The following is a 63,173-nucleotide window of genomic DNA, read 5'->3' as shown; positions in this document are numbered from 1 at the left end:
GCTTTAGGGTTAGGTTAAGGGTTAGGGTTAGCTTTAGGGTTAGCTTTAGGGTTAGGTTAAGGGTTAGGGTTAGGGTTAGGGTTAGGGTTAGGGTTAGGGTTAGGGTTAGGGTTAGGTTAAGGGTTAGGTTTAGGGTTAGGTTTAGGGTTAGGTTTAGGATTAGGTTTAGGGGGTTAGGTTTAGGTTTAGGGTTTACAGCGTGCTTCTGTCTCCGCGCTGTTGTCACCCTGTTGATGACGTCAGCGACGCGGTTTAGTCGGGCGCGGTTTTGTCCTTCGCCCTTTTGTCGGTGAACCGCCTCTTTTAATATCCCCCAAAATATTTCATTCCCATTCACGCTAGTAATACTTTTACTAAATTTGTAGATGATACAACAGTTGTGGGACTCACCACTTGCTCGGTTCCTAGCTCCGTTTTTGCTGGCAGAGGGTTGCAGGAGGCTGAAAATGGAGCTTGGGAGCCTGTTTTCACTAGAAAAAGGCTCAGGCCACCACAGGAGGCCCCCAATATGAGTGACATCAAGCTAGCTATGGCCACCCTGACCATGCCGCCCCCCCGCCTCCTTGAGATCAAACACAATCCTGATACAGCCCTCTATGAAATCGAGTTTGACAGCTCTGTCCTAGAGCATCATCTACTGAGAAATTTGGCCTCAATTTCTGAAAATTAGAAAATTATATAAACGGGGCAAGGGACTGATTTGCTGCGTCTTCTTTTGTTGCCCTGCCCAGGAGAACAGAGATGGAAAGATGGTTAGTGGAGTGGGGAGGGAATGGGGATTTTGTAGTAACCTTCACCTGCCACACCCACTAAGCCACAGGGTTCCACCACAAAACCGCGCTCGACTAAACCACGTCCGACTAAACCGCATAGCTGATGTCATCAACAGGGCGACAACAGTGCGGAGACAGAAGCACACTGTAAACCCTAAACCTAAAATTAACCCCTAAACCTAAACCTAACCCCCCTAAACCTAATCCTAAACCTAACCCTAAACCTAACCCTTACCTTAAGTTGAATCGGCTTGTTTTCAAAGCGCTATTTAAAGCGCCCTTCTTTCTCCGCACTGGATGTTGTCGCCCTGTTGATGACGTCAGCGACATGGTTTAATCAGGCGCGGCTTAGTCGACCGCAGTTTTGACAGGTCACGAAGCCACACCATGACCACTAAGTCACGCTCACTGAACCGGTAGCAAAAAGTTTTGAATGCCACCACTGGTATTGCTGCATTAGCTGCAGTGGAAAATCCTCATAGGGATTACTGGAGGTGGAAACCACACCTTTAATCAGGCACTTTCAGAATTTCCTAATGGTGCTGACCTCTGATTACTTTTAGCATATGAAACAGAGGGCTTATTTAGAAAGCACAACTGCCTAGGTTTATTCCTGTGTCACCCTAATGGGTGTTGGCTCCAACTGCTTTCAACCAAATCCTTTGGGACAGTGTTTCTCAACTTTGGCAACTTGAAGGCAATGTCAACTTCAACTTCCCCAGAATTCTCCAGCCGGCAGTTCCACGTCTTCAAAGTTGCCATAGTTTAGAAGCTCTCCTTTGGAGTATCAGATACTTTAGAGGTCATGGTGAACATTTTTAAACACGGGTCTATACCAGAGGTGGGTTCCTACCAGTTCGCACCTATTCGGTAGAACCGGTTCGTCAAATCTCCTGAACCGGTTAAAAGAGGTTCCACCACTGGAAAGCAGGCCACACCGACAGAAGAGGTTCCAAAAATTTTTGAAACCCACCACTGGAGGAGAGAGATACACAGAGACAGACAGACAGACAGACAGACAGACAGACAGACAGACAGACAGACAGACAGACAGACACAGAGAGAGAATCACATAGAGAGACACAGAGGGAGGGAGGGAGGGAGGGTTCCACCACAAAACCGCGCTCGACTAAACCGCGTCCGACTAAACTGCGTCACTGACGTCATCAACAGGGCGACAACAGCGCGGAGACAGAAGCACGCTGTAAACCCTAAACCTAACCCTAACCCTTAACCTAACCCTAAACCTAACCCTAACCCTTAACCTAACCCTAACCCTGAACCTAACCCTAAACCTAACCCTAAACCTAACCCTAACCCTTAACCTAACCCTAACCCTAAACCTAACCCTAAACCTAACCCTAAACCTAACCCTAAACCTAACCCTAAACCTAACCCTAAACCTAACCCTAAACCTAACCCTAAACCTAACCCTAAACCTAACCCTAAACCTAACCCTAAACCTAACCCTAAACCTAACCCTTACCTTAAGTTGAATCGGCTTGCTTTCAAAGCGCTATTTAAAGCGTCCTTCTTTCTCCGTGCTGGCTGTTGTCGCCCTGTTGATGACATCAGCGACGCGGTTTAATCGGGCGCGGCTTAGTCAAGCGCGGTTTTGACGGGTCACGGGGAGGGAGGGAGGGAGGGGCAAAGAGCCACACACACACACTCACAGAGACAGACAGACTCACACAGAGAGAGAAAGAGAAAGAAAGGAAGAAAGGAAGAAAGGAAGAAAGGAAGGAAGAAAGAAAGAAAGAAGAAAGAAAAAAGAAAGAAAAAGTGAGAGAGAAATGAAAGAAAAATGAAAAAAGGGACAGAGAGACAAAAGGATGGAAAGAAAGAGAGAGCGAGAAAGAGAGAGAGAGAGAGAGAGAGAGAGAACACATGGCCGGCAAGCCACTCCCACCAGGTCACATGGCCAACAAGCCACTCCCACAAAGGAGGCCACACCCACAGAGTAGGTTCGAAAAATTTTTGAAACCCACCACTGATCACAGGGGTTCTTGATTGTGAATGACCATGTAGTCAAGTCATGTCATAGCCAGATTTATTTCCCAAAGCAGTCTTTGTGACTTCAAACGTTTGCACATTTCCCAGACCATAGCTCTACTTACAAAAATATAAAAACAGATAGGAATCTTATGGCTCATTAAGTTTATTACAGCATGAGAGTGTTCGCCATTCTTTCTCATCTATATGCTAAGTACTTGGTAGACTTGATGGAAATCTGTTCAGAGTCTCTCACTCAATTATTGAATATATTATCTGATCTGCAACAGAATTTGGAAATTGCTCTATCAAGAGCTCCACCAGTGTTGTTAATGCTTGGTAGGAACTTAAATTCAACTTTGAACGTATTGGGGTAAAAAAATCAAAAGAAAAATGGCAGAATGTCAGCCTCTGCTTTGCTGCTGCTTCGGCTGCCATTGAAACGGGGAGGGGAGGCATGGTATTTGGGAGGGGACTACTAATTGTGCTGGAGGAAGATTCCGGAGTTCTGCTGCCTGTCTTACTGCGCATGCGGAGGAGGTTTCCCGCCAAGACCAACGGCACCGACATTCCATCTTGGTGATGCCTTTCGAAGTTATCTCGCACCTGACACTTGGGAGAATTATGATTGGACTGTGACTGGGATGCCAAGGGGTGGGGAATGGGTTATTCTATGTATCATTTGCTTTCGCGCCTAAATAATCAGTCTTCACTTTGCTACGCTTCTGATCATTTATAATTAGTAAAAGTACACTTGATTTCTACACATGGAGTCTCGTGGTTTTCTTTCCTAATTATTCAATGGAGGAGTGCTGACACAGAAGTTTTGTCCTCCTCTCCTCTCTTCTTCCTCTAGTTGAGGATATTTTGCCATCAGCTGATCCAAACTCTTATAAACTAGTTTTAGAAGTATAAGAGGGAGGAAGGGAAGAGGATTTAACAAACTATTGGATGCTTATGCCCCAAATGCATCCAGTTTTGGTCGCCATGATGTAAAAAAGATGTGGAGATTCTAGAAAGCGTGCAGAGAAGAGCAACAATGATCATTAGAAGACTGGAGGCTAAAACATATGAAGAACGGCTGTAAAAACTGTGTATGTCTAGTCCGATGAAAAGAAGAATTAGGGAAGACATGATAGCAGTGTTCCAATATCTCAGGGGTTGCCACAAAGAAAAGGGAGTCAAGTTATTCTCCAAAGCACTTCAGGGCAGGACAAGAAGCAATGGGTGGAAGAGAAGCAACTTAGAACGAAGGAAAAATTTCTTGACAATTAGAACCAGTGCCGGATTTAGATGAAAAGAGGCCCTAGGCTACTCCACTTATGAGGCCCTTTCGCCTCCCATTTTTAAGTTTGTAAATTACATGAGAGACAATAAAATATATCATTATTGTGATATATATCAATATATATCAATATATATAGCTGGCCTCCCGACGGAGGGCGGCTCTGCTCTGTGGCAAAGGCAGCGAGGCCAGCCGCCTCCCCTGCTGCACTCAGCTGCCCGGCTCGGCCCCCTCGCCCTCACCTGCCTGGCTGCTGGTGGGCTCCGCGTCGACGGGGCGGCTACTGGGAGCGGCTGAGCCTCTCGCCCGACCGCCGGTGCCGGGAACGTGGGCGGGCTCCCCAACTGCCGCGGCGCTGGAACAATCTTAACCAATACATTTTTATGTTTGTTTATTAGTCATATGCGTAGAATTTCTCCTTATTTTCGGTTCAGTGTTTTAGTGTTCACTGTTTTTAGAATAGTGTAATTTTAGTTTTGCTAACAACTTGAATGTAGGCCCTTCTTGATCTTGAGGCCCTAGGCTGAAGCCTAGTTAGCCTATAGGAAAATCCAGCCCTGATTAGAACAATTAATCAATGGAAGAACTTGCCTCTAGAAATTGTAGATGCTCCAACACTGGAAACTTTTAAGAAGATGTTGCATAACCATTTGTCTGAAATACTGTAAGTTTTCCTGCTTAAACTGGGGGTTGGACAAAAAGACCTCCGAGGTCCCTTCCAACTCTGTTATTCTGTAAATTTCTGTCTGTTTTTGTGTGTGTGTGTGTGTGTGTGTGTATGTATGTATGTATGTATATATGTATGTATCAGAGGTGGTTTCCTACCAGTTCTCACCTATTCGGTAGAACCGGTTCGTGAAATCTACCGGACCGGTTAGAAGAGGTTCCACCAGTGGACCCGGAAAGCAGGCCACACCTACAGAAGAGGTTCCAAATTTTTTTGAAACCCGCCACTGGTCCTTGGATAGGATTATTCTACACTATCATGCTCCTATTTATAAAACTCAGTGCCTCTGTGAAAGGGAAGGATGACTACTGCATTTGTGGTGCAATCAGCACATTGCGTGTGTTGAAGTTGTTTTAACGCAAACCAAAGTTGCCTTTTAAAAAACAAGTTTACATCCTATTCTTATGCATGCCAATGCTGTGTGTGAATTAATTTAAGATGGTTCTGACAAGTGTTGTCGGCATCTTCATATCCGGTCACATGGGTGGCAAGCCACTCCCATCCGGTCACATGGGTGGCAAGCCACTCCCACAAAGGAGGCCACACCCACAGGGTAGGTTCGAACAATTTTTGAAACCCACCACTGATATATGTGTGTGTGTGTGTGTGTGTATACACACACACAAATTTTGTTCAGGATCTTCTTAACAGTAGCAGCCTCAGTTCAGTGGTAGCTTTTCATTTTTTTTTTACTACCAGTTCGCTCATGCGTGCACAATGCTTCTGCACATGCACAGAAGCATCCGGGCAGGTGAGTGGAGCCTCCCACCACTGTCACTACCAGTTCATCCGATCTGGGCCAAATCAGGAGCAACTCTCCTCTGATCCAGTTGCATGAATACCCTTCTTCTTGGTTCTGAATGGTGTATCTTTGCTGTTGTTATCATTTTCATTTCTCACTTTTGATTGATAAAGCAAATTGTCTTGCTGTCTGAGCCTTCCTTTAGAAACCAAACTGTGGAATTTATTTGCAAACATAGCTAGACAATTTCTACATGAACGGATTGTGTCCCTTCGGTGTCAGTGCAAGGTGAAGTCACCCACATTTTCATCCAGATCAACATATTTAAGTTCAGAAAGCACTTTCCAAAATGTGGATTAGATTTAACTACTGGTTCTCTTGTTGATAATTCCAAGTAAGCTGAGGTATTATCTGTGACGGATCTCAACCAAACGTGGAATCCTAGCTCTAGCTCCTTCGTGCATATGTTAAATTCCAAAAATTGCAGCTGCTCTATCAAGAAGAGATTCTAAGACTTGAGGGAGGGGCAAATTGTAGCACAAGAATTCACACCATACTATAGTTTGTGCCTCCGAATCTTTAATGCACATTTCCCAAGAAAAGAAAGGTTCCACCACAAAACCACGAAGCCCTTATCCGCGCCGACATAAGTGCGGAGGGCAAATCAGCGCCGTTCGAAGCGCTAAGGAAAAACGCGACCCTACCGCGATGACATAATCGCGGAGGGCAAATCCGCGCCTTCCGAAGCACTCAGCACCCTAAACCTAACCCTAAACCTAACCCTAAACCTAACCCTAACCCTAACCCTAAACCTAACCCTAAACCTAACCCTAAACCTAACCCTAAACCTAACCCTAAACCTAAACCTAACCCTAAACCTAACCCTAAACCTAACCCTAAACCTAACCCTAAACCTAACCCTAAACCTAAACCTAGACCTAAACCTAAACCTAACCCTAAACCTAACCCTAAACCTAACCCTAAACCTAACCCTAAACCTAACCCTAAACCTAACCCCCCCTAACCCTAAACCTAACCCTAAACCTAACCCTAAACCTAACCCTAAACCTAACCCTAACCCTAACCCTAACCCTAACCCTAACCCTAACCCTAACCCTAACCCTAACCCTAAACCTAACCTAACCCTAAACCTAAACCTAACCCTAAACCTAACCCTAAACCTAACCCTAAACCTAATCCTAAACCTAACCCTAAACCTAACCCTAAACCTAACCCTAAACCTAACCCTAACCCTAACCCTAAACCTAACCCCCCCTAACCCTAAACCTAACCCTAAACCTAACCCTAAACCTAACCCTAAACCTAACCCTAAACCTAACCCTAAACCTAACCCTAAACCTAACCCTAAACCTAACCCTAAGCCTAACCCTAACCCTAACCCTAAACCTAACCCTAACCCTAACCCCAAACCTAACCCTAAAGCAAACCCCTAAACCTAATCCTAACCCTTACCTTAATGTAAATCGGCTTTCTGCCACCGCGCTGTTTTAAAGCGCCCTTCTGCCGCCGCGCTGTTGTCACGGCGGTGATGACGCGCGGTGATGACGTCGCGGCTTTAGCGACGCTGTTTTATCACCGCTATTTTGACGAGCGCGGTTTTGTCGTGCCACGGAAAAGAAATGAACAATGTTTTTTGCAAGGTCTTTTATTTCTGGGATGGTTTCGTGGGCATCGTTGACCAAGGTGGCAATTCAATGAAAAGAATAGGGGATAAATTTAGGAGCCTCTTTCGCTTCTGATTGGTTTGTGTTGGAAAACTGAGAAAAATAAATTTTAGCAGTATGCAAACACAATGAGTTTCCAAAGTTTGAAAGTACTGGGAACTGCAGGCTGCACACAGTCAAAGAGATAGTACATTTTCTCTCTGCTATAGCAACTTGCAAAGTCTTAATGGACAATGGAGGAGCTATGAGATTATCCTTTTTTTCAAGCTGAAAGGGGCAACTTGATGCTTTTCAATAGGATACCACCAATTATAAACTTCAAATGTTGAAGAGGACCCATTAAATGCCCGGATTGGACTAAATAATTCTTTGCTGTGTCCAAAATATTGGATTCTGTATTTTCCTGATTCAGTGGCCTTTGGAATGTGCCATTCTATTATAGATGTACTTTGGCCCAACGTGCCTTTCTTCCAGATCAACCTAATGAGAAAAACAAGTTTCATGAATGAAAGTGATTGTCTTCATGCAGGCTGATTCAGTGAAATGCAGATTAAGCTCGGGTTTCAATATGATTTCAACTCAGGGTTTAATCGCATAATCTCATTTCGCAGTTTCTGAAAAATTGCTGCATTTATATCCACGCTGCGGTACTGCTTGAGCCGAGGTGGCACAATGGTTAGGGTGCAGTACTGCAGGCTACTTCAGCTGACTGTTAGCTGCAGTTCAGCAGTTCAAATCTCACCAGGCTCAAGGTTGACTCAGCCTTCCATCCTTTTGAGGTGGGTAAAATGAGGACCCAGAGAGTTGGAGGCAAGATGCTGACTCTGTAATCCGCTTAGAGAGGGCTATAAAAGAACTATGAAGCGGTGTATAAGTCTAAGTGCTATTGCTACTGAGTTAACAAAATAAATTTAATCAAAAACTAGCAAACAGTCTCTCAAAATGCCATGCCTTGAATAATCCATTCTGTGGATCATCATTCAGGAGCCGAGGTGGCGCAGTGGTTAAATGCAGCACTGCAGGCTACTTCAGCTGACTGCAGTTCAGCAATTCGGCTGTTCAAATCCCACTAGGCTCAAGGTTGACTCAGCCTTCCATCCTTCCGAGGTGGGTAAAATGAGGACCCGGATTGTTGTTGGGGGCAATATGCTGACTCTGTAAACCGCTTAGAGAGGGCTGAAAGCCCTATGAAGCAGTATATAAGTCTAACAATTGCTATTGCTATTCATTCATTGTGGAGAAAGGAGGAGCGCTTCCTGCCTTCTACTTTTAAAGCCAATGTCTTCAGGGAGAGAATGCAAAATTAAAAACAACCTTGGAAATTACCTTTCATCTATGCTCAAAGTCTTGAACATCACAATATGTACAAATGAATGATTATATCAAACGTTTGGATTATTATATTCATCAGCCTCTCACTTCAAAGCTCACGGATGAACTGGAACAGTCCCCAGATTAAAGAGTCCTCATTATATTTCATCTACATAATGTTTATATGAGTACATTTTGTTTCTCCCCTCCCTTCCCATTAACACTAGAGCACATGCATAGAACCTGGGAATAGATGCATGCCAGATCCTATGATTGCGCTGATTCAGGCGCAATTGCACATAGAAAAGTGTTGAAATCATTCCTCCCAAGCTCTATCCTCCCCATAATTGTCTAGTTTCAGGTATTATCAGTTAGCAATAGCAATAGCAGTTAGACTTATATACCGCTTCACAGGGCTTTCAGCCCTCTCTAAGCGGTTTACAGAGTCAGCAAATCGCCCCCACAGTCTGGGTCCTCATTTCACCCACCTCGGAAGGATGGAAGGCTGAGTCAACCTTGAGCTGGTGAGATTAGAACCGCTGAACTGCAGATAACAGTCAGCTGAAGTGGCCTGCAGTACTGCACCCTAACCACTGCGCCACCTCGGCGCAGTGGTTTGACCAGAAAAAGGAACTTTTCAGATATTAATGAACCTTTACACCTCTTTCCAAGCACGTCCCAGTGCTGATTTTTGACCTCCCTGCACTGTTTTGATATTTTAAAAAGACCAAAGTGACATCAAAGGATTCTGTGCATCTGTTTTTGGAAAAAGGTTTTGAGCATCTGCCGAAATATATAAGGTCTTGACAGGACTCCTTACCGAGTATCCCATGAGGCATCGTCATGCAGCACTTGCCAGCATTTAGAAATGTTATCATGTTTCTCCACCGTAAGGAAAGTAAAATTGGCCTGGAAAAAATAAGCAGTGATGGAGATGTAAAATACCCACTTGTAAAATAGCTCCTCAGAAACTATTAGTTATGGATATTAAATATATATAAATGCAACACAAATGTAACACAGGCAACAGTAAAAATTATGGCTTTCTGTCATGATGGTCTCTTGTGACGAGCTTGAAATAGATCTATACTAGTCTCCCTTTATTTATTTATCAGCACAAATACAACAATAGTAAAAATATTGGGTTTCTGTCTGGATGGTCTCTTGTGACAAGCCGATAGACAGAGAAAGGAAGCAGTAGGCTTCCTCCCATATTTGGGCATACCAGGGGTTGTGACACTAAATACATACCTATTTCCCTAGCTCAGCTGATAAAGGAGGAGAACCTTGTGGCTTAGTGGTTAACACATCTGCCTAAGATGTAATACAGCCCAGGTTCGAATCCCAGTAAGGGTATGGCTAGCTGATGAGAGCTAAATAGCTTGAAATAGATCTATACTAGTCTCCCTTTATTTATTTATCAGCACAAATACAACAACAGTAAAAATATTGGCTTTCTGTCTGGATGGTCTCTTGTGACGAGCCGATAGACAGAGAAAGGAAGCAGTAGGCTTCCTCCCATATTCGGGCATACCAGGGGTTGTGACACTATATATATATAATATTGGATAAGATCAGAGGATCTCCTTAGATCACAGTTGTATCTTTTGGGTTCGTTTGTTTCCTCTTCCCCATCTTCCTTCTCCATATTTGCAATTACGATGAGAAAAAGGGAGGGAGGAAGAGAGAGAGAGAGAGAGAGAAAATAAAATAAACAGACATTGCATCTCCGAATTATTTGGTCAAATGCAGGAAATCTAAGGACTCGCTCAAATTTTCCTGCGCAATCTTTCCGTTGGTTTCATCTCTCACCATATACTCTGTAGAACTCCTTGGGTTTGCTCCTACGAAATGCACTTCGGCAGTCTCTCCCTGGGTGAAAAAGATGGAATGAGTGTTGAGAAATCACATCACATGGTACAAATCAATCATTTCTGTGCACATGTGCACAACAGAAAATCAAGATGGCGCACCTGAGAATAGAATGGGTACACTTACATGTCCAGACTAGTTACTATCTATTCAAATGAATCAGTCCAAACTGGGAGGAACCCACCTCTGTAGTGAGCTAATATATTGCTGTTGCAGAAAATGACAGGCTTATACTTCTCAGGATACAGCAGAGGTGGGTTCCTACCAGTTCACACCTATTCGGTAGAACCGGTTCGTCAAATCGACCGAACCGGTTAGAAGAGGTTCCACCAGTGGACCCGGAAAGCAGGCCACACCTACAGAAGAGCTTCCAAATTTTTTTGAAACCCACCACTGGTCCTTGGATAGGATTATTCTACACTATCATGCTCCTATTTATAAAACTCAGTGCCTCTGTGAAAGGTAAGGATGATTAGTGTGTTTGTGGTGCAATCAGAACATTGCGTGGGTTGAAGTTGTTTTCACGCAAACCAAAGGTGCATTTTAAAAAACAAGTTTACATCCTATTCTTATGCATGCCAGTGCTGTGTGTGAGGTCATTTAAGGTGGTTCTGACAATATCGTCGGCATCTTCATATCTGGTCACATGGGCAGCAAGCCACTCCCATCCGGTCACACGGGCGGCAAGCCACTCCCACAAAGGAGGCCACACCCACAGAGTAGGTTCGAACAATTTTTGAAACCCACCACTGGGATACAGGAAAAGTTTATTTGGCAGCCAGGTTCAGAAAGCTAACACATAGCTAGCATTGGAAATTCTGAACAACCTTCATTATCGAAGCACTTGTTCTTATGCATTCTCAAAAGCAGCGCAACATGGAAATACCTAACTTATTTCTTAAGAGCCGAGGTGGCGCAGTGGTTAGGGTGCAGTACTGCAGGCCACTTCAGTTGACTGTTATCTGCAGTTCAGCGGTTCTAATCTCACCGGCTCAAGGTTGACTCAGCCTTCCATCCTTCCGAGGTGGGTGAAATGAGGACCCAGACTGTGGGGGCGATATGCTGACTCTGTAAACCGCTTAGAGAGGGCTGAAAGCCCTATGAAGCGGTATATAAGTCTAACTGCTATTGCTATTGCTATTATTGGTTACCTTGAGGAAAAAGCCTTATAAGGAGATGGAGTCTTCTCCTTTTGTCTTGGGACACATGTACGGACTACATGTCTTTATGCGAACTTTAATTGAACCTTGTGGTTTTGGACTTTGGACATGGGGACGTTTGCTGGAAGATGTGGTTGAAGGCTGATGACATTTCCCTGCCCCTTTAAGCAAGCTTCTAACTGTCCCTTTTATGCCACCTCTTCATTCTTATATTTTAATCCATATTTTGTTCTACCCGAGGTGGCACAGTGGTTAGAGTGCAGCACTGCAGGCTACTTCAGCTGACTGCAGTTCTGCAGTTTGGCTGTTCAAATCTCACCGGCTCAAGGTTGACTCAGCCTTCCATCCTTCCGAGGTGGGTGAAATGAGGAACCGGATTGTTGTTGGGGGCGATATGCTGACTCTGTAAACCGCTTAGAGAGGGCTGAAAGCCCTATGAAGTGGTATATAAGTCTAACTGCTATTGCTATTGCTATTACCTCTCAAAATGATATGATTAAACAAGGTTTAAAAAAACAGCCAAATAAAATGGTTGGGGTGTGTGTGTGGGGGGGGGGGGAAGAGTATACATACCACTTTGTATATTGGTCGAACATCTTGGAGAACATCACCATACTTCTTACCAGCTGGCTTTTTATCAATAACAGGAGGCAACAAATTCAGGCTTGTTACGTTTAAGATGGGTGGCTCTGGAATATTTGGTAAATTTTGAGTGGTATTCTGGAAAAAAAAAAGGTAATTCAGTTTGGAATGAAAGGTGCTTTAATCTTAACCAGGAAATAAAGCAAAGGGGGAGAAAAAGGAGAGGAATTATATAATAAAAATATTCTAATGCACGGAGTTGAGAGATCCTGTTCGGTATTTCCGTACCCTCTTCCAAATCTTCATTTTTCTTTTCCCCTTGTTTTCATTTACGAGCTCCTTGAAGAATTACACTAATGTTAAAGAAATAATGGAATAGGCAAACTGGCAGCCCGCGGACAAGATGCATCACAGGCAGGCCACGCCCACCCCAGCTCCGCAAAGGCAAAAACATCACGTGATGTCACATGACATGATCAAATTTGACACCCATGGAATAGAATCATTAAAGAAAGAATACCAAAGGGGGGGACAAAATGAAATGTAAGTGACAATAATTAAAATAATTTTTAATTCTTTTAAAGCCGGGGTGGAGCAGTGGTTAGAGTGCAGTACTGCAGGCCACTTCAGCTGACTGCTATCTGCAGTTCGGCGGTTCTAATCTCACTGGCTCCAGGTTGATTCAGGCTTCCATCCTTCTGAGGTGGGTAAAATGAGGACCCGGATTGTTGTTGGGGGCAATATGCTGACTCTGGAAACCGCTTAGAGAGGGCTGAAAGCCCTATGAAGCGGTATATAAGTCTAACTGCTATTGCTATTGCTATTTAATAATTAAATTGTTGAATTGTCCAGCAACAAGTTGTCCTGTGACAAGTTGTCAATGGTGAGTTGGCCAGGGTGGACTGATGGTGAGAAGGCTGTGACAGGTTCTCCCATTCCGCCTTGAAATACACAAGCTTAGTTTTAAATTCCCATAGCAAGCTACAGAAGCAATATTATTCACACTTTGCTGCTTGTTTACGCTGGGAATGTACTTGAACCCCCCCGCAAAAAAATAATTCTCTTGAATAATTTTTGCATGGATTATAGTCAGTAGTCAGCATAGATTAACAATACATTTATGGGTGATGGGAGGTGCTGTTATGAAGAACAAAATCACTTGTTTAGAGTTTATATTGATGGAAAATTTCCACAACAGAATGCAGCAGCTCTTTTGAAACCTTATATCCAGAGGTGGGTTCCTACCAGTTCACACCAGTTCGGTAGAACCGGTTCGTCAAATCTACCGAACCAGTTAGAAGAGGTTCCACCAGTGGACCCAGAAAGCAGGCCACACCTACAGAAGAGGTTCCAAACTTTTTTGAAACCCATCACTGGTCCTTGATATGATTATTCTACACTATCATGCTCCTATTTATAAAACTCAGTGCCTCTGTGAAAGGTAAGGATGACTACTGCGTTTGTGGGGCAATCAGAACATTGCGTGTGTTGAAGTTGTTTTAACGCAAACCGGTCACATGGGCGGCAAGCCACTCCCATCTGGTCACATGGGCGGCAAGCCACTCCCACAAAGGAGGCCACACCCACAGAGTAGGTTCGAAAAAATTTTGAAACCCACCACTGCTTATATCATAGGTATACCTCTACAGATTGCAACCTATTTCCCTTGTAATTAAGAATCAGATATTCTTTAACACTGCATAATTGCAATTTGTTATTACCGTAGCAATAGCTCTGGCCAGGCCTTGAAATAACTGTATATAGGCAGAAAGTGTGTGTGGTCCAAAAATGGTGGACGCTCCTTCATATCGTTGAACCTACAAAGTGAGACATGAAGATCTATGAATTCATGACTACTTCATAATCCCAACAGAAAACCAAATTTTCTACAAACTGTACTTGCAAATCATTCATGCTACTTATTTTTGTTTTAAGAATATTACTGGTTAATTACCTGATATTCTTCATAAGTAGTTACATAGTGGGTGTAAACATTGCCCAATCCTGAAATTATAATATCCATTCCTGCTTGTCCTTGAATTTCAAATTCCTATGAAACAGAAGAAGAGTGAAGAAAGAAAGAAAGAAAGAAAGAGAGAGAGAGAGAGAGAGAGAAAGAGAGAGACAGAGCAAGAGAGAGACAGAGCAAGAGAGAGACAGAGAGACAGAGAAAGAGACAAAGAGAGAGAGAGAGAGAGAGAGAGAGAGAAGGAGAGGAAGGAAGGAAGGAAGGAAGGGAGGGAGGGAGGGAGGGAGGGAGGGAGGAAGGAAGGAAGGAAGGAAGGAAGGAAGGAAGGAAGGAAGGAAGGAAGGAAGACCATTTTGAATTCAGAACAAGGGGTAGCATTTTTTCATGCATTCAAGTTTTATACCATGGCTAGCAATTTGGGGGGGGGGGGAAGAAAATACGATAAATAATTAGAATAAACTATTTTATTATGGTCATTGACCACAAAGGCAAACAGAAGTGTGTTAAAATTTAATAGGCTGTCTCAAAATAATTACAGGCTATTACATTAATGTCTGCAAAAAATCCCTCTGCCCCATTTACTAATTCCTTTCTTATTCTAAAACTTACTTTTTTCACAGCTTCGCGAAGTCTTCGGCCAGACATTGTCCTGGAAGATAAGCATACATGCAAAAAAGGAGTATCAGTTTCCACACCTTTCTAAAGAACTGTTGATTCTCAAAGAAGATTGTTCAACTATTCTCTTTACAAAAAACTTAAAGATAATCCTTAATATTTCTAAGCAAGAGAATAAATACCAAAACAGTTTCCTATCTGCTCCTATGCAATAAAAATCTATGGAAACTAACCAACTAGTTGAGTCATTATTCACTTGTCACATTGTTTAAAAAAAGTAGGGCTTAAACATGCTATTCAAGACTCGGTTAATTTAAGGGGATGTTCACCAAAGAAAGTGGGGGATTACACTTTAAGCCCCTTAAATTAAATTAAATCAAGAATATCGTAATGTCAATCACTGGCTTTAATTTTGTCCTGTTAATTTTATAGTACATAAGCAGAGTATAAGGCTTCTGCAATCTATTGCCTTTCAGATATATGTGGGTTTTCAGGTCCTCAAATTTCCATCTATCACACCAATTCTGGCTGGTCTCATCTATCTTTCTATATTTCCCACTATCTGTCCTCTAGAACAAGCCTTTCCTCCTAAATAAACCTGCTTTCTTTTTCTAAGCTAGCCATAAAATACACAGAATGTGCGTGAGTTATATTATAAAAGACAGAATATCAATTCATACGTAAACTCTCCTGGAACAGCCACGAAGGCTGTAGATCCAATGGTAAACATCTGGATGTCAACTATATCGGACTGCCACCGGTAAGGCTTGATAAGCTGAAACAATTCAAGAGAGAAGGGGAAATCTTAGATCAGCCTTTATATTAAATAATATCATCAACAATAAAACCACATTACTCTCCTTTGTCACTCAAGGGATTCGTGACAGATTAGAAGTGGGTGGGGCAAAGTGAACGCATGGAACTCTCAAACCAATTCCTAGAATTGATTCCTTACTGTTTTCCAGCAGAGCCTTTTAGAAATATGATACCCAAATTGTCTGATAGATTTAGAACATCTAAACACAATAAATCTAGAATTCCAAATTCCTGAAACTTCAGAAAATATGACCATTATTCTGGAGAACTGGTAGCAGAAATTTTGAATCGTTTGGAGAATAGCAATAGCAGTAGCAGTTAGATGCATATACCGCTTCATAGGGCTTTCAGCCCTCTCTAAGCGGTTTACAGAGTCAGCATATCGCCCCCAACAATCTGGGTCCTCATTTTATCCACCTCGGAAGGATGGAAGGCTGAGTCAACCTTGAGCCGGTGAGATTTGAACCGCCGAACTGCAGCTTAGCAGTCAGCTGAAGTGGCTGCAGTACTGCACTCTAACCACTGCGCCACCTCGGCTCTGAACTGTACTATATACCACCTCTGACTGGCCTCGCCCCCATCTATTTTCTGTCTCCCGAGTCCCAGCTGATCGGGAGGAAATGGGAATTTTGCAGTAACCTTCCCCTGGAGTGGGGAGCAGTGATGGGTTCCTACCGGTTTGGACCAGTTCGGCCAAACCAGTATTGGTTTGGTGGCCTAGGTCACTGGAACTGGCAGCGACCCAGACCTGTGACACCCCCACCACCATCTTGTTTTTCAGATCTGCACATGGACAGAAAAATTTCAATCACACTGCACATACACAGGCAGTGTACATCAACTGCGCATTCATGGCACGCACTCAAGCAAACCAGCTGTAGTGCCCACTGGAACCCACCCCTGGTGGGGAGGGAATGGAGATTTTACAGTAGCCTTCCCTTGCCATGCCCACCAAGCCACGCCCATAGAATTTGTAGTAAAAAATGGACTACAGCTGGTCCAGAACGCAGCCGTGCGAGCGATATTTGGTGTATCTGGATACACCCATATTACACCTATCCTCCGCGAGCTGCACTGGCTTCCTATTGGTCTCCAGACGCGCTTCAAGGTGCTAGTCATTACTTTTAAAGCCCTTCATGGTTTAGGACCTGGCTACCTGAGAGACCGCCTCCTGCCACTTACCTCCCAACGACCAACAAGATCGCACAGGTTGGGCCTCCTCCGGGTGCCGTCAACCGGACAATCTGGTTGGCGACTCCCCGGGGGAGGGCCTTCTCTGTTGCTGCGCCGGCCCTGTGGAACGAACTACCTGCAGAGATCCGGACCCTACCCACTCTCTCGGCCTTCCATAAAGCCATCAAGACCTGGCTGTTCCGGCAGGCCTGGGGCTGTTGATTAATATCCAGCCCCGCCTAGATAGAATGGTTGATGTGAATTTTAATAGTTTTTTTTTATATATTTTATATCTTATTTCTATTTTTTAAATTTAAATGTTTCTTGTCTATTGTGAGCCGCCCAGAGTCCCCTGGGAGTGGGCGGCATACAAATCCTAATAAATAAATAAATAAATAAATAAATAAATAAATAAATAAATAAATAAATAAATAAATAAATAAAATTTTGAATCCCACCACTGCTAACGGTGCATACCTCTCCTAAAGGTAATAGAATAGGCTTAGGTTTATGGCATTCTATCGATTCATTGGATGGTCCAACAAGGATAGTATCAACGACAGAATCCCAGAACGGGTCGCCTTCCGTGGTGCCTGTTTAAAAAAAGCATGTAAAAGTAGAATGCTTTCCACCATATTAAAATACATTATTGAATTAACATGAAATATTTAACAACACCTAATGGCATTATAGCAAATGGCATTAAAAAAGAACCAGTTTGGTACAGGAATTTTAAAAAAGGAAGCTGGGAAACTGTGAGTTATAGAATGAGTTTGAGCCATTCCTCTCTCTCATCCTTAGGAAGAAGATCATTTTTTTTTAACTTGTCTATTTTAATTTTATTTTATTTTATTTTCTTTCCCCTCTCTGTAAGCCGTGCGGAGTCCTCCGGGATTGGGAGGCCTATAAATAAAATTAAACTTGAAACTTGAAACTTCTGAAAATGTTGGCCAACAGGAATTTATCCATGTAGTTGGCAGGAACCAAAACTAACATAAAAGTACACATTCTTGTGCTTTTAGTTTGTTTTGAAAAAAAAGAGAGTATAATTTATACAACCTATAATTGTCAAGAGGCGTTTTACAGATTTCTAGTTTCAGGACCTTTTCCTTTTAACAAACAAACAAGAAACTCATCTCAAATGTTTACATGTATAAATCATTTGTTCTGATTGATGGTGAGGACTAATTGTAAAGTTAAGGATGCCTGATATTAAGAGCAATCTATTTTTTTTAAATAGAAGTTGCAGGTATGAGAAAGATTGTCGGTCTTTCAGTTCTCTCTAAGCGGTTTACAGAGTCAGCATATCGCCCCCACAGTGTGGGTCCTCATTTCACCCACCTCGGAAGGGTGGAAGGCTGAGTCAACCTTGAGTCGGTAAGATTAGAACCGCTGAACTGCAGATAACAGTCAGCTGAAGTGGCCTGCAGTACTGCACCCTAACCACTGCGCCACCTCGGCTCATTATTTTCCCCACAATAACAACCCTGTGAAATGCATTGAACTTGGAGAGTCTAATTGGCCCAAAGTCAATCTTGGTTTTGGGAGACCTACAATTCACAGTCTCCTTATTTCTAGCCCACCACCATAGCTATTTCCCCAAGCTGGCTCTCCAAATTTGTCTTCCAAGCTCAGATGCTCTGCAGAACATGGTGGCTGAGAATTTGAGAATCTGCAGTCCCATCACATATGCAGACCAGTAGCTTGGGGGATGCTGTGGAACAGAGTAATAGTAATAAATAAAATCTGTCTATATTTCTTTCTACTTGCCTTGAGTAAAATTGAACATTCCTGTCCCATCTATGGTACCTGCAGCAAAGCTGTATCCCAAAGCTGGTTTGCATGTTTTACCCTTTGGAAAAAAGACAAAATAGCAATAGCAATAGCAGTTAGACTTATATACCGCTTCGTAGGGCTTTCAGCCCCCTCTAAGCCGTTTACAGAGTCAGCCTATCACCCCCAACAACAATATCGCCCCCAATTTTACCCACCTCGGAAGGATGGAAGGTTGAATCAACCTTGAGCCGGTGAGATTTGAACAGCCGAACTGCAGAACTGCAGTCAGCTGAGGTAGCCTGCAGTGCTGCATTTAACCACTGCGCCACCTCGGCTCTTATAAACAATGTAAAGAGTTATGGTCTGCATTGTAAATACTTCTGTATTGATACTGTCTGCCTGAAACATCACCATGGGGGTACACTACCGTGTGTGTAGAGTTCAGCTGAACAGTGACGTTACTCATGTCCACCCATCGATGAATTGAGCTGATGGGACCATCAATCTCTTTTGAGGCCTTCATATATATTTCCTGAAATACAAATGAGAACCAATCATCACTCAAATCTGGTGACCATTGTATTACTGAATGTGAGCCCATATGTATTGTTCAAGTGTGGATCTGTACGCGTGGTAGGGACGTTCTGGACTTCTGAACTGCAACTCCCAGGGACCCTCATCATTAGACATACAAGGGGAAGCTACTATAGTAGCGGAAGCTACTATGATTTGCAATTCAACAACAGGCATCATTTCTTCAACGAACCTATCAGGTAGAAGAGACATTAAATCCTGAGATAGAAATAGCTGCAATCAAGCTCTCACCCTGACAGAAGGGTAAAACTCTTCATCAAGGGAAAAGGATTTTGTTTTTTCCCAATATAACGTATACAACCATGGTTTCTTACTAGTTAGGAAGTGAGATTTTCTAACCAGATAAGATAAGGTTAGAAAACAGCTATGATGTCCGTCAACTTCCTCCTATCCCCAATGGGTAGTTTAATTGGAGATACGGGAGTTGTGGTAGTAATGAAGCATAGTTTGTACCCTTCCTGAACCTTACAATCTGTTTGAACAAAATTTAGGTCCATAGTAAAGTGCGGCAAAGTTAATGCAGGGGCCTAAAGACAGTTTTTCCCAGTGTTTGTCAGGTGCTACACAGCAATAAATCTTTACATTGAATATGATCTATTCTAATATCTGTCTGTCTGTCTGTCTGTCTGTCTGTCTCTCTCTCTCTCTCTCTCTCTCTCTCTCTATCTATCTATCTATCTATCTATCTATCTATCTATCTATAAATTGTATCTATCTATCTATCATCTATCTATCTATCTATCTATCTATCTATCTATCTATCTATCTATCTATCTATCTATCTATCTATCTATATGCTGAGAGCTAAATAGCTTGAAATAGATCTATACTAGTCTCCCTTTATTTATTTATCAGCACAAATGCAACACATACATACATATATACATACATACATACATATATCAGTCTGTCTCTATTTCTATCATCTCTATCATCCACCTATCATCTATCTCTTTCTATATCTATCTATCTCTATTCTATCTATCTATCTATCTATCTATCTGTATCTATCTATCTATCTATCTATCTATCTATCTATCTATCTATCATCTACCCTGTTTTGCTGAAAATAAGACCTCCACAGATAATAAGCCCAATTGGGCTTTTGAGCACATGCACTAAAACAAGCCCTCCCCCCAGAAAATAAGCCCTCCCCCAAAATATTGCAACACAGCAGCAGCCATGAGGTGATCATGCTCGCCGCTTCCTGCACCTCAAAAATTATAAGACCTCCCCCAAAATAAAGCCAAATGCTTATTTCGGGTGTCAAAAGAAAATAAGACCTTGTCTTATTTTCAGAGAAACAAAGTATTTATCATCTTTTCATATCTGTATTTAATTCATAATTCATCATCATTGCTAAATAAAGTTTTTAATGGAAAAATATTCTAGTTAAAAGCAAATTATTAGAAAAGTGACAATCTCTATCATCTATATTTTCCTAGAATGTTAAGATTCTAGCATCCATGTTTTCCTAGAATGCTTTCCTAGAAAATATAGGAGTTAGATGCCAGCCCTTAACATCTATATTTTCCTAAAACGTTATAATTTTAGACATACCTTTGCATTTGAGTAGATGTGTCTCCCAATTATTTGTGTGCTCTGAAGCATGTCGTTCCCAGGACCTGAAGCAATGCACATCCTAGCCTAAATTGGATTTCAGAACAACAAATTAGATGGGGAAAGATAAGTGGTTGACCATCCTTTATCTTTGTGCCCACTTACTTCCTTTTTATCTTTATTCCCTCAATTGTAAATTCCAATTATAACCCAGTTATAAAAGGTGCTTCAAATGAATGTTGGAAATGTAAATAGGTAGTCGCCAATTACCTCCACCAGACCGATTAGATCCCACAGACTAGGCCTCCTCCGAATTCCATCCGCCGGCCAGTGTCGACTGGTGACTACCTGGAGGAGAGCCTTCTCTGTGGCTGCTCCGACCCTCTGGAACGAACTCCCCGTGGAGATTCGCACCCTCACCACCCTCCAGGCCTTCCGCAAAGCCCTTAAAACCTGGCTGTTCCGACAGGCCTGGGGCTAAAGAACCGTTGCCCCCGTCTCGAATGGTATGATTGTTGTGTGTTTTTAAATCATGTATTTTTTTTTGTGTTGTTGTTAATTTGTCTGTATCCCCCCCTTCCCTGGTTTGAGTTGTGAGCCGCCCTGAGTCCCCCTTCGGGGGAAAAGGGCAGCATATAAATGAAATAAACATTCAACAAACATTCAAATGTAAATAAGGAACCTTTTACCATTTACGGTGGACTTGTGATAAAGCAAAGAGAGAGGAGCAGGGTTCACATCTTAATATAGCAGATTTTTAAAGTGAATATAAAGATAAAACCAGAGACTTTTCTCTTGGGCTTAATGAATAAAGAGCTTGGCCGGGGGGGGGGGGGTTTGAAACTTTGATGTTACATATGCTGAGACATTTATGGACAAATAGCTGGAATTAGCAGAGATAGCTAAACTGACTGCCTTGCTTAAAGAAAATAATACAATTATTCTATTCTATTCTATTCTATTAAATTGTCATGTGTGTTGGGCCTGGTCTCTGGGTGTTATGTGAATTTTGTTGTATGGGTACACTGTGTACAATGACAATAAAGTATTCTTTTTTTATTATCCAACAGTCAGTGGATTATGAGGTAATCAAAGGCACAATTGAATGATTGCTTTTAATTATCTGTGGGAACTTAGACCATGAGCCCTACATGGCCAAGGACCCGGATATCTACGAGACCGTCTTCTGCCGCACACCTCCCTAAGACCGATAAGATCGCACAGGGTGGGCCTTCTCCAGGTGCCATCAGCTAGACAATGTCGGCTGGCGGTGCCTCGGAGGAGGGCCTTCTCTGTTGCCGCTCCGGCCCTATGGAATGAACTACCCCCAGAGATCTGGACCTTACCCACTCTCATGGCCTTCCGAAAAGCTATTAAAACCTGGCTATTCCGGCAGGCCTGGGGCTGTTGACCTCTTGACCGAGGTCCAGCCCCGCTTAGATCGGGTGCATGATGTGTTTCTTTTAATCTGTTCTCTTCTGTTTGTCTTTTTAACCTTTTTCTTAAAATTTTATTTCTGTAAGCCGCCCGGAGTCCTTCAGGATTGGGCGGCCTATAAATTTAATAAATAGAATAGAATAGAATCTTGAGCATTTTGAAGAGTCCTCTATTAGGCAACTTATCCTGAAATCAAACCAATCGGTTGCTCTCTTTGAAAGTCAGTCTTAAGTAGAGTTGAATTCATAAAGTTCTTGGTATTTTTCTTCTGAGTAACTTTGATATATATATCAGAGGAAGGTATATGAAACCCCATATAATTTCAACCACGAAATGCACACACTTTTGATCCAATACTTACCCCACCTACAGGGCAGTAATTCTCCATGTTTTCACATGGATCCCCAGTGTTGATGCAATATGGGCCCTTTGTATTCGGAGACACATCACCCAAGTTAGCAGACGTAAACGCTGCTACGAAGGGACCCTGAAAGAGGAAGAAAGTCATATCGGCGGCTCCCGTTGATCCCGCAACATTATTGCTCAGAATCTTAACAAAATGGCTCTTAAATGAGATCTGACATTTACTGCAATGTTTTAATTGCCTGCCACCTTCAAGCAATATTCTCTCCTTTCAGATTTTGTGAGTAGTCACATGGAAATGAAAGTTTGCTTCCTTGTATTTATTTCATTTCATTTGCACTGCCAAGCTTCGTTATTATGGTTCGTTCAGAGGTGGGTTCCTACCAGTTCGCACCTATTCGGTTAGTCAAATCTACTGAACTGGTTAGAAGAGGTTCCACCAGTGGACCCGGAAAGCAGGCCACACCTACAGAAGAGCTTCCAAAATTTTTTGAAACCCACCACTGGGATATGATTATTCTACACTATACTGCTCATATTTATAAAGCTCAGTGCCTCTGTGAAAGGTAAGGATGACTACTGCGTTTGTGGTGCAATCAGAACATTGAGTGTGTTGAAGTTGTTTTAACGCAAACCAAAGATGCCTTTTAAGAAACAAGTTTACATCCTATTCTTATGCATGCCAGTGCTGTGTGTGAGGTAATTTAAGGTGGTTCTGACAAGTGTCGTCGGCATCTTCATATCTGGTTACAGGGGTGGCAAGCCACTCCCATCCGGTCACATGGGTGGCAAGCCACTCCAACAAAGGAGGCCACACCCACAGAGTAGGTTCGACCAGTTTTTGAAACCCACCACTGGGTTCGTTGCACAGTCAGCCAGATGTTCAGACTGGATTTAGCGTTTTGATGCATCTCTTTAGTTCTTTCCAAGGATCTGGGATATAATTATTATTTATATATAAAGTCTGGGTGGCTTTCAAAATCCAAAAACAATAAAAAAACAGTTAATAATATACAACCCCACAGGAAACCCAGACCAAAGCAATCAAACAATAACAAATCAATCCACATCAAAGGACCAATAAACGCATCACCCACATGTCTGGGAATAGAACCAATTATGAAGACTTCCTAGAACTCCAGAAGAGTGAGCTACTGTCCCACATTTCACCTGCCAACTGAAGAAAGGAACACAATTTAGCCTCCTCACCTTAACCTCCTCAATTGTACTATGAGTATAATCTCCAAATTTCTTGGTCAATAGGACCTGGAATTCTAGGAACAAAATTTGCAATGCTTCTGGAGAGTAACATAGTTGAATTTTAGGTAAAGGTAAAGATTCCCCTCACACATATAGGCTAGTCGTTCCTGACTCTAGGAGACTTACCCACCTCGGAAGGATGGAAGGCTGAGTCAACCTTGAGCCGGTGAGATTAGAACCGCTGAACTGCAGATAACAGTCAGCTGAAGTGGCCTGCAGTACTGCACCCTAACCACTGCGCCACCTCGGCTCTTTTATGCAGAAGGTGCACGAAACGCTGTTACCTTCCTAGCAAAGGTGGTTCCTATTTTTGTACTTGCATTTTTACATGCTTTCGAACTGCTAGGTCGGCAGAAGCTGGGACAAGTAAAGAGAGCTCACTCCGTTACACGGCGCTAGGGATCTGAACCGCCAAATTGCCGACCTTTCTGATCGACAAGCTCAGCGTCTTAGCCACTGAGCCACCACATCCCTTAGTTGAACTTTAGTTTATTGATAAAATCTAAAGTACTAATAATATCTTAAACAGGGTTTAAAACCTAATGGGGAATAATCATTTGGGGCTATTATTTCATGCATTGAATGGGAATGGTCCCAGATGCAAATCCCAAGATCTTCACATAGAAATATAACATTTCCCGTATAAAACTCTGGGTCGCTGTCAGCCACTGCCAACCACTATTTGAACTACTGGAGCCGAAGTGGCGCAGTGGTTAGGGTGTAGTACTGCAGGCCACTTCAGCTGACTGTTATCTGCAGTTCGGCGGTTCTAATCTCACCAGCTCAAGGTTGACTCAGCCTTCCATCCTTCCGAGGTGGGTGAAATGAGGACCCAGACTGTGGGGGCGATATGCTGACTCTGTAAACCGCTTAGAGAGGGCTGAAAGCCCTATGAAGCGGTATATAAGTCTAACTGCTATTGCTATTGCTATTGCTACTAGCTACATTCATTAGAAGGCTAACACAACTTACTTTGTTGTATACAATGATGAACATTAATTGTCCTTACCTTTCCTGGAAGATATCCTTCATTCTTCTCTTGTTCAAAGAGATAAGCTGCATAGCCAGTATTGTCACTATTTACTAAAAGGTTGCTGTTGTTCATACTGACAGGATGAACGGCAAACCAGCTAGTAAAAAAAATCAAAGAAGGGAAAGCTGTTAGGAGAATACTTGTTTACTTACTTACTTACTTCTATGCCATCTATTACCAAAGGCCCTAGGCAACTAACCATATATGATTTAACACTTCCTATCCAAAAATTCAGTCAGTCTTTGTCTGTCTGTCTGTCTGTCACTTATCTATCTATCTAGATTAGAATAGAGTTGGAAGGGACCTTGGAGGTCTTCTAGTCCCACCCCCTGCTCAGGCAGGAAACCTTACACCACTTTAGACAAATTTAGACACTTTAGCCCTTCATGGTATTGGACCTGGGTATTTGAGAGACCGCCTGCTGCCAATTACCTCCACTAGACCGATTAGATCCCACAGATTAGGCCTCCTCCGAATTCCATCCGCCGGCCAATGCCGATTGGCTACCACCCGGAGGAGAGCCTTCTCTGTGGCTGCTCCGACCCTCTGGAATGAACTCCCTGTGGAGATTCGAACCCTCACCACCCTCCAGACCTTCCGCAAAGCCCTTAAAACCTGGCTGTTCCGACAGGCCTGGGGCTAAAAAGCTTCTACCCCCTTCTCGAATGGTATGACTCTTGTGTGTTTTAAATTATGTATTGTTGCGTGTCGTTTTAATTTTTGTCTGCATCCCTCTCCCTTGGTTGAGTTGTGAACCGCCCTGAGTCCCCTTCGGGGGAAAAGGGCGGCATATAAATAAAATAAACATAAGCAACATAAATGGTCATCCAACATCTTTAAAAATGTCCAGTGTTGGTGCATTCACAACTTCTGGAGGCAAGTTCTATCTATCTATCTATCTATCTATCTATCTATCTATCTATCTATCTATCTATCTATCTCTAATCCATTTCTTTTTACTCATTTATTATTCAATTTATTTGCCGCACATCTCACAAATGACTCTGAACAGCTTAAAATGTGAGAGAAACCTCTGTTTTAAAGCCCTTCTTCTTCTCCTCTCCTTAAAAGGGAAGCTGTTAGTATGCAGACTGCTAGTAAGCAATCAATTATTGATTAATCAGCTGGAATACATGTTTAACCTATCTCCCAGCAAGCTATGCTTTCAATACAATGGGGTATGGTCTTATTTCCCTTCTTTTGTTCTTCATCACACAAGTCAGCTTTTCTCAACTTTATTTTCTTTACCCATCCATCTTTCTTGAATTTCAACTTCACCAACTCATCAGGCAACGTATGAAATAGGATAAAGGTGATGAACTTGAAAAAAGAAGACCAAGGCTCAAGGCTACCTTTGGCCATTCAAGTTCACCTGTATGTTTAAGCTAGATCCTTTCACTGCTTTATCCCAATCTACTTTTCTATACCAGCCTTTATATGTAGCCTGTAACAGCCCTGTTGGGAATAAAATGAACCAATATAGTCTGCCTGGGTTGAATTCCTCCCTGTTTTCAAAAAAGTTCTCACCTAAACATTCCAATTTCTCGGCCATTATCTGCAACCATTTTCAGCAACGTCAATTCTTTGTCTACGTTTGATGAATACCTGGAAAACATGGAGGACATGGTGTTGGGGGGGGGGAGAAAAGAGAGCCTTTCGCAGCAACTAGAATAGAGCTTCTCAATCTTAACAACATCTTAACAAATATTTGTGGACTTCAATTGCTCACCAGCATGAAGAATTCAACGTTCTCAGCATTCAGCATTCTGAGCTCTCAAAATTCATTCTCAGCATTAGCAACATCCTTAGCAATGTCAACATTAAAGTTTCTTGGGTATTCACATATGTACACATTTTTACCTATGTACACACTCTTAATGTCATGGAAGTTTTACTATAGACTGACCTTGTCAAGTATGTGCTAAATTCCACTTTTATGTTGTTTCTCATTGTTCACTTAACTATCCATGTTGCTTTACTATGATAATTTATAATTTCTATCATATCATTATTATACCATGGATGTTCTGTTGTCTGTAAGCTGCTAAATAACGTAAGGTCTAGGTCAGTGGTGGGTTACAAATTCCGTTCCAACTGGTACGGTTGGAACAGGGCTGGGAGCGTCCTCATGGATGCGCGCAGCGCACACACACGCAGTGCAAGCATGTGTTCAAGTGCCATCGCGACAATCCAGCTGCTCCACATAGTGTCGCGCAGGCGCTGAATGCGCCATGCACTTACACGGAAGCGCAGAAGCATTTAAACTCCAGTAAGGAGCTCGGGCGGGTGTGTGGGCCCTCCGGAGCACCATACCGGAACGGTATCCAGTGCTCTGGGCTGCCTCCGGTACGCCCATACCAGGGCATACTGCCTGCAACCCACCACTTGTCCAGGTGATCTAAAATGAATAAATAAATGAATGGCTAAGGAAGGACTCTGTCTCTTGAACCTTTCAGCATTGCCGTTCCTATGATCATGATAGTGGCCTTCCCTCATCAAGGAAATGGAAGAAGGAGGGGGGAAAATAATACCCTCCAAATATATTTTCATCTCCTTCTGGGCATTTTGGAAAGAGAACAAAACAGTAAATCATTATATTCTAGACAGGGCTCCTATAAAATACCCATAGGAGTCTGTTTTTCATTGAGCAAGTTCTAAACAAACAGATAATTGTTTAGAGCATGATAAATTTAAGCTCTGTGCACTTCAGTTGCCAATTTCCCCCGTCAATACGTTGGAGGGAATTGTAGCAGCTAAAGTCCAAACATCTTAAAGTTACTAACATTGGGAAACGCTTCCTTTGAGCAAGTGAATCTTAATCCAGCGTTGCGCAGATATGAATACTATGCCTTAGCTAAATTATAAGATTTACATTACATCCACTACAATGAATGAAAATGCCCTCAATATTGTCTTTATTTACCGGCGTCTTTCAGAAGCTGGATTCTCAAGGTAAGAAAGAGGACTTCTGTTTATTTGACTGTCCTCTACCAAACCTCTACCGATAAAAACATGTCCTGGCACCATATTCTGATGTGCCATGTCAATACTCTGAAAAGTAGAAAATAGGGATTAAAAACATGGAAACGGAGACATTTTGATTTGCATCCAGCTTTTTTGCATCCAGCTTTTTAGCACAAGACTACCGTGTTTCCCTGAAACTAAGACTTTTTGACGCATGCACTAAAATTAGCCCTCCCCTTAAAATAAGGCCTTTGAAGCACATGCGCAGCTAGTTCTCTCCTCAGGGGGGAAAGGAGGGGAACATGTCCCAGGTGCATGTGGGGTGCATGAGGCATGTTCCCCCCCTTCCCACCCCCGTCACCTCACCTCCTCACCTCGTGCTGTTTACATGGGAAGCCACAAGGAGGCTCAGCGACGCTAGGTGTGGCAAAAGTGTGCCAGAAACAGAAATTTATGGCAAGAGTGTTCCAGAAACAGAACTTCTGGACCTCTCTGGATCAGTTGATCCGCGGGCTGCAAGCTGAGGTTAAGGGGCCTCCTGCACCTCAAAAATAATAAGACTCCCCCGAAAATTAGGCCAAGTGCTTATTTTGGGAGTCAAAAGAAAATAAGACCCTGACTTATTTTCAGGGAAACACGGTACTTACATAACTGAAAAATCAAGCACAATAAAGAACCTTGAGGTCCCAGAAGGTCTCAAAGATATTATCATGGAGTAGAGTTATTATATAAGAAAAGTGGTTAGGAGAATGCATGGGATAATTCTACTCAGGGGCGGGTTTCAACCGGTTCGCGGTGGTCCCCGCAAACCGGTTGGTCGGTGAACCTGGAAGTAAGTAACTTCTGGGAACGCCGAAGGGCCCACCCGCCCGCCCGCGCTCCTTACCGGACTTTGAAGGCTTCTGCGCTTCCACGCAGGGGCATGGCACATACAGCGCCTGCGCGATTCTCCGCGAGCAGCTGGAGCATCGCGCAGGCGCTAAGACCGGTTGGAACGGGATGAGCAACCCACCACTGATTCTACTCCTGGATGACCCTCTTGTAGCAGCCGTCCTCCCAAGCCAAGATTGGTTGCTTGAACACAGACGTTTTGTAACATAGAATGGGAGTCACAGACTGAACATTAAATAATATAAGAAAGAAAGAACATGATATTTTAAAGTAATGCATAGAGATAGGCTACTCCAGAAGTAAATGTAAACAAATCCTATTATGCCACTGAATAGATCAGGACCAAGTATCATCAGCCTGCAATTGAATATTAACATCTCCATCTCATGTGTATGCAACACAAAAGCCATTACAGGGCAGCAAGTTACTCCAGAACCACACAACTCTGAGTCATGCCACAGGAAGACACAACTGCCCTAGCCCCGTTCCAGTTACCCTCGCTATCCTACAATCGGAGACCTCTGCAGCCAAATATGTTGTACTTGTGCTGATAAATAAATAAAGGGAGACTAGTATAGATCTATTTCAAGCTATTTAGCACAAATCAACACAAATGTAACAAAGGCAAAAGTAAAAATATTGGGTCTCTGTCATGATGGTCTCTGGTGACAAGCCGATAGACAGATGATGGAAGCAGTTAGCTTCCTCCCACGTTTGGGCTTCCAGGGTTGTGACACTAAAATGCATACCTACTTCCCTGGCTCAGCTGATAAGGAGGAGGATCTTGTGACTTAGTGGTTAACACATCTGCCTAAGATGTAATACAGCACAGGTTCGAATCCCAATAAGGGTATGGCTAGCTGATGAGAGCTAAATAGCTTGAAATAGATCTATACTAGTCTCCCTTTATTTATTTATCAGCACAAATACAACACAAATGTAACAAAGGCAACAGTAAAAATATTGGGTCTCTGTCGTGATGGTCTCTGGTGACGAGCCGATAGACAGAGAATGGAAGCAGTTAGCTTCCTCCCACGTTTGGGCATACCAGGGTTGTGACACTAAAATAAATACATACATACATACATACATACATACATACATACATACATACATATATATATATATATTAGATTTTTTACAACCCCTGGTAAGCCCCAATTATGGGAGGAAGCTAACTGCTTCCATCATCTGTCAATCGGCTCGTCACAAGAGTCCATCATGACAGAAACCCAATATTTTTACTGTTGCCTTTGTTATATTTGTGTTTTTTTATTTGTGCTGATAAATAAATAAAGGCAGACTAGTATAGATCTATTTCAAGCTATTTAGCTCTCATCAGCTAGCCATACTCTTACTGGGATTTGAACCTGGGCTACATTACATACTAGGCAGACATCTTAGCCATTAAGCCACAGGCTCTTATCCGTTATCAGCGGGGGGGGAAATCTAATAGATACCTTTCACCCTGGCTTCGCTGATAATGGATAAGAGTCTGTGGCCTAATGGCTAAGATGTCTGCCTAGTATGTAATGTAGCCCAGGTTCAAATCCCAGTAACGGTATGGCTAGCTGATGAGAGCTAAATAGCTTGAAATAGATCTATACTAGTCTCCCTTTATTTATTTATCAGCACAAATAAACACAAACACACACACACACACACACACACACACACACACACACACACACATATATACATATATACATATATACATATATACATATATACATATATACATATATACATACATACATACATACATACATACATACATACATACATACATATATATATATATATATATATATATATATAACTTGCTTGCCCATGTATGATATTCCATACACTAAATAAATAAAATAAATTCATCAAATTGACCATAGAGGTGTTCCAATGGCCATAGCTTGGGCCTCAGTCACAAATCCCTTCATTCATTGCCAACGTTTCTTTGAACAGCCATGGAATGAATGGTCATCAGTCAACGACTACCTGTAGCAATTTTCTCTAAAGTACGGAGGAAGAAACTGTTGTCTTAAAGGAACGTCCAAAGGAGGATGAGAATCCATTTCAGCCTCAAAAGATACCATTACATGAAGTTAAAATGCTAAATTGGATGTTGCCTTACTTTAACGATCCCATTGACAATGGCATTCAGTGCTGGCTTTATAAGACCTCCGGATGTTATCAAGAGCAAGGTGTTTTGGAAATAGCCTCCAGGTCCTGAATGGGTATGAGTTCCAGTCATTACGACATTGTCCTGATTGTACAGATCTCCGTATTTATATTTTAACCGTTTCATTACCTTAAAAAAAGGTTTGAAAGAAATATATTGTCTTGCATTGTTACATTTTACTTTTACATAAAATATTTTCAATAGGACTAGGAGAGGGGTATGTCTTACGGCATTCAGTAATAAGAATTCAAAGTGTATAGATATATATATTCAGAATATATATCTTTATCCAGAGTGTATATCTTTAAAGTGCTAAAGCACGTTACACATACACATACTGGTATATATGCATTTATCAAGCTGCCTTCTGTTGGGAAAATTCTAAATCAAGTTATAGTAATGTTGGGATTGTAACCTGCCTGCTCTAAAGAAAAGCTGCCTTAATTACAATGCTGTCTAACAGGACCAGGATTGGACCCGAAGAATATCTGCAATGATTAATTAAATACATTAAATAAGCCATAACTTAGAAAGCAAGGCAAAAAAACCAACCACCCAGCTCACTATATGAATTGACATCTCATGGTCTACTTGTAGAACTTGACTACAATTAAGGATCTGTCTTTTAATTCCTAAGTTTCTACTGGTATTTAAGTATATAATTTGTGTAAGAGAAGGAGTGTAGCACCTGAAGGCAGAGTCAAAAGAGGAATCAGACCAGAATCTCTACATAGCCACAAAGAGACAGTCTTTTGACTCCATCCCCAGGTTCTGCCACTCCTTCTCCTACAGCTTCGAATTTATTACAACATCACCATGATTACAATTCATAAAAGAGAAGGGAGGGGGAGAGGGGAAGAAGAGGGGTGGAGAGGAGAAGTATTGGTTATTCCTCACCTACCTCTAGCCTTACTCTTTGAGACATCATTCCTATTTCAGCAACCACATGCACTACTCGCTTGGCGTCATCCTGTCGTTCTGCTAGGATGAAAGTTCTGCAATATAGTCGTGAGAGGATGCCACCACCTTTCTGATGAAGACTGGCATAGCCCATCTACAGTGAAACACAATAGGTCATTATTTATTAGTTTAAGATTAAAAACTGCTTTGGTGGTTATTGACTTTGAGTGACTAACTAAAAAATGAGATAAAATATAGGAAAATATATATAAATCCTTACATTCTGTACTCATATTGTTCTGTAAATATAGGAATTATATAAAGGTCAAGGTTCCTCTCACACATACGTGCTAGTCGTTCCCGACTCTAGGGGGTGGTGCTCAACTCTGTTTCAAAGCTGAAGAGCCAGCGCTGTCTGAAGATGTCTCCATGGTCATGTGGCCGACTGAAAGCGCACCGGACACTATTACCTCCCCACCAAAGGTGGTTCCTATTTTTCTACTTGCATTTTTACATGCTTTCGAACTGCTAGGTTGGCAGAAGCTGGGACAAGTAATGGGAGCTCACTCTATTACTCAGCTAGGGATTCAAACTGCCAAATTTCTGATCTTTCTCATTGACAAGCTCAGCATTTTAGCCCCTGAGTCACCGCGTCCCTAGGAATTATATACAGGAATATAAATATAGGAATATAAATCCTTACATTCTGTACTCATATTGTTCTGTACATATAGGAATTAATTATAGCATAATTACATCACGCCATCATCCTGAACTAAGGAATAACAAGCAAGCTCATCAGTGTTCTGATCTTACTGGAAATCTAAACATCTCAATCCCCAAAGGCCTTTTGGAACAGCCAACCTTTCTTAAATTCTCACAGGGTTATTGCCAGTTTAAGCAAGGGAGAAGTACTATTCCAAAAAAAGTGGGAGGAGGGGGAAATACAGAAGATCTTGCAATCCCTGATGGTAACGCCTTTTCTGCAGAGGTGGTATTCAGCCAGTTCTGATAGGTCTTGGAGAACCGGTAGTGGAAATTTTGAGAGTGGGAAGGGATTGGGGATTTTGCAGTATCCTTCCCCTGCCACACCCACAAAGCCACACCCACAAAACTGGTAGCCTCACTGCTCTTCGGAGAGGGAAGACAAAGGAACCCTCCTTCCAGATTCTACTGGTGGAAGCAGGCTGGGTATCATTAACCGTACACCTAATTCAATCCTCTCTTATCAGAAGTGTTATAATCTGAGACTCCAGAAATGCATATGCCTCCTCGAACCTGGTAGGTGGCTTCCAAAATCCTTCTGAACATTTCCATCGTTATAAATATAGTTGTACAAGAAAGAAAGGAGATATTAGTTAGTTAGTTAGTTAGTTAGTTAGTTAGTTAGTTAGTTAGTTAGTTAAGTTAATAGCAATAGCAATAGCAATAGCAGTTAGACTTATATACCGCTTCATAGAGCTTTCAGCCCTCTCTAAGCGGTTTACAGAGTCAGCATATCGCCCCCAACAACAATCCGGGTCCTCATTTTACCCACCTCGGAAGGATGGAAGGCTGAGTCAACCTTGAGCCGGTGAGATTTGAACAGCCGAACTGCAGAACTAGCAGTCAGCTGAAGTAGCCTGCAGTGCTGCATTTAACCACTGCGCCACCTCGGCTCCTTATAAGTTAGTTTAGTTAGTTTATTAAGTTAGTTAAGTTAGTTTAGTTAGTTTATTGGTTTTGTATGCCTCCCACTCCCGAAGGACTCGGGGCGGCTTACAATAAAAAGGAAAGGGGGATAAATAAGACAAACAACAATTTAAAATACAACAACATTCACAATTAAAGTGGGGCTGGATACTTCAGCAGCCCCAGGCCTGCCGGAACAGCCAGGACTTAGTAGCTTTACGGAAGGGCGGGAGGGTGGTAAGGGTACGGATCTCAACGGGGAGGTCGTTCCAGAGGGCCGGAGCTGCAACAGAGAAGGCCCTCCCCCAGGGGGTCGCCAGGATGGAATCCGGAGAATCAAATACGCAAGCACCAGTAATATGTAAATATTTCAGTTTAGGTAGGTGGAATGGGCGCACAATACATTACATTATTAGTTACTCAGTGGTACAGGTAGTTCCCGACTTACGAGCACAACTGAGCCCAAAATTTATGTTACTAAGCGAGACATTTGTTAATAGCAATAGCAATAGCAGATTTTTATATACTGCTTCATAGGGCTTTCAGCCCTCTCTAAGCGGTTTACAGAGTCAGCATATTGCCCCCAACAACAATCCGGGTCCTCATTTTACCCACCTCGGAAGGATGGAAGCAGGGCTGGGTTTCAACCGGTTCGCACCGGTCCCTGCGATCCGGTTGGTCGCCGAACCCGGAAGTAAGTAACTTCCGGGAACGGCGAAGCCCCCCCCCCGCGCTCGCGTGCGCCCGCACACCCGCGCCCGCTCCTTACCCGTTTTTTTTTGAATTTCGCGCTTTCCACGCATGCGCAGAACACCTGCGCGATCCTCCAGGAGCAGCTGGAGCATCGCGCAGACGCTAATACGCATGCGCATGCCGCATGCGTGCACATGCGCGCCGCGTGCGTGCACGCGCGCGCCGCGTGCGTGTGTGAGGACGCCGCCGGCCTCGTTCCAACTGATCCGGTTGGAACGGGGCGAGAAACCCACCCCTGGATGGAAGGCCGAGTCAACCCTGAGCCGGTGAGATTTGAACCGCTGAACTGCTGAACTAGCAGTCAGCTGAAGTGGCCTGCAGTACTGCACTCTACCCACTGCGCCACCTCGGCTCTTAAGAGAGTTTTGCCCCATTTTGCTATCTTTCCTGCCACAGTTGATATGTGCATCATTGCAATTGTTAAGTTAGTAATGCTGTTGTTAAGTAAATCTGCTCTACCCATTGTCTTTGCTTGTCAGAAGGTCACAAACACTGATCACATGACCCCAGGAAATTGCAACCGTCATTAATGTGAGTCAGTTGCCCACTATCTGAATTTTGATCACTTGACATGGGGATGCTGCAATAGTTGTGAGTGTGAAAAATAATTACAAGCCACTTTTTTTTCCAGTAATGCTGTAATTTCGAACAGTCACTAAATGAAATGTTGTAAGTCGGGGACTACCCGTATGTGTTTCCTGAGAGAAGTTTGAGAAGAAATGTACAGTAGTTGTAGAAAAAAGTTGGAATGAATGTAATGTTATAGCATGTGGGAATGACCTTTGGAATGTTAGCAGCAGAAGGTTCTCCTGTTCTTTTTTTTAACATTTAGCAATAGCAATAGCAGTTAGACTTATATACCGCTTCATAGGGCTTTCAGCCCTCTCTAAGCGGTTTACAGAGTCGGCATATTGCCCCCAACAACAATCCGGGTCCTCATTTCACCCACCTCGGAAGGATGGAAGGCTGAGTCAACCTTTGAGCCGGTGAGATTTGAACCGCCGAACTGCAGCTAGCAGTCAGCTGAAGTGGCCTGCAGTACTGCACCCTAACCACTGTGCCACCTCGGCTCCTATTTCTTTTTTTATTTTCCATTTTCATAACGTATAATCACATTTATACTATTACATAGCCAATATCATGTTGTGTTAATAAATAATTACATCAGTTCATCTAGCCATCAACTCCCAGGGAAAATAAATAAATAAATAAAAAGAAAAACCAATTATTGGCTCTTCTGCTCTCCATACACCATATTTATGCCTTATCCAACAATTTCTTCTGCTTCTCTCCTCCCCCTCCGTACCTCCTTTCTTCCCTCCATCATCCTTTTCTACTCTACTTCCCCTTCCTTTCTCCTTCTCCTCCCCTTTCCAGTCCTCCTTATTCTCCTCATCTTCCCACCCTTGCCCTCTCTCCTATCCCTCTCTCCTATCTTTCTTCTCTCCTCTGCTTCCAACTCTTCTACATCCTGTCTTCCCTCCATCATTTTCTACTCCACTTCCCCTTCCTTTCTCCTTCTCCTCTCTCCCCTTACCACTCCTCCTTATACACCTCATCTTCCCACTTCACCCTCTCTCCTGTCCCTCTCTTCCTATCTTTCTTCTCTCCTCTGCTTCCCTCTCTTCTACATCCTGTCTTCCCTCCATCATTTTCTACTCTACTTCCCCTTCCTTTCTCCTTCTCCTCTCTCCCCTTTCCACTCCTCCTTATTCTCCTCATCTTCCCACCCTTGCCCTCTCTCCTATCCCTCTCTTCCTATCTTTCTTCTCTCCTCTGCTTCCCACTCTTCCTCTCATTCACTCGGTGTATTTCAGCTTTGGAGCAAACTCCATTCTGTGTTGATGGTACTACCTTGATGGGCTAATAATGAAAGAAGAAGAATAGAAAGACGTAGAAGCCAGAGAATAAAATGGTCCTAGTTGGGATATTTAACTTGCTGAGATATGGGGGAAAGGCAGTTCAGAGGAATGGGAATTTTATAAGATTTGTTGGGAAAGAGTTTGATGTTTGGTTTCTGGGTGGTACACGGGCACCAAAGGAGAAATCTTCTTTCCCATTGAAAATTATTAGAAGGCATGGGTCCCCATTACTCCAAGGTTGAATGAGAGCCTTATTTGAGCTGAGTTTGAGTTGGATATTAAATGGTTGGGATAACTAGGCTGTGAGCTATTGAGGCCAAGCAAATACTCACTAAAGATACTTCAGCTATAGGACCAGTACAATCCGCCCGGCCAACACCGATTAAATAACCTTCAGAACCTTTAGACAATTTAGAATCAGCATCTGAAAAAAAATATATAAATATAAGAATTAGGCATTCCTTCCAACACAAAAGGAGGGTTGTGCAGAATTTGAAATTTTAAAGCATATCTAACAGAGGTGGGTTCCTACCAGTTCGCACCTATTCGGTAGAACCAGTTCGTCAAATCTACCGAACCGGTTAGAAGAGGTTCCACCAGTGGACCCGGAAAGCAGGCCACACCTACAGAAGAGCTTCCAAAGTTTTTTGAAACCCACCACTGGTCCTTGGATATGATTATTCTACACTATCATGCTCATATTTATAAAACTCAGTGCCTCTGTGAAAGGTAAGGATGACTACTGCATTTGTGGTGCAATCAGAACATTGCGTGTGTTGAAGTTGTTTTAACGCAAACCAAAGATGCCTTTTAAAAAACAAGTTTGCATCCTATTCTTATGCATGCCAGTGCTGGGTGTGAGGTAATTTAAGGTGGTTCTGACAAGTGTCGTTGGCATCTTCATATCCGGCCACATGGGCGGCAAGCCACTCCCATCCGGTCACATGGGTGGCACACCAATCCCACAAAGGAGGCCACACCCACAGAGTAGGTTCGAACAATTTTTGAAACCCACCACTGATATCTAGGTTCTTAAAGCTATTTTGACACGGTTGAAAGAATACTCCTTCAGGGGTCCAAAATGAAGTCCAATGAAAAGAAACACAGCAGAGCATTTTCAGGAGGAGAAGTGTGTTTCCTCAGAGGGAAGATTTCAGTGGTGGTGACTACAATAAGCCATTTTGTGAGAACAGTATTTCAATTCTAAAAGCGTGTAAGGTTTGGTGCCCTCAAAAACTGGTTAAAAAAACAACTAATGTATTTTTCAGAGTATAAGATGCACCGGAGTATAAGATGCACCAAGATTTTGAAGAGGCAAATTTTTTAAAAAAAGATTTTGCACTCTGAGAAAACAGGCCTGTTTTTTATCAAAAAAAGGGGCCTGCATAGCCTTTAGGAGGTATAGAGTGCTCCTGGGGGCGGGAAGGGGGAAATGAGGAAATACCAGCCTATTTTTCACTTGTTTTTGCCCTCCCCAGCCCCCAGGAACACTCTGGAAGCCTCCTAAAGGCTATGCATGGCCATTTTGGTGAAGGGGTCAGGGTTTTGGGATGCCAAAATGGGTCCTCATTTCACCCACCTCGGAAGGATGGAAGGCTGAGTCAACCTTGAGCCGGTGAGATTAGAACCGCTGAACTGCAGATAACAGTCAGCTGAAGTGGCCTGCAATGCTGCACCCTAACCACTGCGCCACCTCGGCTGTCATCCTACTTTTTAAATGAGTATATGGGAACATGAATACTGTGGGGGGGGGGGTCCCTACAAGTGAAAATGAATGAGCTAAAGACTTTCCAATCCCATCCTTGGTAGGAAATCTCTCAAGATAATAACTTCATGGACACCACTATTCCACCACTATTACAATATTGATAGATGAAGTCCAGAGGCTTACCGCTTGGCTGGACATAGAGGACTAAGAGGCATATGATGACCACTGCTACCACTGCCATCACGAAGGCAACAGTAACAACACCAAGAGCAATTGCTGATTTCGATTTCTTCATCAATGGAACAGCAACTATAAAAAAAAGTAGAGGAAACAAGTCAAAACAATTATCAGTAACCTAGGTGTCTACCATATTTTTTGGAGTATGAGACGCACCGGAGTATAAGACGTGCCAAGGTTTTGAAGAGGCAAATTTAAAAAAAAGTAGATAGGTAGATAGAGGGACAGAGAGGGAGAGAAAGAGAGAGAAATACAGTAGGTAGGTAGGAAGGGAGAGAGTAGGTAGGTAGGTAGGTAGGTAGGAGGGGTGGGTTCCTGCCAGGTTCCTTCCTCCCTTCTCTGCCTTCTTCTTTCCTCCTCTCCTTCCTCCTTTCTTCGTCCCCTCTCTTTTCCCTCTCCTCCTTCCTTCTCCTTCTTCTTACCCTCTCTCCTATTCTAAATTCCCCACTCTTGCTTTCTCTGCTTTACCCTTTCTTCCTTCCCCTCCTCGTCCAATTTATATTGGATGATTTATATTAATCTATTCAGCAAACCACCTAATGGCTGGAGCTGTTTTGTTTGTTTTTCTGAGGCCAAACTCTTTTTGATCGTGATTTTTTTTAAATTTGGTTCACGAGTCGATCCCGTTGTGATAAGAGATAGAATGTAAATAAAGAGAGAGCTATTGTCTTGAATTGGAAAATACGAAAGCACCCTTACCTGATGAATGGTTGCAGAGGATCAGAAGAAAGCTGGAGATTCCTGTATTTCACTGTGCAGAATCTGAACTCCTGTCCCGGTGGTTCATGGATACTGAAAGGCAGACAGAACGATCAAAAGGACATGGAGGTGCGGGAGGACAGTTGACGTGGTTTCTAACGGCATTCCACTGAGTAAGAAAAGTTTTGCACGTTACTCTCACTTTTATAATATAGAAATATTATCATACTGTTATAATCTAGCAATGCTTTTATAATACAGCAATTAAGAATAGCAGTTATCTAATGAGTATTCCTTGATAATCTCTGCTTTATCAGTTAATACTGGGGAAGAAAAACAAGTGAGTAAGAAAAAGCATGCATCACTTCAACCTTGAACTCCTAACCTCCTGAAATTTGCAGCAGACTGCAAAGTCTGTGTGTGTGTGTGTGTGTGTGTGTGTGTGTGTGTGCACAAACAAATATATACATACAAATAAATATACATATGCACACATATACATGATAGGAATATATATACATATACATATACCTATTAGATTTTTACAACCCCTGGTAAGCCCCAATTATGGGAGGAAGCTAACTGCTTCCATCACCTGTCAATCGGCTCGTCACAAGAGTCCATCACGACAGAAACCCAATATTTTTACTGTTGCCTTTGTTATATTTGTGTTTTTTTATTTGTGCTGATAAATAAATAAAGGGAGACTAGTATAGATCTATTTCAAGCTATTTAGCTCTCATCAGCTAGCCATACCCTTACTGGGATTTGTAAAAATCTAATAGATACCTTTCACCCGGGCTTCGCTGATAACGGATAAGAGCCTGTGGCCTAATGGCTAAGATGTCTGCCTAGTATATAATATAGCCCAGGTTCAAATCCCAGTAAGGGTATGGCTAGCTGATGAGAGCTAAATAGCTTGAAATAGATCTATACTAGTCTCCCTTTATTTATTTATCAGCACAAATAAAAAAACACATATACATATACATATACATATACATATACATATACATATACATATACATATACATATACATATACATATACATATACATATACATATACATATACATATACATATACATATACATATACATATACATATATGTTCTGTCCCCCCTTCTTCGCTCGTTAACAGACGACAGGCAGACAAACTTAAAAGGAAAGAACTTTATCAGTCCTCGGCTCAGACTGGCTGCGAGCCCAAAAATAAACATAATTAAAGTCTCTGACCAAAAGATAACAGAATGCAAAACAAAACTCTTACAAAGCAATTCACTTCTCCAAGTGTCTCCTTGAATCAGGGTTACAGAAAGCAAATCACTTCTCCAAGTGTCTCTCACAAACAAACCACGACCGATGAATGATGAACGAATGAATGAACGTTGACTCCTGCAACCAGGGCATGGCACCATCCGTCCTTTTGTCTCCAGAACCCCACTAATGAGCCCTAGCTGCATCGTTAATCTTGCATCCCGACTCAACTCACAGCAAACTTCTGCTGAGTCACAACACATATACATATACATATACATATACATATACATATACATATACATATACATATACATATACATATACATATACATATACATATACATATACATATACATATACATATACATATACATATACATATACATATACATATACATATACATATACATATACATATATATATACATATACATATCAGTGGTGGGTTCTGGATCCCATTGCAACCAGTACAGTGCAACAGGGCCTGGGGTCCACCACATGAACATGCGCAGCACATGTGCAGCACATGCACAGCACGCACATGAGTCCTTACCTCCTGCAATGCCTCCGCGACGCTCCAGCTGCTCAGCAGAGTGTCGTGCAGGCGCTGTATGCCCCGTGCGCATGCGTAGCAGCACCGAAGAGCTCAAATACAGGTAGGGAGGGCGGGTGGGTGGGTGGGCCCTCCAGAGCACCGGTACCATGGTGTTCCCGGCCTGCACCGGTACGCCTGTACTGGGGCGTACCGCCTGTAACCCACACTGATACATATATACATACATACACCGTGGTGGCTTAGTGGTAAAGACTTTGGAATCTAGCTTTGGAGAATTGGAATCCAGTGTAGAATCTGGTGCAGGAGAACCATGCAAATGAGAATAGCAAAAATATGCCTATTGTCGAAAGAGAAGCAAAGAAGAGATCATGGGCTATTTTTTATTGCTCTTTTAACCAGATCATGCCCAATAAAAATGCAAGAGTCTGACACAACAATGCAATGCAGATCTTGCAAACCAACAGAATATGGGGGCAGCAAGGGGCCAGCTCGTTTCTGAGCAGCACCCCAGAGAAACTCCACAGGCACCCCCTCCCAAGAGCTACAAAGCGGGGGGGGGTTCATTTAGGGAAAGCTGAGTCCCCGAACTGTAATGATATCTGGGAATGATCTTGAGAGGATGGGGGGAAGAGATGCTGCCTAGTGAATGATCAGATAGGGAGGGAGGGAGCTTAAAGCTACCCAAACTGACAGAGGCAAAACCCAGCTAGGATGCTTCCTAGTTTATCAGGCTGCAGAAAGAGAAGGCAGAAGATTTGTACTTTCAAACTTGCAAGATTTTGCTAATATGATAAAGTCAAATAAGCTCATCTGGTTTTCTGTCGGTTTACTTGAGAAGACTGGAGGGCCAGCGCCTTCTTCCCCAGGATGGGTTTGGTTTTTTTTTTTTTCAACTTTTCAGATTGCAAATGTAACCTTGTGAAAAAAAGTTGACGTATTTACTGATGAAAAAGATATACTTGCATAACTGACATCCTGCTTAAGCAATAGAATGACATGAAATCCTGCATGTTGTAACCAGCAACATTTGTGCTGAAGGCTAAGAATTAGTGATTGCGAAGATAAGATTTTTCACTGTATAAAACGCCATTAAGTGTTATTAGACTTTGTTCTTCAGGACATGACGGATTTGATAAATTGTGTGGTGATAATATTCTTTACCAGTAAATCACATGAAACCTGAATGTTATCAAATACTGTAGCGTTTGCTGATATAATCTCCAGGCTAGAAAATAAAGTTCAACTGGTTTAGAAGATGGAGAATGGCTGGATTCATCTATTCATCCCAATTCAACTAACCGATAACAACGAAGGCTATGAAATTAATAACACGCAATGACATTGTCCATGGTTTGAATGGGACTTTAGATGTGAACCTCATGCATACTATACATCTCATTTGAAGGAATTGAAATACCCGTATTTGTTGGAGTATAAGGCGCACCAAGGTTTTGAAAAGGCAAATTTAAAAAAAAGTCTTTATAGCAAGAGCAGTTAGACTTATATACCGCTTCATAGGGCTTTCAGCCCTCTCTAAGCGGTTTACAGAGTCAGCATATCGCCCCCAACAACAATCCGGGTCCTCATTTTACCCACCTCGGAAGGATGGAAGGCTGAGTCAACCTTGAGCCTGGTGAGATTTGAACCGCCGAACTGCAGATAACAGTCAGCTGAAGTAGCCTGCAGTACTGCACTCTACCCACTGCGCCACCTCGGCTCTTTTTGGCACTCTGCAAACCTCCCCAAAACAACCAATTTTTCGCGAAAACAGGCCTGTTTTTTTTTTCCAAAAAAAAAGGGGCATGAATAGCCCTTAGGAGGCTTGTAGAATGCTTGGAGGGGCAAAAATGAGCAAAAAACGGCCCATTTTTTGCAATTATGGGCCCATTTTTGTCAAAAAAAAAAGGGTATGGATAGCCTTTAGGAAGCTTATAGGCTGATCCAGGGGGCTGAGGGACAAAAACAGTCTGTTTTTTGCTCATTTCTGCCCTCCCCAGCCCCCAGGATCTCTCTGAAAGCCTCCTACAAGCTATGCACGCCCATTTTGGTGAAGGCGCAGAGTTTCAGGAGGCAAAAATATGCTGTATTCAGTCTATAAGACGCACCCAGATTTTCATCCTCTTTTTTGAGGAAAAAAGCTGCGTCTTATACTCCGAAAAATACAGTATCTTGCCCTTGTAATCTGTCAGACTACCAGTATTTTCATGAACTTGAAAATGCCCTATAAATAGCAGCTGGAAGAAATACATGTGCCAACTTGTTGATCTAGTTGAGTGCAATGCAATTACTTTTCAGGAACTGCCTTAGTCAACCACATCTAATCCAAATTGCTGGTTTTAACCTATAAAACCTAACATGGCTTGAGATAGCCCAAAGCATATGACCAAAGTTGAAAGCAGGATTCCTGTCGCCAAGCAAGGAGGTTTTTAAATGAGTTGCGCCCAATTTTATTACCATTTCCCCCCAAAGTTATTAAGGGAATCATGCAGTTAAGTTGTTAAATGAATCCAGCTTACATACATTGGCTTTGGTTGTTGGAAACTAGCTAGGAAGGTCAAAAGTTATAATCCGAAGACCTCAGGTCACTGCAACCATCATTAAGGACAATGCCAGTTGCCAGGTGCTTGAACTTTGATCACATGATCAACGTGGAGACCTTGTAAGTGCGAGAGACAGTCATTAGTCATTAGATCACTAAACAAATTGTTTTAAGTCAAGGACTATCTTGAGTTACAACAATTCATTCAGTGATCGTTCAAAATTGTAACAGCACTGAAAAAAAATGACTTATGACCATTTTTCACAGTTATGTCCAGTGCAGCATCCCTGTGGTCCAGTGATGTACATTCAGAAGCTTGACAACAGGTTCATATTTACGACGATCGCAGTGTCCCGAGGTCATGTGATCCCCTTTTGCAACCTTCTAATAAGTAGAGTCAATGGGGAAGCCAGATTCACTTAACAACTGGGTTCCTAATTTAACAAAACACTTAACACTCAAGACTGGATTACTGTAATGCGCTCTACATGGGGCTGCCCCTAAAGAGTGTTCAAAGACTACAGTTGGTCCAGAACGCAGCCGCGCGAGCGATATGGGGTGTATCTAGATACACCCATATTACACCTATCCTCCGCGAGCTGCACTGGCTTCCTATTGGTCTCCGGACGCACTTCAAGGTGCTAGTCGTTACTTTTAAAGCCCTACATGGTTTAGGACATGGCTACCTGAGAGACGGCCTCCTGCCACTTACCTCCCAACGACCAACAAGATCGCACAGGTTGGGTTTTTTTATCTTTATTTTTTAAAATTAAATGTTTCTTGTCTGTTGTGAGCTGCCCAGAGTCCCGATGGGAGTGGGCGGCATACTCATTCTAACAAACTTGAAACTTAACAAAAGTGGAAAGAAAAGCTGTAAAATGAGGCAAAACTCATTTAACTAATTTCCCTCTTAGCAACACAAATTTTGGGCTCAGTTGTGGCATTCATAAGTCATCACCACCGCGACAACAGCACGGTGACAGAAGGGCGCTTTAAAACAGCGGGGCGGCAGAAAGCGGATTTAAATTATGGTAAGGGTTAGGATTGGGTTTAGGGTTTGTTTTAGGGTTAGGTTTGGGGTTAGGGTTAGGTTTAGGGTTAGGTTTAGGATGCTGAGTGCTTGGGAATGCACGGATTTGCCCTCCGCGATTATGTCATCGCGGTAGGGTCGCGTTTTTCCTTAGCGCTTCGAACAGCGCGAATTAGTCTTCGCGCTTATGTCTCCGTGGATAAGGGCTTCGCGGATTTGTGGTGGAACCAAGTAGGAGGAGGTCCTATATATGCAAGTAAAAAATATGTCTTTTTTCCTTGCAGCTTTATCCACTGTAGGATTGTTTTTATGCTGAAGACATGGAATAAAACGTTTATTAAAAACACATTCAGAATTCATATCTCTAGGTTTGTCTTGATACGATAGGGGGATGGGAACTGTTTTTCTGTTCTCTATAATAGTCTAAAGTTTAACACCCAGACCTCACTTCCTATCAGCTCCTGCACAGATGAAGGGGGCAAAAGATTGTGGGTGACCTAATTATCTAACCTATTATCAAATTGCTGGCATTCGTGGTGCTCAACAATCCATAGAGTTATCTGCAATGGATTAATCATTGATATTTTAACTGTTGAATTTTGATACATTTTCCTCATTTCTGAAAGCTCAGCCTAGCTAAAGTATTTTGCTTGAAAAGGAAAGGGCATTTAACCAATTTCTAATGTTTAGAAAGATCATCTTTAGCTATGTTTTTTATTCTGTTTTACACGGGCATTAATAATGTTAAAGCAACACACAGACTTCCCTCTCTTTGAAATCCCATGTGGGATTTCACTTCACTGTGAAATCACTCCTTATTTGTGAGCCGCCCTTAATGAATAATTGTCAGCTGGTTCTTCCTCCCTCAACCTGTACAAATTTTAATTACTGCACATATTCGAAGAGAGAAATTTATGCGGAAATAATTTCTCCTTTGGTTGTGTCCTTATTGCAGTAATTTCATTTAAATATCCATTTTACCCTTTGATCACATCCGTTAAAAAATGTCCTTCTGATCAATCACCAAACCCCGGTTTGTTAATGAACAAATCCCAGCAAAGTGACAAATTAGTACAGGTAGTTCTCGATTTACGATCACAATTGAGCCCAAGATTTATGTCGCTAAGTGAGAAATTTGTTAAATGAGTTTTGCCCCATTTTCTCGTCACATTTGTTAAGTGAATTTATTTATTTATTTATTTATTTATTTATTTATTTATTAGACTTATATACCGCTTCATAGGGCTTTCAGCCCTCTCTAAGCGGTTTACAATTTTTTTAGCAAATTGAGTAGCAACTTGCCCCCACAGTCCGGGTCCTCATTTCACCCACCTCGGAAGGATGGAAGGCTGAGTCAACCTTGAGCCAGTGAGATTTGAACCGCTGAACTGCAGATCACAGTCAGCTAAAGTGGCCTGCACTACTGCACCCTAACCACTGCGCCACCTTGGCTTTTTTGAATCGCTGGAGTTCTTAAATTAGTCACACGGTTGTTGAATGTATTTGGTCTCCCCATGGACTTTGCTTGTCAAAAGGTCACCAAAGGTTACCATAGGACTCCGGGACACTGCAATCATCATAAATGTGGATCAGTTGTCGAGTATCCAAATGTAAATCAGATGACCGTGGGGATGTTGCAATGGTCATAAGTGTGAAAAATGGTCATGAGTCATTTTTTCAGTGCATTTGCAACTTTTAATGAATTGTTGTAAGTTGAGGACTATCTGAGCACCCATATTGTTGTGGGGGGGGCAAGATGCTGACTCTGTAAACTGCTTGAGGGGGGGGGCTGTAAAGCACTGTGAAGTGGTATCTATGTCTAAGTGCTATTGCTATTGCTATCTGTATCAGGGACGTGCAGTCACTAGAGGCAGGGGAGGCGTGGCCTCACCAGTCATGAGGAAAGGAAAGAATTTTAAAGAATTTTTTAAAAATAATTAAAGCCAAGGTAGTTGCTGCCAGATTCACAGTGACTTGGAACAGTGCTTAGTGTTAACCATAGGAGGAGGCCAGAGAACTAGGGCCTCTTTTGCATAAGGAATTTTTCGCCTTTTAAGAGTTAAGCAAGGGTTAACAAGCAAAAAATTCCTTATGCAAATGAGGCACGTATTCTCTCGCCTCCTGTAGAGGGCATTTTTAGAGGCTTTTTAGAATTCTCTGGGAGCAACTAGCTCAGTCTGACTCAGAGCTCTGGCCTTTCATGAGGGGAGGGCAGGGCAGGCAGGCAGAAGCAGAGTTGAAATCGTCTCTGAAACAGCTGGAAAAGGTGCGTGTGGGGAGGGGGAGGAATTCAAAAAGTTTGATCGGAAGGCAGCAGGGAAGGAGGGGTATGGCAGAGGAGCTGCTTTCAAGACTTTGGAAAATATATCCAATCCAACTTCTGTGTTTGTGTTTGAGAGTGAGTGAGTGAGAGAGGGATCCAACTTCTCTGTGTGCATGTATCTGTTTGAGAGAGGGGGGAGGGAGGGAGAGAGGGAGGAAGGAGGGGGAGGGAGAAGAAAAAGAATGGGAAAACTTATTTTGCAAGGGGGAAAAATGCTGTCGCTTTAAATCGGAACTGAGCATGCCTGGCTGTGGAATTCTGGGAGTTGAAGTCCACAAGTCTAAAAAGTGCCTCACCAGCCCTAAAGCTGACCGCACGTCACTGATCTGTATGATTGTCATGGGGAGACTATTTGAAATGCTGTCTTTGTGGAACAGTGAGTTAAGGGTTTTGCTTACAGGAATGCAAGCAACCTGTGTACGTTCTTGAGTTCATTCGGTTCTCAAGCAATAAAATGAACATTGGATGTATACAATATCCCAATAGCTTTATTTATAAAGCTGCTTGTCACCACTTCGGTTCTCCATCTTTCCAGATCACTGCAGTTCATCTGATGATCTGACCTAGAAGTAATAATCTCTTACGATCTAAGCCCCAGAGCTCACTGTAACAGCATTGTCAAAAAGGCATTAAGAGTTGTTAACCCAATTTTGCAAAGCTTCTTCTCTGGCGACATTGTACTGCTAACTAGCGCATACAAAACCTTTCCCAGACCAATCCTCGAATACAGCTCACCTGCCTGGAAACCCACACTATATATCAGATATGAATACAATCAAGCGAGTCCAGAGGCATTTCACAAGAATTCCTCTGTTTCACAATAGAATATCTTATTTATTTATTTATTTATTTATTTAGTTAGTTAGTTAGTTAGTTAGTTTAGTTAGTTAGTTAGTTAGTTAGTTAGTTTGTATGCCACCACTCTCAAAGAGACTCAGGGCGGCTTACAGGTAAAAAAGGGAGGGGGGACATACAAAAAATAAAAAACAACATTAAAAATTCCACAACAACCTAGGAGCCGAGGTGCGCAGTGGTTAGGGTGCAGTACTGCAGGCCACTTCAGCTGATTGCGATCTGCAGTTCAGCGGTTCAAATCTCACCGGCTCAAGGTCGACTCAGCCTTCCATCCTTCCGAGGTGGGTGAAATGAGGACCCGGACTGTGGGGGGCAAGTTGCTGACTCAATTTGCTAAAGAATTTGTAAACCGCTTAGAGAGGCTGAAAGCCCTATGAAGCGGTATATAAGTCTAATTAATAAATAATAATAATAAACATTCATAACTTAGGATGGGGCTGGATAAATCAACAGCCCCAGGCCTGCCGGAACAGCCAGGTCTTGGTCGCTTTGCGGAAGCCGGAAGGGTAGTAAGGGTCCGGATCTCCAAGGGAAGATCGTTCCATAGGGGCAACGGTTTTTACGCTTCCATACCTGTAGGTCATTCGAACACTTGAAGGAAACCTACGAGAACTTGGAATTGGTTCTTCGTAAACTTAAATATGAAGACCATGGTTGGCAAGTGTGTGGGAACTTGAAGGTCTTGTGCATGCTGCTCGGGCAACAAGCTGGGTATACCAAATACCCTTGTTTTCTGTGTGTATGGGACAGTCGAGGACCGACCAAATCACTGGACCAAGAAGAGTTGGCAGCCGAGGGTGCTAACAGTCGGTGAAAAAAATGTCCTCTGAGAAACTTTGGTACCTTCCCATAAAGTTTCTTCTACCACCTCTCCACATAAATTGGGATTGATGAAGCAATTCGTAAAATCACTTTCCAAGAGATGGAGAATGCTTCAAATACTTGGTCACCAAGTTTCCATGCCTGTCGGAGGCAAAATTGAAGGAAGGTGTGTTCGTCGGACCAGACATTAGAAGGCTTATAGTTGATCAAGAGTTTGTCAATACCATGACGGATCCTCAAAAAGAAGGGTGGATTGCATTTAAAGAAGTCGTACAGAAATTTTTAGGCAATAACAAGATCCTCACTACAAAAAGATCATCGGAAGAATGCTGAAAGCATGTCAAGCTTTAGGTTGCCTGATGAGTTTGAAAGTGCATTTCCTCCAGTCCCACCTTGGCTACTTTCCTGAAAAATTTGGGAGCTGTGAGTGAGGAACCAAGGTGAAACGATCCACCAAGACATTAAAGAGATGGAAAGGAGATACCAGGGAAAATGGAGCATTACATGATGGTAGACTACTGTTGGATGCTTCAGAGAGACATTCCAGATGCTACTCACAAGTGTAAATGCACCAAGAGGAGCCTCACAAGGAAGAAGAATCGAGTTTAGTGTGTGTAGGTGAGCTCATTTCAGTTCAAAAAAGGATTTTCATGAAAATATTGTAATAAACTTTAATTTTATACGTCTATTTCCATTTATTTTGAGGTATTGCCTTATTTAACATAGTTACCTGTTGTGACTCAGCAGATGTCTGCTGTGAGTCTTTTCGGGATACAAGATTCATTATGCAGCTGGGGCTTGGTAGGGTCAGGTTTGGAGATAAAAGGACGGATGCTGCCACGCCCCAGTCGCAGGAGTCAACATTCCTTCGTGCGTTCCTTGGTTCGTACAAACATTGCTTGATACACTTGGATAAGTGCTTTGGTGTTTCATGTAACCCTGATTCGTGGAGACTTTGAGAAGAAGTGCATTGCTTGTAAGAGTTGTTTTGTATTACTGTTATTGCTTGAAAGAGACTGTCTTCTGTTATTTTGGGACTCGAAGCCAGTTTGAACTGAGAACTGATAAAGAACTTCCTTTTAAGTTTATTGTCTTGCTGTTTGCTTAAGAGCCGTGAAGGGGGGAAAGAACAGTTACCTAAATTGTCAGGAAACGTGATGTCCTATTACAAAATGGAAGTCAGATTCAGCGCACCAAAAACATAAAGATTACATGGAATAACCAAAACAGCTCTCAAAAAAATTTTTTTTTGCAGACCTGGTATGTTTATTGAATTGGACGCAACTCGCAGTCACACGCCACAACCTAGCAGAACAAGAGCTAAATATGGATCTGTCCTTTCCCACAACGCACAATCCTTTTCAACCAAGGATTTGTCTGGTTATTAAAGCATATCTTTTTTCCCCTTTTAATCTTAGAATTCTGTAACATTGTACTTTGGAAGACAATATCTAATAATTTGCATACCTTTTTATTGCTATACTTATCAGCACTGAGGTTGTTGGTTCTGCTGTATTTGCTTTTCTCTTGCTAGCTCAGCGTTTTAAATAATAGTGAATGGAAGTATTTGTATTAAGTGTCAAATACTATTTCTGAAGTTGGATCTAAAAAAGAACTGAATTCTAGGTTTTTTGCGGGGGTGAATCCTAAAGAAACCAGGACTATTTCCTAATCACTGGGTACATTGTGAACAGGAATTTGCATCACTACTAAATGTTGTGCATGGTATGGTATGGTATGGTATTGTATTTTATTATTTGTATGCCGCCCTTCTCCGGGAGGACTCAGGGCGGGCGAACAATTCAAAGGGGGAAAAAAGGGGAACATAAACGACAAAATACATAATAAAAGTAGGCAACGTCGCACAACCATACATTCGAGAGGGGAGGGAACTCTCACCCAGGACTGCCGACAAAGCCAGGTTTTGACAGCTTTTCGGAAGGCCTGGAGGGGAGGGGAGGGTCCGAATCCCTGCGGAGAGTTCATTCCAGAGGGCCGGAGCTGCCACAGAGGAAGGCCCTCCCCCGGTAATAGCCAGGTGGCATTGGCTGGTAGATGGCACCGGAGGAGGACCAACCCTGTGAGATTAATGGGTCTGTGGGAGGTAATTGGCAGCAGGTGGTCTCTCAAGTACCCAGATCCAATACCATGAAGGGCTTTATAAGTTACGACTAGCCACTTGAAGCGTATCCGGAGACTGATCGGTAACCAGTGCAGCTCGCGGAGGATAGGTGTAACGTGGGTGTACCGAGGTTGCACCCACAATCGCTCGTGCAGCTGCGTTCTGGATGAGTTGAAGTCTCCGAATACTCTTCAAGGGCTGCCCCATGTAGAGTGCATTGCAGTAGTCCAGTCTTGAGGTCACGAGGGCGTGTGAGTGACTGTTGCGAGTGGCCTACCCGGTCCAGGTAGGGACACAACTGGTGCACCAGGCGAACCTGGGCAAATGCCCCCCTGGTCACAGCCAACAAATGGTGTTCTAAAGTCAGCTGTGGATCCAGGAGGACCCCAAGTTGCGAGCCCTGTCTGAGGGGCATAGGTTTTCACCCCCCCAGCCTGAGTGATGGAATATTGACCAGTTTTTGGGAGGAAAACACAACAGCCACTCGGTCTTGTCTGGATTGAGTACAAGCTTGTTAACCCCCATCCAGACCCTAACAGCCTCCAGGCACTGGCACATCATGTCAACCGCCTCACTGAGTTGGCACGGGGCGGACAGATACAACTGTGTATCGTCCGCATATTGATGGTGTTTTATCCCGTGCCGTCGAATGATCTGCATCAGAAAGGTATCACACTGTGTTCCATTAAATCCACAGTTGAAATGCTACATGACTACCAAGCCACGCCCACAGAACCGGTAGGGAAAACTTTTGAATTTCCCACTGATTAAATCCCTGTTCCAAAGAAGCCCAATGATCAACTGTTATAAGTGATGAGTGGTCCATTTAAATGCACCCACATAAAACATCTGTGCAAATCTGAAACATATTCTGACACAGTTGAACTCATGTTCCACTTATTAAAAACCTGCCTCCTGGTGAAATTATGCATTTGTCCATGGAGATTCTCAGTCATCCAGTCATGGTTGTTCCAAAGGTGCTTCTTCAAGAGGCTGGACAAAGAACTGGACTTTCTAGTTTTCTTTGAAGACGTTTCGCTTCGCATCCAAGAAGCTTCTTCAGCTCTTGAATGAGAAGCTGAAGAAGCATCTTGGATGAGGTTAAGGTTCAAGGTTCAAGGTTTATTACACTTGTATGCCGCCCTATTCCCGGAGGGACTCAGGGCAGCTAACAAACCAAAAGGAAAGGGAATAATACAAAAAAAAAAGCAAAAGGCGAGCAAACAAAATACGGAAACAATTTAAAAACAGTCAACAGCCACACAGTTCGAGTGGGGATGGGAACTCATCAGCCCCAGGCCTGTCGGAACAGCTTGACGGCTTTGCGGAAAGCCTGAAGGGTGGTGAGGGTCCAGATCTCCACAGGGAGATTGTTCCAGAGGGCCGGAGCAGCCATAGAGAAGGCCCTCCTCCGAGTGGTTGACAGCCGGCATTGGCCGGCAGATGGAATTTGGAGGAGGCCTAATCTGTGGGATCTAATAGGTCTTTGGGAGGTAATTGGTAGAAGGCGGTCTCTCAAGTACCCAAGTCCAATACCATGTAGGGCTTTATAAGTGACGAGTAGCACCTTGAAGCGTATCCGGAGACCAATAGGCAGCCAGTGCAGCTCACGGAGGATAGGTGTGACGTGGGTGTACCGGGGTGCACCCACAATCGCTCGCGCAGCTGCATTCTGGACAAGCGGAAGTCTCCGAATGCTCTTCAAGGGCTGCCCCATGTAGAGCGCATTGCAGTAGTCCAGTCTTGAGGTCACGAGGGCGTGAGTGACTGTTGCGAGAGCCTCCCGGTTCAGGTAGGGACGCAATTGGTGCACCAGGCGAACCTGGGCAAATGCCCCCCTGGTCACAGCCGACAAATGATGTTCTAAAGTCAGCTGTAGGTCCAGGAGGACTCCCAAATTGCGAACCCTGTCTGAGGGGCGTATTATTTCACCCCCCCAGCCTGAGAGATGGTTACGGTTAAGGTTTAATAGATTTGTATGCCGCCCAATCCCGAAGGACTCCGGGCGCCTTATATAAAAACAATTTAAAAATATTAAAAGAATTTAAAATACAAAGACAAAGCGAATTAAAAGAACACAACGTGCACTCAATCTTAGTGGGGCTGGAGCTCAATCAAAGATCAACAGCCCCAGGCTGCCGGAACAGCCCAATCTTAATAGACTTTCGGAAGGGCCGAGAGAGTGGGGAGTGAGAAGTGAAACATCTTCATAAGAAAAACCAGAATGTCCAGTTGCCTCCTGAAGAAGCTCCTTTTGGGACTTGTTAAGCATTGCAATTGATGGGAGATTTCCCCTACCAGATGGGATACGGTGGGGGGGCAAACGAAGCCAGATAAGCCCATTGCATTGCTTTCCTTAGCTTGCCTGCATTAAAGCGGTTACAGCAGCATTGCTCACTTGCCTCTTTATACTTTTTTCATCAAAATAGTTTGATGAAAACAGCAGAAATTACACTGGCATGGTTTTTTTTTTGGCTGTCTCAAAGATGCAGGGAAATTATTTAGCCCAACTAACTGCCCTAATGTATCATTTTGTTCACATGTGGCTCATGCTCCATTACAGGTAATCCTTGACTTACCATCACAATTCTGTTGTTAGGGTGGTGCAAGCAATACACCTGGAAAAAGAAAATTCGAGAAAGAAAACTATACGCCAGCTTGATTTTCTTTTCTCCCTTTACTTTGTCAGCTGTACTGGACTGACTCCAAATTTACTATGCAAAATGTTAATTTCTAATATTCAGCAGAGAGACCCTTGTCCCCACTGCTTGCTTCTCCTCCAACGCATCACTACTAAAATGTTGTGCCAGGGGTGGGTTTCTCGCCCCATTCCAACCGGTTCGGTTGGAACGGGGCTGGCAGCGTCCTCGTGCACGCGCGCAGTGCACGCATGGGTACTAGCGTCTGTGCAATGCTCCAGCTGCTCTTGGAGGATCGCGCAGGTGCTGTATGCGTCCTGCGCATGCGTGGAAGCGCAGAACTCGTCAAAACCGGGTAAGAAACGCGGGCGGGGAGGGTGAACCCTTCGGCGTTCCCGGAAGTTACTTACTTCTGGGTTCGCCGACCAACCGGTTCACGGGGACCGCCGCGAACCGCCTGAAACCCACCCCTGTGTTGTGCATCGGAAAGGTATCACACTGTGTTCCATGAAATCCAGGGTTGAAATGCTACATGACCACCAAGCCATGCCCACCGAACCGGTAGGGAAAACAGTTGAAAACTGTTTTCAGCATCCCCCAGTTTCTTTTCTTTTTAAAAAAAAAAAAAGATTTGAATGCCACTTACTCACTTATTGGATCTTCCTACAGGCAGGTGCTCACTCTGAGCAGACTCTTTGCTTCTCGTTTTAAAGACTGATTTGCCTGCTTTTTATAAGGAGCCGTAGAAACAGTCTGACCCTCCCATCAGATAAGTATTGTGGATCTTTTTATGACACTCAAGAAACCTGTTCCAACCTTCTCGCAGAGCAGCTGTTGTGTTGTGGAAATGCGAAAAAGCAGTGCGGTGTACCTTGCCTGGAGCTGAACAAAAGTTAGCATAGCATTTAGGCTTTATATACCGCTCCAGAATGCTTAACAGCACACTATTGGCGGTTTATAATCTGGGTCCTCATTTAATTCGACCTTGGGGAGGATGGAAGGCTGAGACAATCTTGAGCCCTTCAGGATTGACTCATGATTTGCCTGCAATGGTACACTTTTAACGATGGCATCACCCGGCTCACCAAGTATGATATGAATCCAATAAAAAAGCAAAGAAATGGTTTTCGCCTAATCTTCTCCTGTTAGTTTTGTACATGAGAAATCTTTTGCTTGTCGGTCGCGAGTTCCTGAAAACCACGAGGCTCATCAGTGCAAGTACAAAATGGGTAGAGCTTGCACAGCGACATTTCCAAGTTTCCTCTTGCTGATGTTTGACCCACCCACCCACCTTTGAATATGGTGGTATTATGGTGCTCTGGGTTGGATAGCAATAAAAAAAACAATATTCCTGAGGCAGTGGGTGGGTTTCAAAAATTGTTTCGAACCTACTCTGTGGGTGTGGCCTCCTTTGTGGGAGTGGCTTGCCGCCCATGTGACCGGATGGGAGTGGCTTGCTGCCCATGTGACCTGGATATGAAGATGCCGACGACACTTGTCAGAACCACCTTAAATTACCTCACACACAGCACTGGCATGCATACGAATAGGATGTAAACTTGTTTTTAAAAGGCATCTTTTGGTTTGCGTTAAAACAACTTCAACACACAGAATGTTCTGATGCAGCACAAACGCAGTAGTCATCCTTACCTTTCACAGAGGCACTGAGTTTTATAAATAGGAGCATGATAGTGTGAATAATCCTAATCCAAGGGACCAGTGGTTGGGTTTAAAAATTTTTGGAACTCTTCTGTAGGGTGTGGCCTGCTTTCCGGGTCCACTGGTGGAACCTCTTCTGACCGGTTCGGTAGATTTGACGAACTGGTTCTACCGAATAGGTGCGAACTGGTAGGAACCCACCTCTGTCCTGAGGTAAAGAGCTCACAAGTAAATTCCATGCTAGTAGAAATAGTTATACTACAATGTTTCCCCGAAATAAGCCAGGGTCTACAAACTAAAAAAAAAAGGAGGAAATAATACATCAATTGCAGAAACCTTACATCAGTGATGGCGAACCTTTTTTTTTGCTCACATGCCAAAAGCGGGGGGAGTGCAGGAGGGAGTGCACGGGCGTACCACACTCATAATGCTATGCGCACGACTCCAGCGTCATGCACAATGACAGCGCTCCCCCCCCCCATTTTTGACATGCTTATTTGCTGCCCCAGGCTCCAGGGCTTTGTAGGAGCCTGGGGAGGACGAAAACAGCTCCCCTGCCCCCCGCCAGCCCCCGAGGCCCTCTGGAGGCTTCAGGGGCCTTCGGGAGGCTTCCTGGAGGCTCCGGAGGGCAAAAAAATGACCCTATGAACAAACCGGAAGGTCACTTCCGGTTTGTCTGTAGGGTCATTTTTCATCCATAGGTGCCACAAGTTTGCCATCACGGCCTACATCACCAGAAAAAACATAATTCAACAATTTTTAAGAGCTTGTACAGCCAAGAAAGTGTACCGGAAGATAATAATAAACAATATTTAGACAAGAAGGTCTAACCAAAATATCAGGCACAAAGAGAACAATGTTCAACAATAAAATAACCATGATGGAAATAAGAGGCAGTTAACAAACAACAAAACCAATAAAACACCGTACCAGATGGACTCCCTGAAGAATATATTTGATGACGGTGGAAGAGATTGCACAAAAGCCTTTTTGTAACCAACTGATACACTTTCTACAGTATGTAAAGAAGGAGGATTTGTATGTTTGTTGTGAAAATAAAAATATATAATAAACAAAAGAAAATCAAAAACGAAAACAAGAATTTAAAAAACCAGGGAATTGACATAGATTGGTGGCCTACATGCAAAATCAGGGGTGGGTTTCAGGCGGTTCGCGGCAGGTCCCCGGCGAACCGGTGGTCGGATGAAACCCAGGAAGTAAGTAACTTCCGGGAACGCCGAAAGGGTCCACCCGCCGCCCGTTTCTTACCCGGTTTTGACGAGTTCTGCGCTTCCACACATGCGCAGGACGCATACAGCGCCTGCGCGATCTTCCAGAGCAGCTGGAGCATCGCACAGACGCTAGTACGCATGCGTGCACTGCGCGCGTGCACAAGGACGCCGCCGGCCCCGTTCCAACCGAACCGGTTGGAACGGGGCGAGAAACCCACCCCTGATGCAAATCCAGGCAAGATACAAAAAAGAGCAGAAAACTAGGTTTCTATACAGAACAACAAAAGATAGATAAGATGTTACAGGGGACAGAGGAAAAAAATTATTGAGATTCAAAATGGAAGAAGAAACGGTAAAAGATACCATGATAACTTGGGCAAAAAGTTTCGGCTATACCATAGAATTAGAGAATTGGGAAAAATGGGGGGGGATTATAAATTGACAATGTCGGAAGCATACAAAGAAGAAAATTAATAAATGTTTTATTGTTGGCATTTACCCCAGCAAGAATAGCAAAAATGTTTCCAATTTGATCAGTGAAATGTTGGAAAGGTGAAACAGAAGCTGGGAACTATTACCACATGGTTGGACATGCGCAGAAGGAAAGCAATATTGGATAAGAATAAGAAAGTGGCTAGAAAGAGAAGGAGAGGAGGGAGGAAGGGAGAGAAAGGGAAGGAGAGAGGGTAGGAAAGGGAAGAGAGAGGGTAGGAGTAGGGGAGAGGAAGGGAAAAAGAAGGGAAAGGAGAGGAGAAGGAGGAAGGAGAGAAGGAAGGAGGGAGAGAAAAGAAAAAGAAAGAGAAAATAAGGTGGTGTTACAACAGGTGTCTAGGGATGGAAACAAAGCAATCCAAACTGTACCTTATAACCTTTAAATGGAATAAAAAAGTATAAGAATGGCAAAGAAAAAGAATAACTATGTGAATGCATACCTAGAATTGTATGTAAGAGAATAAATGACAGTAAGAATATAAAGCACAATAGGTAAACAATATTGGTTATAAATAGCTAAGTATAAATAAATATAGAATTGTACATAAAAATGGATAACGAATAAGGAGATTAAACGCAAGATAGAAATGTATAGAAGGGAAAACACTAACAGCAAAGAAACCGATTCGGAACTGCGGTATGATATACGATAGAACTTATTGTTCCTATGTTGTTTTAAGTCATGTGTCTGTTTTTGTTGATGTGTGATGGTTGTTTAAAATAAAATTTAATAACATCAAAAAAGAAAGAAAGAAAAGAAAGAGAAAAGAAAGAAAAGAGAAAGAAGAAAGAAAGAAAGAAAAGAAAGAAAGAAGAAAGAAAGAAAAAAAGAAAGAAAAGAGAAAGAAAGAAAGTGGCTGGAGGAAATAACCAAACAACAAAATAGAGTTAAAAACTGGAGCTATTTTGGCTAGGCATACTAATAGGGAAATTATAATAAAAAAATAATACATAATGCTACATATAATAACAGCGGCCAGAATTTAAAAAAACAACCTGTATGTACATATGAGGCATACTGATACCGAAGTGTTGTAAAGATGAAAATTGTAATATTAAAATAAAGAACCTTGCTTAATATTTTTTTTTTAAAAAAATCCTCTGTTTGCTTCTGGTAATTTAGGGGCATTTCTTGATGACAAGGGAGTTCATAATAAGATTTTTATGATTATAATTCAGATAAGCAACACAAAATATCAAAGCTTTGTGCAAGGATGGTGTTAAGTACCAGGACAGTGTGTTCTGGAACCTTTTATGTTGAGACAATTAGGGAGGTTATTGTAACCCTTAGACGCAGGCAGATATTTTGTAATTCCTTGAATAATAAGCTGCATAATGAGAGAAAGAGACATAAGTAGGAAGGAAGAGGACCAGCACGTATTCCACTTGTTGCTAGGCTAAGCAGATATTCTCTCCAGTTAAATAATTGACCCAATTTCTTCCGCATTTGAACAATAGAAATCAGATGAATGTCATTGCGTATGAAAAGATGCAGAAGGAAAATTGTTCTGACCCCGCTCCTTGCTTGTTCACAAACGACAGTCAGACAGACCTTCAAAGGAAATATCTTTATCAATCTTGGCTCAAGCTGGCTGCGAGCCCAAAAATAAACGTAGATGAAGTCTCTGGCAAAAAGTTACATAGCAAAAGCAAAAACAAAACGCTCTTACAGCAAACCAGGTTTACAGAAAGCAAATCACTTATCCAAGTGCCTCTTTGAATTAGGTTTTACAGAAAGCAAATCACTTATCAAGTGCCTCTTTGAATCTCAAAACGATGAACCACACACGACGAACGACGAACCATGAACGTTGACCTTCTGCAACTAAGGCGTGGCACCATCCGTCTTTTCTCTGCAGAAGACGACCCTAACGAGCAACAGCTGCTCATTATTGCTGCATCCGACGCAACTCAACAGCAAGCTGCTGCTGAGTCACAACGGAAATATAGTGGAGCATAAGCTTCTCTGTTAATGTGTTCTAGTTTATTTATGCTGTGCACATGCATAAGAGTGGAGGTCCTATTTCCAATCATTGGGATCATCATTTCCTTACTTAACATAGTTTACCTCTACCTTGATCATTTTAAGACATGCAGACTTCAATTCCCAGAAATTCCCCAAAAGTACTTTTTTCCCCAAAAGTAACTGGAGAACTATACGAATTCTGCTACTGAACTCACCCTAACAATTCACATTGAGGCATGAGAGCCAGAAACCAATAGTGACTTTTTACTTAACCCCACCCTTCCTCCCCTGCCAGAATCCAAGGCTTCCACTCAGTGGTGGGTTTCAAAAATTTTTGGACCTCTTCTGTAGGTGTGGCCTGCTTTCCGTGTCCACTGGTGGAACCTCTTCTAACCGGTTCGGTAGATTTGACGAACCGGTTCTACCAAACTGGTGCGAACCGGTAGGAACCCACTTCTGCTTCCACTACCTCTTTTAAAGGACAACAGTCAAAGTGGGGATGTTCTGGACACTTTTTTCTCACAATATTTCCCAGGGCTGAGTTAATCATTTTATCTCCCCCCACATCCAGTGGTAGGATTCAAATAATTTAACAAACGGTCTCTGCCCTAATGATTTATTCCAACAACCAGTTCACCAAACTGCTCAGAAAATTCACAACCGGTTCTCCAAAGTGGTGTGAACTGCCTGAATCCCACCATCTCCTCCTCATTGCTAGAACTAATTTCCTTTAAACTTTATCTCTGTCTCTTTCTATCTGTGTCTTCTTTATCTTATGTGACTGTTACCTCTGGTCTGGAAAGCTCCAGGTCCCTCCGATTAGGAAGTGCACCTTGTGGGATCTAGAAGTTATGCCTTTGTAGAGGAGTCAGAGATGACCTTGAAGGAGGAATGCAGGTACAGTTAAGCAAATGTCAACTTCAATTGGAAAAGATGACAGGTGGGAAAGAAATTAAAGATTTTGTTAATATACAGTTGTGCAGTTCCAGTAGTCACTGTTGTATCTGTTTCCTAATCTCACAAAGGTGACCCTTCTACACTACGGAATCTTCCCTATAGAAGGCAGTCACCACTAGTGGTCCATGAAAAATTTTGGGGGGTCCACAGAAAATTATTGCTTTTTTTTGTATTAATTTTTATTTTAAACTCATAAGCACGTCAACAGAAACAAACACATGACTTAAAAACAACATAGGAACAATAAGTTCCATCGTATATCATACCGCAGTTCCGAATCGGTTTTCTTTGCAGTTGGTGTTTTCCCTTCTATACATTTCTATCTTGTGTTCATAATCTCGTTATTCGTTATCCATTTTTATGTAAATTCTTTATTTATTATACTTAGCTACTTATGACCAATATTATTTACCTATATTGTGCTTTATATTTTTACTGTCATTCATTCTCTTACAGTTATAGATATACATTCACATAGTTATTCTTTTTCTTTGCCTTCTTATATTATTATTATTCCATTTGAAGGTTATAAGGTATAGTTTGAAATGCTTTGTTTACCATCCTTCGCACCTGCTGATGACACCACCTTATTTTCTCTTTCTTTTCTCCCTCCCTTCCTTCTCTACTTCCTTCCTTCCTCCTCTCCTTCCCCTTCTTCCTTCCCTTACCTCTCCCCTCTTCTACCCTCTTTCTTCTCCTTCCTACCCTCTCTCCTTCTCTTTCTCTCTCTTCCTCCCTCCTCTCCTTCTCTTTCTCTCCCTTCCACGCACCTCTCCTTACCTCTTTCTTCTTCCCCTACCTCTTTGCCTTTTTTATTATGCACTAAATCAGGGGTCCTCAACGCAGCCCCTGGCTGGATATGTGCAATGAAAGTTTGTGTTGCCGTAGAGAGTCTCCCCCTTTGGGGTCTTTTTGTGTGGATCGGAGGCGAGGAGAAATTCCGGCTTGGAGTCTGCTTCAGCCTCCTGGTGAGGAGCTTTGGGCAAAGGCCGGAGGGAAGCACCACTGGTGCCGAAGAGCCGGTGGGCCTCGTTCCAGTAGGACTGCATCATGGCCTGGAACTGACTGACCATCTCAGTCTGCTGAGCCTCCAGGCGTTGGTACCAGAGGTGGGTTCCTACCAGTTCACACCTATCCGGTAGAACCGGTTCGTCAAATCTACCAAAACCGGTTAGAAGAAGTTCAACCAGTGGACCCGGAAAGCAGGCCACACCTAGCAGAAGAGGTTCCAAAAAGTTTGAAACCCACCACTGGTCCTTGGATAGGATTATTCTACACTATCATGCTCCTATTTATAAAACCCAGTGCCTCTGTGAAAGGTAAGGATGACTACTGCGTTTGTGGTGCAATCAGAACATTGCGTGTTGTTTATGTTGTTTGTTTGTTTGTTTGTTTATTAGATTTATATGCCGCCCTTCTCCCAAGGACTCATGACGGTGTACACATTAAAAGAAACACAGTACAAAAGTTTTAAAGAAATAAATACAATATCCCCAAACCCGAATTAAAAATTGACAATGACATTTTTTTTAAAAAAAAAAATCGAATTAAAATTAACAGTGATCAATAATTTATTTTGTTTTGTTCAGGCAAGGCTGGCTTGCTGGAAAAGCCAACTTTTTAGGGCGCGTCGGAAGGACCGGAGGTTGGGGATTATGCGAAGCTTCCGGGGGCAGCGCATTCCAGAGGGAAGGCGCTTCACAGAGAAGGACCCCCTGGGGCCACTAGCCAACACGTCTGGGCCGACGGCACCCTGAGGAGGCCACCTCTGTGGGATCGACACTGGACGATGGGAGGCTACCGGTGGCAGTAGTGGTCTCGCAGGTACCCTGGGACCTAAGCCCATGGAGCGCTTTAAAAAGGTCATAATTAGTACTTGAATCGCACCCGGGAAGACAACCGGCAACCAGTGCAGGCCGCCTAAAAGAGTTGCAACATGGGAGCACCTAGGTGTCCCCACGATAACCTGCGCAGCCGCATTCTGGACAGGTTGAAGACGAGACACAAACAAACAAGCCACTCCCTCCGGTCACATGGGTGGCAAGCACTCCCACAAAGGAGGCCACACCCACAGAGTAGGTTCGAACAAAGTTTTGAAACCCACCACTGGTTTGTACCTGGCCTTGCACTCCCGCAGGTCACCCCTCTGCTTGAAAAGCCTATTTTTCTTTGGAGATGTTTTGCATGTCTACAGAAAGTGCGGTTGCCTTTTGAAAAAAGCACCTTTGGGACAATCATGCTGGATGACTAAAATCTCCATAGATATCAGGCTTGCTTAACCTCCTGGTCCAACTTTCCAAAGGACATCCCTACCAAAAAAAACAAAAAACCAGCAGGGCCAGAGCCATCTGTCTCTGGGAATAGCAACAGCAATAGCAGTTCGACTTATATACCGCTTCATAGGGCTTTCAGCCCTCTCTAAGCGGTTTACAGAGTCAGCATATCGCCCCCAACAACAATCCGGGTCCTCATTTTACCCACCTCTGAAGGATGGAAGGCTGAGTCAACCTTGAGCCGGTGAGATTAGAACCACTGAACTGTGGGTAACAGTCAGCTGAAGTGGCCTGCAGTACTGCACCCTAACCACTGCGCCACCGGCTCTATAAGGCAGGGGCCAGCAACCTTTTGAACCTCAGGGACCACTAAATTCATAATTTTGAATCCCGCAAACCAGTAATATGATCTGCCTAATGACCAGGGCGTGGCTAGGTGGTCATGTGACTGGGTGGGTGGCCAAGTCAATGTCATTCACATCAAGGGGTTCCTCGCCAGCTTCTACTCTCCCCTCCCCGCCATTCCTTGCCTGCCTGACTGGGCTTCTTAGGACCCCAACAGGAAGCAGTTGTTAGAGGTAAGCAGCCACCATGAGAAAGAGTTAGCAAAACAGCTCAGTTCAAATTGGATCTGACCGAGAAGGAGGCTCAGGAAAAGTTACGGAAATGATGTTCCCAGTGATTGTAAATAAGACCTCCAATTTTATGCGATGCACTAAATAAACTAGAACACATTAACAGAGAAGCTTAAGGCTCCACCTTATTTTCCTTCTGCATCTTTTCATACGCAATGACATTCATCTGATTTCTATTTCAAACGCGGAAGAAATTGGGTCAAATATTTAACTGGTAGAGAATATCTGCTTAGCCTAGCAGCAATGGATTACGTGCTGTCCTCTTCCTCCCTACTTACTCTCGCTTTCTCTCATTATGCAACTCATTATTCAAGGAATTACAAAATATCTGCCCGCGTCTAAGGTTACAATAAACCCCTAATCGTCTGAACATAAAAGGTTCCAGAACACACTGTCCTGGTACACCATCCTTGCACAAACCTTTGATATTTTTGTTTGTTATCTGATTAATAATCCTAAAAATCTTATTATGAACTCCCTTGTCATCAAGAAATGCCCCTAAATTACTAGAAACGAGGATTTTTTTAAAAAAAATATTAAGCAAGTTTCTTTATTTTATATTACAATTTTCATCTTTACAACACTCGGTATCAGTATACCTCATATGTACATACAGGTTGTTTTCTTTTTTGTTTCTTTTTCTTCCCTTTTCATATACCGTATTTTTCAGAATATAAGACACACCGGAGTATAAGACGCACCAATGTTTTGGAGAGGCAAATGTTTAAAAAAGTAGGTAGGTAAATAGAGGGTAGAGAGTGAGAGAAAGAGAGAGAAATACAGTACGTAGGTAGTAGAGAGAGAGAGAATATATATTCTCAGCCACCTACCAGGTTCGAGGAGGCATATGCATTTCTGGAGTCTCAGATTATAACACTTCTGATAAGAGAGGATTGAATTAGGTGTACGGTTAATAATACCCAGCCTGCTTCCACCAGTAGAATCTGGAAGGAGGCTTCCTTTGTCTTCCCTCTCTGAAGAGCAGTGGTGGCATTCAAAGTTTTGACTCCCAGTTTTGTGGGTGTGGCTTTGTGGTGTGGCAGGGGAAGGATACTGCAAAATCCCCAATCCCTTCCCACTCTCAAAATTTCCACTACCGGTTCTCCAGGACCTGCCAGAACTGGCTGAATGCCACCTCTGCAGAAGAGGTATTACCATCAGGGATTGCAAGATCTTCTGCATTTCTCCCTCCTCCCACTTTTTTTGGAATAGTACTTCTCCCTTGCT

General features: G+C 42.9%; 1 protein-coding gene across 1 annotated transcript; it reads right to left on the bottom strand.

Moving 5' to 3' along the window:
- Positions 1-7,269: 7,269 nt before the first annotated feature.
- On the bottom strand, positions 7,270-37,959 carry LOC116523326 (putative neutral ceramidase C; the record flags this gene model as incomplete). Its single annotated transcript, XM_032238431.1, has 20 exons — positions 7,270-7,684; positions 9,336-9,424; positions 10,328-10,387; positions 12,121-12,267; positions 13,851-13,946; positions 14,084-14,179; positions 14,708-14,747; positions 15,394-15,488; positions 17,180-17,295; positions 18,473-18,554; positions 18,906-19,010; positions 20,633-20,719; positions 22,431-22,556; positions 24,702-24,822; positions 26,253-26,330; positions 27,649-27,776; positions 30,709-30,885; positions 31,658-31,810; positions 36,275-36,366; positions 37,834-37,959. Coding segments are annotated over 20 exons (2,252 nt in total), but the record flags the coding sequence as incomplete, so codon positions are not given.
- Between the last annotated feature and the right edge of the window lie 25,214 nt (positions 37,960-63,173).

Source organism: Thamnophis elegans, unplaced genomic scaffold (assembly GCF_009769535.1).
Source record: "Thamnophis elegans isolate rThaEle1 unplaced genomic scaffold, rThaEle1.pri scaffold_171_arrow_ctg1, whole genome shotgun sequence".
In the NCBI taxonomy this organism is placed as follows: domain Eukaryota; kingdom Metazoa; phylum Chordata; class Lepidosauria; order Squamata; family Colubridae; genus Thamnophis; species Thamnophis elegans.
Note: the sequence above shows the minus strand (reverse complement) of the source record. Positions and strands in the feature narration are given on the sequence as shown.